The sequence below is a fragment of the Dreissena polymorpha genome, chromosome 9 (assembly GCF_020536995.1).
Source record: "Dreissena polymorpha isolate Duluth1 chromosome 9, UMN_Dpol_1.0, whole genome shotgun sequence".
Taxonomy (NCBI): domain Eukaryota; kingdom Metazoa; phylum Mollusca; class Bivalvia; order Myida; family Dreissenidae; genus Dreissena; species Dreissena polymorpha.
Window position 1 is genome coordinate 34,450,367 of NC_068363.1, and position 72,089 is coordinate 34,522,455.

Sequence of the window (72,089 nt, forward strand, 5' to 3'; positions counted from 1 at the left end):
GTATCCTTCGTCACTGCTTACTTTTTGATAATGTTGTACCAGTGCAGAAGCTTTATCAGCGTTAGATACAAGAACTTCGTTGTTAACCCGAAAGATAGGTGTATTAGTAGGGGGTCTGCCTTGCATGCGCTTAACTTGATCCCATAGATCTTTGCTAGTTGTTTTATGTGAGAGATTATTACAGAATTCGTTCCAGCTTTCTAATTTTGCCTTTTTTAATACTTGTTTAGCACTTTTGCGGGCTTCCCTATATTTGTCATACTTAGGTCCGGTTCTGATTCGGATACATTTTCTCCTACATTTTTCACGATATTTAATGGCGTCTGTGCATTCTTGATTCCACCATGGTACAGACCGTTTGAGTTTTTTAGGTGTTTTGCTTACAGGGATTGAGTTATCAAGCGCAGTTTTAAGTTTTGTTATATAGGATTTAAAGTAAGAGTTGGTGTCAGTATTATCTACATTAGGAAGGAACTCATTATTACACTGAGTTTTAAAGTTGTTCCATTGTTCAATTCTAATTTTAGGAGATTTTCAGAGTTATCGTCGCATCGTGGATCACCCTCGGGGTTCCAGCAGGGGTGTTTTAGATTGAAATCGCCAACAATAATATTATTATTTCTATGTTCAACTGAATGGAAAATTTTTGCATAATTTTTACACGTATTATCTTTAGTTTGAGCATATACGCATTGAATGCGGAATGATTGGTGCTTAGTCAAGTACAGTGTGAGGGCACACGATTCAATAGGGCAATCTTGATCAATGTTTATTTTAGTAAATGAAAGGCCCGATTTTACATATATTGCTACCCCAGTGCCTATAAGTTTTTCTCTTTGTTCACCTCGCACAGGTTCTTGATATCCTTTTAAATGAACTTGTCTGTGATTACTTTTGTAGTTCGTTTCCTGGAGACATACTACATGCACTTCGTTGTTATTAACATAATTTTGAAGCTCGTACATTTCGATGATTCTTTTACTGTGAATTCGTAAATTTACACTGTTCATTTGTAATGATTTTGAAATCAAACTTAAGAAATATGTATAATTTGTGTTTTGAACACGTTTTATTGATTTCATACCATACGTTTATTATCCAAACAGATATCAAAATGAAGTTTACAAATCTTCTGACATTAGTTTTATTGGTGATAATGGCTGCCACCTTACCATTAGATCTATCAGGTAATGACACGTTGCGTTTGTTTTAAGATCTTTTCGTGATTTGGTTAGGGGTTTGTCACAACCCCGATCACAATTATTTTTGTAAATGTAATCATCATCATCATCGTCGTCGTCGTCGTCGTCGTCGTCTTCATCATCATCATCATCATCATCATCATCATCATCATCATCATCATCATCATCATCATCATCATCATCATCATCATCATCATCATCATCATCATCATCATCATCATCATCATTATCATCATCATCATCGTCGTCTTCTTCTTCTTCATCGTCATATTCATCTTCATCTTCATCATTACATCTTCAACTTTAAAATCATAACAATCATTATAACGAGCAGTATCCTTATCAGCACCACATTGTTGTGATCACTACAATAATCACAACAACACGAATAATTGAAATAAATATACTGCTAATAATGCAGAATTTAATTAAAACAATAACGATTATTATTGTTAGTGATATAAGAATAATACACTTTATAATAATAAAAAGAAGAAGGAGACGAAGAAGAATTATAGTAATTATAACATTAATTTTAATAATGTCATTGTCATTTTTGTCCTCATGATTTCACGCTCAAATTCATAATACTAATACTTTTGATAAAAATTTGTTTGATATGGATGTTCTTTGCCATGCGCCTGATTTTTTTCCAAATAAACAACTTAAATTTACACATTTAACAAAAAATACATGATTTCCTTATTCCGAAAATAGAACTTTGGACATTGGCCGGATTACCGAGAATTATTAATCATTATTTATATACGTGTTAAACTCAATAGCATCCAACTCGGAGATCAGCGCACACCGGGCAATTTTTCATGTTCATATATGGGTATTTTTAATGTCAAATTCATCATCTCATATTCGCATGTGAGCCCGTCTGGTGCATTAGCCGAAAACCAGCTTCCTCCAGTCGTCTCGGTTCTGGGTGAGTCTCTCCAGCTGCCACCCAATGTCTTGCCGATCTAGTAAGTATCTGCATCCAGGGCGCGGTGCCAGACGTTTCCAAAGTTAACTTAAAGACATGTAATGTTGTGTCATTCGAAACATTTAAAATGGGCATTTATATGTATAAATAGCGACACATAATAAAGTAATTTTTCATCCAATATTTGAAATTCACGACAGCTTATGCTTTCAAGAAGTAAATCATTGTTTGTAAATTTAATGATATTCGGAATCACGTTTTTTCCAAGTGTTTTTGACAACTTTTACAGTCGTTAGCCATCCCATATTTCAGATGTACGACAGATGATGATTTAACGAAGTGAAGACGTGTAAATCATAGTGTTGTAAATAGTTAATATTCGGTTTCACGTCGTTGTTTGTCTTTCCCAGAGTATGTGTTATTTTGTATAGAGAAAGGGCGAAGCTATTAAAAATGATTTGATATTAAATGCAGCGTCTTTGCACAAACGGTCGGAATGGATATAAACCACAGTTGATTGCATAAACAAATATGGGGGTCATAACACACACATATATATATAATAGGTGCCCTGTCACTACTGAAACAGTTACAATATCTATATAAAAATGTAACGTGTATAATACAGTTTTATTGTAGTTTATAGAGTACCATATTTTCTGAATCTCACATATACCAATGAAAAACGAAATGTAGTGCATGCTCATTCAAGAATACGTCACAACACATTTCTTTTACATTTTAATTGACGAAAATATGTTGTGTTACTAGAACGCATACTCTTCTAACATACATTTCAAAAGACCGAACATGCTTGTAAACATGTTATTGATTTATACATGGTACAATATTGTGACACATTAGACGCAAATTAAATATATGTTCACTTGAGAGTCTGGTAATGGGGCTTAATGCAACTATGAGATCCCCCGTGCCCGCGACTCCGCACGAGCGTTTAATCGAGTAATGGTCAACATAAGAATCATGATATTGACCTCCACACATATTATATGGCATTGATGATGTTTTCCGACTTTGAAACGTATGATACATTAAACTGTTTCAAGATAAATTTGTCAGGTACTGGTAACGATGAAACAACATTCGCAGACGCCTTAAATTAAAACACAAACGCAAATTCAATGTGTGGTAATGTAGTACGTTCGCAATAGCAATCGAATAAGTGTTTACACATGTAAACGGGTTGATATCAGATCTAGGTCATGTGTGTTTTTAAACAAAATAGATCTTTGCTTCGGATTTAAGGTGCCTATGTATAGGAATGAATCATCTTAAATCCTACAAGTTATGCATTGTATTTATATTTTGTTTACTTTTATTTATATTTTGTTTGGCTAGAATTTGATTTCATGGATGTTTTTTATTTGTCAGTTTGACATAATCTTGAATATCAAAACTAACGCATAAAATCACTAACATATACAACGTATCGTAACATGCAACTTACGATGACGTCTTTAAGTGCGACGTTTAATGTGTTGCGCAATACTTGGTATTCCAAAGATAAATTAATAACCAAAAAGTTTCGCAAGGCCGAGTTTATTTTATAAGACGCTTAAGCGAAATCAAACGCTCTTTTCATATGAAAGTCGAGTGTATTTTTGTTGTTATAAAATATACACATCCCATGTAGGTACGATTTGATTTATTATGACAGTTGCTGGAAGTTGAGGTTTGATATTATGATACGTTTTACAGTTAACATTTCCGCACATTCCGTTTGTACCTTACGTCATTGGTTGTTAAACTATAAAATCTTGAGACTGTGTGGTTCCTCATACTACTAAAATACCTTTTCACCTCTGTCGCTGTGTTAAGATAGGCGCTGGTAAATCAGAGATGTAGGTCACGCAAGTTAGTTAAGATATTTCATATTTTATCGCGAATACTGATATAAAGTCAATAGCTAAATATTTGGGTTTTATATAACTTTAAAATTTCTGTGACATTTCATATTTTTGTTAGTTTACTGCAGCCTATAAATGTGCCATGATGTTTTAGAGATTTTGACTTTGTAAATATACCCCATTCTTTCCAAGTAACTTGACAAAGTACTATAAAAAAACACCTATATTTACAAGTTATCAGGCGCGAAATGTATACAAGAAATATTCCAACTTGTGTATGCACGTGATATTAAAAAAAAACTTACATGTTCAAACTAACACCATAATGCACATATACATCTTTATTATACAGATATATAGTGAGAAACAACTCAACTTAACAAGTAAATCCCCATCAGCTTCACGCATCAACATTGATCACAGTTCAATTGAACAGATTTTATAAGACAAATAGCACATGTTAAACTTAAGCTAACGCAGTATGCACATGTGAACCTATAACAAATACAGATGTACAATTCGTATGCACATTCATTTGAACATTCCGTCATATTTGATAAGTTCATTCAACAGTTAAATGTTATATTCGCATGATCAGCCATGCGTATTCGCTGAACACAGAAGCCTTTCCCATTCTACCGCCGCCCACACCACCACCAATTGCAGCCACCACCACCACCGCCGCCACCGCCGCTGCTACCACCACCGCCGCCGCCGCCACCCCCAACGCCGCCACCCCCACCACCACCGCCGCCTGGAATATTTATTTAATTTACAAATAGTCCAATTACGTTAAATTCATAGATTTTTCGAATACCAAGAAATTGAAGACATTGAGTTTAACGTGACACTTTATAAAATGTATAGAAGCAGACACAAATAATTGACTGAACATGAATAAAGTGAAATTTGAATTTTTATTAAAATGTTATTAAACTGTTAACATAATTTACAAAATGATTGTGATGTTCGGTATATTTATTTGAGCAAACCCTTACTAAAATCGTGGAACGATCTAATAAAATGAACGTGTCAATTACCTTGTAGATAATCGGGTAAAGCGACAGCCATTGCCAGTACTAGAAACACTGTCACAAGGTTCGCAAGCTTCATGTTGATATCTGTTAGGATAATAAATTTTTGATATAAAAAACATAGAAGGACCTTAAACACAAATAGCACTTATTTATGAAATTTGTTTTCAAAGTATTCTAAATGCAAAAATTGGCAGTTTAAACGTTAATTTGTCAAAATATCACATATGTCAAACGTATCACTTTACAGAGGTAACTTAATTTGAAATAAGTGATCAAAATGAAAAATCATTACATTGTTATAGAAAATATTCAGAAAAAAGAACGCATTACAGTTGTGTGAATAATTAAGTTTTTTTTAAATGTGTATAAACTATATAAATTAGGTTATTGAGTCAATGTATCTATTGATAAATACCATTTACTTAAAAACAAGATAAGAACAAAAATAATTAAAGGATATAGCGTTCATGTGAACTTTGAAAAATAAAATAATATACCTACATCTATTAGATGTTTCATTTTGTAAATTATTATCAATCTACAAAGTCGCTGGTTAGCGTTTCTTGGTCAAAATAACATATCTTAACTTGCAACGGGACCCCTTTATTGCAATTTAATAGAAGTAATACACGTGAACAATTATTATACAATTGATAAGTTAAACATATTTAATAACAAGAACACTTTGTGTAAATAAATAAAATAAAATATAAACGGCTATCTATTTAATGAGACATTTCACCACTGAAAAAGAAAAGAACATACCTGTGTATCAGTCACTGCTCATCTATGAAATAACAATACATTTACGTTACGTTTTATACTTTTCGGAAGAGTTACTTTACGTTAAAAAGGTCAGGTTAAATGATTGATATGAACTGTATCCACATTCTAAATCAGTGACAGCGCGAACAGTTACGTACAACCACAGCTAAAACAAATTACGCTCCAAACATCCTGTTTGAAATCATATGTTCGTACATGACTTTGCAGTTTATACCTAGAAGTAATAAAACACTTTGGCTTAGTGTAACACGTTTGTAAAGCATTTTGTTTTTGAGCTACATTTAGTAAACACTGGCCCAGTTGCTTTTCGTAGAAGCCTTAACGTGATCTTGGTAGTGTTTATTCTTGAATTTTAACAAGTTGTAATGAGTGTGAAAGAGCATTTTGTTTATGAGTTGACGTTTGGTAAACAAGGATTTTGTGGCATTTCACAGAAGACTTGACGCGATGCTGGTACTGTTTATTTTTATTGTGCAACTTAATATCATGGTTGAGAATATTAACGTGTATTTCAACAGGATAAACTCTCGATCTGCGAAGTATTAAACGTTGCGTCAATCTAATTCTACTGGGATAATGACAAAGCGATAGATACAGAGGTATGCTCATTTTAATTGAAATGAAATATTAAATAGATAGCCGCATAGTATCGTCTTGTTCACAATTATTATCAAATATACATCCTTAAATAAATTTTCTTATCATGGTTTATAGTAGAGTAATTGTGTCTTGTCTATCGACTCAATAAGCTAATTCATTTTGTTTAGACATGTGAAAAGCATTTCTTTTAGTGTAGACTAATCACAGGAATGCAAGGCGTTGTAATTTTCCCCTCTTAAAAATATAGAGGATATTTGTTGGATCCGGTGGTTTATCGATTTAATTCACGAGTGATCATAGAAATAATATTTTCACGAGTGGCGCAGCCACGAGTGAAAATATATATTTTCTATGATCACGAATGAATTAAAATCGATAATCCACCAAATCCAACAAATTTTCTTTTTATTTAATGCATTTTTCACAGTTTATATACATTCTTTAAGAGTTTAACTAAAGAATTTTGCTGGGATAATGACGTCATTTCGTCAAAAAATGACGTCATTTCACAGCAAACAATGAAAATTATCGATAATTCTCACTGATAATTTTCACTGTTTGAAACAGTGAAATTATCAGTTTTAATTCACTGATATTTCTCTATAAACCACCAGAAAGCATTAAATAAATAATAATTCGTCATGTTTATCAATGGTTTAAATGTACTTTTACTCGTAACTGTTTAAAGTTTAACAGATGCTAGATTATCGTTTAACCTTTACCTGCGGATTAGTCAATTTGTGCTGTGCATTTTGTGTTCATATCTTGAGTTTCTGTATCTTCACAGATAACAAGATGAAGCTTGCGATCCTTGTGACATTGTTTTTCATACTGGCTATGGCTGCCGCCTTCCCCTCAAGTCGAGGAGATAAATGACATGCTCTTGTTTATATTTATTTCCACGATTTTGGTAAGGGTTTCCTTATTATAAATACACCGACCAATAACATTTTTGTAAATTATTTAAATTGTTTCACAACCTTTAAATGAACTCCACATTGCATTTCATTAATGTGCAACCATTAAATTTGCTTTGATGATATGTATTGAAAACACTTTAAACCGTGTATTCTGATCTTTAAAATAATAAATAATTCATGAAAGATTATTAAGTAGTGAAGTGTGTGTAACTGTAAAGTTTACAATAATGTTCTGCATTACTTGGTATTCAAAATACCTCCGAATAACAATTAATGGAAATGGGACAAGATATAAATTGAATAATTATTCCAGGCCGCAGTATTGATTGTGGCGTATGCGGTGGTTGCGCCAATGTTGGTGCCGGTGGTGGTGGCGGCGGTGGAGGCGGCGGTAGACACGGCGGTGGTGGCGGTGGTGGCGGTGGTGGTGGTGGCGGTGGTAATTGAGTAGGTGGTGGCGGTGGAGGTGGCGGCGGTGGTGGTGACGGTAGTGGCGGTAGTTGTGGCGGTTGCGGCGGTGTCAACGGCGGCGGACCTGGTGGTCCTGGTCCTGCTGGCAGTTGTGGCGGTGGTGGCGGAGGGGGCGGAGGTGGTGGAAGTGGCGTAGGTGGCGGAGGTGGTATAGGCGCTAGTGGTGCTGGTGTCAGTGGTGGCCGCGACTAAGGACAGCGTCGGCGGTTGTAGAAAATAGGCATCAATGTTTAGCGACTTCGAACATGTGATTTGGAGATAAAAGCACAAATATCCCAAGTTAAGATAGCAAACATTACAGAATGTTCTTTTGCATTGTACATCTCAATTCAATATAGGTTTAAGCGCGCATTATGGTTTTTTTTTTAATTTGTAGTTGCCAGTTGTTATTTAGTTTTCAAGTGCACTGTGTAAGTCAGTTTTATGACTATTAGTTTATAATATGTGATGATACAAATAGCCGATTGTGGGATTAACTTCTCAAGTTAAAATAGAAAAACATGGCAGAATGTTCTTTGCACTGTAGATCTACATCTGTATGTATTATACGTCCAAATATGATAATAGTGTTATTTATTATGTTTATTAATTTGATAACTCAAAGACACAGTGTACACTCTATGTATGAATATTTTTAATATTAACTTCTTGCTGATAACTTGTAAATAAATTTATTGTTCATAACTCTTTGTTATGTTATTTGTAAAGAATGGAGTGATTAAAAAAGTTAATATACCTACAACAACGTGGTATGTTTATATTCTGAAAAAAACTATTACATATTAAATCTCTAAGAGATTTACAAATATTATCAAAAAAAACTATTTTTTAAGCATTGACTTAACATCAGTCTTTGTAATAAACATATTTAATATCTTAACTACCTTTCGTGACATTTCGGCGGAACAAACACAGAGGCAGAGATGCATAGTTCTCTTGTAACACACACACATGGCCAAGGTCTGAATTCCAACCGTTTACAATATAAGTAAAGCACACACATAAAAAAGATCTAAAATCCAACCGTGTACAATATTTATATTACACACACGTGACCAAGATCTGAAATCCAACCGTGTACATTATAAGTATAGAACACACATGACCAATATATGAAACCCAGCCTTTTACATTATTAGTATAGCACACACATGACCATGATGTGAAATCCAACCATGTACATAATTAATATAACTCACACATAACCTTGATCTGAAATCTAACCGTTTACATTATAAGCATAGCACACATATGACCAAGATTTGATATCCAACCGTTTACATTATTAGTATAGCACTTACATGACCAAGATCTGAAATCCAACCGTTTACATTATTAGTATATCAGCACACACACGACCAAGATGTGAAATCCAACCGTTTACATGTGTATACACCTATTCGATTGTTATTGCGTACGTAATGTAATGATCACACATTGCATTTGTGTTTGTGGTGCAGTTTAAGGCGTCTGAGAATGTTGTGTTATACTAACGAGTTAGTACCTGATTAAATATCTAGACATCATACGTTTCAAAGTCAGAAAACAACATCAAAGTCATATAATATTTGTGCACGTGAATAACATGATTATATTGTTGGTCATCACTCTATTTAAGGCGCGTGCGGTGTTAAGGGCACGGACGATTTCATAGATGCATAAAGCTCCATTACCAGACTCTCAAGTGAACAGATATTTAATTTGCGCCTAATCAGAATGTTGTTCCAGGTTTTTATCAATAAAATGTTAACAACCATGTGCGGTCTTTTGATTTGTCTGTTAGACGAGTATGCGCTCTAGCAACACAACAACATATATTCGTCAATTGAAATGTACAAAAAGTGTGTTGTGACGTATTCTTGATTGAATTGCTCTTCATGCCCTGTGACATTATTTGTATATAAGACATACAAAAATATGGTACTCCATAAACTGCAATTTAACTGTATCTACACGTAACGTTATATATTTTTAAATCTTTCAGTTACGACAGGATACTTTTATATATGAGTCTCCCATATGGGTTTTCATGCAATCGCCTGTGTTTTATCTCTTTACGATCTCTTGTGGATCGACGCTGCATTTAACATCAAAACAATGTCTAATACATTCGTCATTTCATTATGAAAGAACAAACAACACATACTCTAGCAAAAACAACAACAACAACATAAAACCGAATATTAACTATTAACAACACTATGATTTACACGTCATCACTTCGTTAAATTATCATCTGTCGTACATCTGAAATATAGGATGGCTAACGACTGTAAAAGACGTCAAAAGTACTTGGAAAAAAACGTGAATGCGAATATCAATTGGTTTACAAACAAGGATTTACTTCTTGAAGTCATAAGATGTCGTTAATTTAAAATGTTATATGATTTATGACTCTACTAGGTGTCGATAATTATACATAAAACTGCCAAACAGTATACATTTGTGCTAATCTTAAACTATTGAGCGTTTTGCATTGAACATGTCAGCAACGTCTTTGCATTGACCGTTCCAAGGTGGTGACCCCAGCTTTATTCATATTTTGTGTTTATGTTGGTTTGTATTGTGCTGTATTGTGCTGTTTTGTACTGTTTGGGCAATCGGTCACTTGCCTTAAATAAAGGACCAACTAATTGTTTTTAATGAGAATTCAATACTGCTCCAGCAGCTGGAGTTTCACTTCTTTATATTCCAAAGCGCGCGTGTGAACGTTCGCCGAGGATTTTTAGGTTATTATGCTGGCAATTTTCGATGAGAACATTTTTGGAACTATAATGTTCTCTGTTCGTGCTATAAAAGCTACTACATATAAAAACATTATGTTATCTGTTGTGCTGTCTTACGTATTAACCGTCTTTCTTCAGTCTAAGCTGACAAGTGAAAGAAAGTTGAAATTATTGAAATCGATTGCAAATCAACACAACTAATGCACGAGCTTGAACAAAAAAAGTTTGCACTTTCCGCATGCGCACACTGATTGAAACGTTATTGACTGAGTGTTATTAACTAATTTGTCTTAAATGTTATGCTTTGCAATTTTTTACAGTATGACTTTGTGACATTAAAATAGCGTTCGTAGTTTCAACATTCATGATGATGATTATTGTTGAAACATATTAATCTGCCAGCTTTCCAGTGGATTTAAATAAACGGCCATGCCATTTCTGTCAAAGTCGCACCTTCTACCAACCCATGCCTTTGTAAGTTTAGAAAAGAAATATGATCTGCGTTGGTGAACTGCCAATTCCCAGAAGACGACAAAACACGACATGTTTATTAGATTTTAATTGATAAAAATATATTGTTTTGCTACATTAGCGCATACTGTTTTAGAGTTAGAAGAATAACAGGGAACATGCTTGTATAATTAATATGCGCTGATCTTTGAAATCTATTTTCCACCACCACCGCCGCCGCCACCACCACCACCGCCGCCACCACCGCCGCCGCCACCGCCGCCGCCTCCTCCGCCGCCTCCACCGCCGCCGCCACCACCACCACCGCCGCCACCACCGCCGCCGCCCCAAAGTAAATCGATGGCACGACCGTCGCTACTGCCGTCTGGAATATGTATTCCATGTACTTTTTGTCCAATAACGTTTTATTTATAGATCATTGACATACCAAGTATTGCACAACATTGAGTAAAACGTTTTGCGTTGAAGATATAATTATACATTAACACACCCTACAATTCTTTTTTATTACTTCATTACAATTTGAGAAAACAAGGTTGTGAGATTGTAGGTGTATTCAAATCAAAATAAATTGCTAAAAATTTGTTAATTGCAATGTGAACTTTAATTAAAATGTCAAGATTTTTTTTTACATTTACAAAAATAATTGTGCACGTGGTAGTTACAAACCCGACCCAAATCATGAAATGATATCATAAAGAACAACAACGGAACGTGTCATTTACCTGATAGCTCTAATGGTAAGGCGGCAGCCATTGTCACCAATAGAAATAATGTCATGAGTGTTTTATGTTTCATCTTGATTTCTGTAAGGATAACAAACTTTTGACATGAGATCAATTCAACGTGTTTAAAACAGAAAATATACATATTTATGAAATTATTACCAATGAAGGGTGCATATTACCGAGTTCGCATGAAAGGTTCAACGATCGAAATAGCAAATGTTAACCCATTTATGCCTTGTGGACTCTCCCATTCTTCTAAATTGGATCAATTTATTTCCAAAACTAGGGATGTCTAGTATATTTATTTCTATAATTAGAATATAACTAACTGAAATTCCTTTAAGCAAACAGCGCAGACTCAGATGATACGCCGCATCATGCGGCGTCTCATCTGGGTCTACGCTGTTTGCAATGTCCTTTTTTCAGGACGCTAGGCATGAATGGGTTTTAAACTTTAAATACTAAAGAGTTACAATATTTATGAACATATATCATTTGTATATTGTTACATGACAAAAATTGAAAATTGTCTTACAATAGTGTGGATTAGTCTACTATAAAAGAAATGCTCGATACATTTGTATAAACAAAATAATTAGATTGTTGAAACGGTAGACATAACATTATTACTATAAACCATAAAACGAACATAGATTATTTAAGAATAAAGAAATGACCTACATTTTGAACAAGTCGATAATATGCGGCTATCGATAAAATATTGTATTTCAATCAAAAACAGCATACCTGTGTATCTGTCAATTCGTTGGTATGGAGTAGAACTAGATGGACGTTTCGTTTTATACTTCGCATAAGCGTTGCGAAGAAAACCGTTGTCCAATTGGCAATCGGGAGTTGCATCCTGTTTTCGCTTGATAATCCAAAGATGATATTCAGTTTCAAAACAAGTATTAAACAAAAAGTACCACGTCAAGTATTCTAAGAAGAGCCACAGCCTCCTTGTTTAACATACGTCAACTCACATATAAACCGCTTTTTCCAAATCATGACAACATGTTGTTTAAATTCAGGCGCGCTCTTCAAATCGTAGTAATTATACATCCATCATTTTTTATTTTGTACCAGTGCGTTCTCGTCGTTGCTTTGCACGTAACGTGAGCGAAGACGTCGACGTACGATAACTTTTACTGTTGATACATATCGCGGCTTGTGCCTCTGAGAAAAACTACACGTTTCAATTGCATGAGCGCATAATGTGATTTTGTGATTGCAAGCCCGAGTGGTTCAATTGTAAGGAAATCAGAACAACAAAGTTTGTTAATAATTTGATAAAATGCTCTTGAAACAATGATGTTTGTTAACGTCATGTACAATGCAGAAATTCGTTTTGCATCAACATAACCCTTTGCAAAACTTGTTTTGCGATAAATATTTTGTAATAACGTTTAGATGTTAACAGACAGACCACAAAAAGATTAATCAAATTTTATTTTTTAGCAGGAAGTTATGGACAAATGTTTATCACACTTTTACAGCGAATTCGGTTGATTCAAGCCCCAATGATTAAATTTCTGCTCTAAACCATGGCACGTGCCGAATCGGGACTACGTTTTTCCCACGCACCTTGTCTGTTGTATTTTTCCGTAGAGTCTATAATGAAACCGGTTTGTTTGTAGTGTGGGATACAACAAAGGTTTGCCGTAAAAGGTTAGGGTTAGATTGGATCCGGTTGGATATGTTGTCACAATTTATTTCGAATCCACAATAGACACGACCGTATTTTTCTGAAAACACCTCAAGATGTCTGACGAATTTAACAAAATCAATTTCCCATTAATTTGGGATGAATTAAATGATGAAAATGAGCAACAAGCAACTGTAATTAACACTAAGTCAGTTCCAGGAACAATATGGACTTGATCCATCTGATATGTTTACAAATGAGATTGAATTGACAACTGAGAATGAAACCAGCCCTAGTACTAAATTTTAGCCCTGATGCGTCCTCCAGTTTGATATCGAAAGTGAATTGTTTGTGGTGTTAGGCTACGTTATTGACAAATGTTGTACCTTGTATATAACAACTAAATGTTATGTTGATGTTATAAAAAAACTTCCGCTTTTTGTTATTATTTGTGTTATCCTGATGAAGGCGTAAGTCGAGACGTTGATAAAAAGGGAAGAACAATATGTGTATTTGTTGGATTTATCATTCTTTTAGATTTGCAATTCAATATGAATAAAATTGTAATTAATAACGCATGACTCTATGCCACAGAACGATATTCTGATTTAAAAAAATGATTATTTGATCAGCGGTTATTTTTGGAACGCGGAGTAATACACTGACCTACAGTCATTATCAAAGTACACAAACACTCATGAAAACTATTTTTGTTAACATAAAAAAGTTTACTGAATAAAAAGTGGGATAAATTGAATGATAGATGAGTGTTGATTATTGATCATGTTTATCATGCTCGGCACAAACACGAAAAAGCACTCGCAAAGGCTCGTGCGCTTTGTTTTCTAAACCTCGCATGATAAATCTGATCTATAATCAACACTAACCTATTATTCTCTGTTTAATTTCGTAGTTATTTTCAAGTGCTCCACTAAAGAACTGCTGTACAATAACTTGCAACCTTCACAATATTACGCAATTGGCTAATTAATCATTCGTGGTTTCGCTTCGAGGTTAGAAGCCTGACAAATTATATGCGGTAGTCGGGCGTATTTGCTTCTCACTGTCACTGATTTGGATTTATTAAAGTTGCAGATTTAACACTTTATTAGGAGTTTTGGAACATAACGTTTTGTTATTGAAATTTACGATACGATTTACGATAAGTCAGCACAACTACACAAGAAATCTGTGAAACAATTCAGTTCGCTTAGCTTTCAGAACGGCTCAACTTACTGTCTTTTCAAGATATACGTTTACACGTAAATTGGACAAACAGGAACTGTCGATGCTTTAAACAATATCAGTAATTTTAAATTACAATCTGCATTACCTGTTTCGCTTTTAGAAACACATTGTACCTCCATGTTTTACTGTGTTATATAGTATTCACTTCCGGGAATACCGTATCTCTTTTCGTTAATAATATGTTCACTTCCGAGAACAGCTAGGTTGCTCTTTTCCTTAAGCTTAGTTGAATTCCATTTTTTCTCATTTTCGGGTCTCAAAGACCATCGGTACATAACTTTACTCTGTTCCTCAATGGAATAAAACAAATTGCAAAATAAATTTGCTTTAATTTTTATTTTTATGAAAAGCGTTAAAGCCACACACCTTGAAATAACTTATATGGCACAGTGCATTTATGTATAAATAAGAAACTTATTTAATCAATGCCAATTAAAATATATCTGGTGATAACAATGTAGAAATCCGTCTTTTTTGCACCTTAAAACCTAAAAATAATCGCGTTTGTTGAAATGGATACGTCTAGAAATCCTACTTTCGGTTTTAAAAGCAGTACCGTTTAAAAAATAATAAATTACCTGCTTACTAGGCTATAGATTTAATTTAATCTATGCCAATAATAATATTTCTGATGGTTACAAGGTAGAAATCCGTCAGTTTGCGCTTTAAAACTTAAAAATAATCGCGATTGTCGACATTGACGTATACATATAGTAATCCTACTTTCGGTTTTAAAAGCGACATAAAATAAATAAATAACTTGCTAAATAAGCTATACATTTAATGACAATCGTGCATACTTTCAAATTGCATCTATATGTATTGATTAACATGCATTTTATGTCAGGGTGTGTGGCTTGACTATCATTTTTCCTATCTACATCAAAGCTACAACTTTCTATAAAGCCTCCATAACTTATGCTTCTTGCATCAGCAAATATATTAAACAAAAACAACTGACTAAGTTACCACATTTTAACTAGCTCTTTTGACCTGTTAATTCTTTTCAGCTCAATTCAACAGTGAAAAATGCCATTATATATCACTTTAAGTAGTGAAAATGATCTTGAGTACCTTAAACATTTCATACCGCTCGAACCGCTCTGTAGAAACAAAAGTAATTTCAAATTTGAAATCGCTTGCGTTGATAGCATGCTAGTTTTGTAATAAAATTTATTGTACAATTTATTTTAATAATTTTGTAAATGTATGCTATATATTTTATTTATTTTTCCTGCGTAAATGCATAGGAGTAAAAAATTAAAGAACTACACAATGTTCATTTTCAAGTGTTATTAACTTATTTTTGGTTGGGTTGCTTATATTACGTTCGCGTCGTATCGCTCACAAAAATGTTGTGTTCCTTTGTTCATTCTGTTTTTATTTTTGAAACTCAAATTGGCTTAATATAGAAATGCTTTTTCCCCTTTGAATTCGACGTAATGTGGGTCATGTGTGTTCAACGAATCCGCATCTCTTCTTATTCGATACTTGCATATTCTGTTATTTGCATTTTAGCGTTTGTAGCCGAAGAAGTATCGTTTGATTTTCATTATACAATTAAACAAGAGGGTCTGAAAGGCCCAAAGTCGCTCACCAGAGATTCAAAGGAACTCACCAGAGATCCAAAGGAACTGACCTGTTCTGTGCAGCCCAAGATGTCATTAGAACAAAATGTTCTTACCAACTTTCATGACTAGTGAACACCCTGGCAGCCACGTTTTTCAACAGACCAGAACCATTTGCATACACATCCAAGATATCATTTAAAAAAAATATACTGACAAAGTTTCATGAAGATTGAGAAGTCCATATAAGGAAAAATGCCCCGCCTACTGGTGGCTAGGTTTTTCAAGCAACTGGAACCATTTTCGAACTTGTTCAAAATATCATTGGGACAAATCTTCTGACAAAGTTTCATGATGACCGAACAATAAATATGGCTTTTAGAGTGTTAACAGGGTTTAACTATAGCTATATAAGGGAAAATCCCACGCCTCCTTGGCGCCCATGTTTTTCCACCAACCGGAACCATTTTTGAACTCATCCAAGATATCATTGGGACAAATCATCTGACCAAGTTTCATGATGATCGGACAATAAATGTGGCCTCTAGAGTGTTAACACGGTAGCCATATTAGGAAAAAAGCCCCGCCTCCTGGTGGCCATGTTCTTTAAGCAACCGAAACCATTTTCGAATTCGTCCAAGATATCATTAGGACAAATCTTCTGACCAAGTTTCATGAAAATCGGGAAATAAATGTGGCCTCTAGAGTGTTAACAAGGTTTTACTATAGCCATATAAGAAAAAATGCCCCGCCCCCTGGCAGCCATGTTTTTCAACCAATCAGCATCATTTTTGAACTTGATCACGATATTATTGGGGTGAATCTTCTAAACAAGTTTCATGAAGATCGGACAATAAATGTGGCCTCTAGAGTGTTAACAAGATTTTACTATAGCCATTTATAGCCATATAAGGAAAAATGCCCCGCCCCTTGGCAGCCATGTTTTTCAATCAAACGTAATCATTTTCAAACTCATCCAAGATATCATTGAGACCAATCTTCTGCACAAATTTCATGAAGATTGGACAATAAATTTGGCCTCTTGAGTGTTCACAAGGTTTTACTATAGCCATATTTAGCCATATAAGGAAAAATGCCCCTTAATTAATTAGTTAATAATTTGCTTTCTTAAATAACACTTTCATCGGTTGGTAATGGTGGAATAATTGGACGTAAATTATCATAATGATATTGTTTTTTGATAAACAAAAGGACTTTAACTCGTCAAGATTTTAACTACGAATGCAATTCTTGATAAAATTGTTTTCTATAATCACGGTATTTTCGCGAGCAATGAGTGTTGGATATTGGTAAACAAAACATCAAAATAAACCGTCCAATGCCTCAACTGTTTTTTATAGAGTTAAATAAACGTGTCGATTACGTCTTCGCTCCCACTCACCGCAGTTCGCATGTTAAATTTTAGCGAGTCGAAAAACAATAAAATGTCAGTTATCAAAACGTACCGCCTATTTGTTATCACTAAGGTATTGATTAATTGCTTTATTACTTTGATTGTTGACACGTTATTTATTACCGTCGATGGTGCGGCATGTTGTTTTTACCAGTCGCCATTGCACGTTGGCAGTATGTCACACGAAAAAGGTAAAATCATACGAATTATTCCATGAAAAAAAATGTAATCAAATTTTTTTCCAGGTTAAACTTTTCCCGAAAATGTAACCGGTTAACTGGTCGTTTCGGTAGGTTAACCTCTTGCATCCCTAGTATTTATTAATGTTATTGCTTCTACTTTTTATTTCGTTTGATGAATTTGATAGATCATCGAAACAGGGACCTATACAAATTTTTGTTTGTATAGGTCCCTGATCGAAACAATACTTTTTCTAGCCTAGTCACTGTGTTTTTGGATATGATTTTATGCATATCGATCACATGCCAGAGCCATTCTACTCTCTGAGAAGGAATCAAAATACATTTTTCTTCGGCAAATTAACATCCAAACTTGTCGAGTCACTTGCATATAATGCTTTTTCATATTCTACATTGTGATGTATACCAGCATCGGCCATCCAAAAGCATATCTATTTTAAGTCAATTAGACGTAGGAAATGCTATTACATCACTTTTTAGTTTTACCGAGTTTTATTAAATATATGATCGGCTGTTTTAATTCCGAATAGAAGCTAATAACAACCTACACGATACAATGTCCTTGCATTCTTCCTTTCCAAGTAATGTTATCGGTCACTATATTAAGTATCATTCGAATCCCATCGATATTTGTCATGTTATACTGTGGTTTAAGAAGTAGGAAAGAAAGACAAACAAATGAAATCTAGACAGTTTTAATGATGTTATGGATATAATAAATTTATCTGGTTTACCCAGACAAACATCATAGTAAAAATTATGGATACCAGTTTTATGACAAAAGTAAATATAGCCGCGTCATGCGAAAATGGGTCTTATGACATATGCGGCAAGTGTAGCTCCAAACCAGTATGTAAATGTGCGTGGTCTTATCAAATCTACTCCGCCCCGTAATTAGACAGTGAGTGACATTGTTGCTCCTGACCAGACTGCAGCATTTGGCATAAGACCAATGGCATACCACAGTTCATATTAATAATGAGTATTATAATGAAATTTGTTTGTATACCAGTACTTGATATATCGACAATCACATTGACTCATGTACAATCGCTTTATGGAAGCATCAAAACAATCGTAGCAGGTGCAATTAAACCCGCGTTATGCGAAAATGGATCTTATCGCATATGCTGCCAGGGCAGCCTTAGACCAGTCTGGGCAGTCACGTAGACTGGTCATGAGATAAACTGTCTGCTTATGAGACTGAAACCTTGCATGACTTAATAGCAAGCAGGGTAGCTCCTGACAAGACTGGGCAAATGCTCAGGCTGGTCTGTTTAGCAGTCTGGTATTGAGCTACACAGGTCGCATATTGCAGAAGTCGTATTCTTGCATAATGCAAGTCATTTGAAGAACATGATTGAAACAAAGCTGCATAGGTTTATTTGATATGAAACAAACTGTCTGTTAAACAGACCCAGACACATCACACAGAACACAAACTAACTTTTAAACATTTAAAACAATAGAATTGTGCTTACATTAATCAGGTTATTAGAATACTTTCTTTTTAGAAATTAGTCATTGACAACAACTTATTTTTTTATCATTTAATGATATTACAATCATTCATCACATAATTTCTCATGTAAACAATATTTCAATTATTTGTTTCCCATTAAAGGGATCTTTTCACGCTTTGGTAAATTGACAAAATTGAAAAAAGTTGTTTCCGATTCGCAAATTTTCGTTTTAGTTATGATATTTGTGAGGAAACAGTAATACTGAACATTTACCATGGTCTAATATAGCCATTATATGCATCTTTTGACGATTTTAAAACCTAAAAATTATAAAGCGTTGCAACGCGAAACGATTGAATAATTTGGAGAGTTCTGTTTTTGTCGTTAAATTTTGTGAAACTACGAAGATTGCTTATATAAGGTATAAAATACTTCATGAATGTGTACTCGGCGGAATAGCTCAGTAGGCTAAGGCGTTTTTACTTCAGGACTCTGGCAGGACTCCAGGGGTCACTGGTTCGAAACCTGGACCGGTCAATGTTCTTTTCCTTTTTTAAATTTTATTCTTGATTTTTTACTGGAGCTGTTACGATCCAATGCTTACATTTATCGATATAAAGCATTTAATGAATAAGTTAAAAAATGCCAAAATCTGTGAAAAGGCCCCTTTAAATATGTTAGACGTCTGCACAAATAACGACCAAGGTGTTCAAATGTTGGTTTAATTACCGATGATTAAAGTTTGGAGACATACATCCCTTTCTTTTTTGCCAGAACATACGGCAAAATTATGCAGCATACTTGAATTCTCAAACCGATTTAGAACACTGTTTTATTCAAAGAACAATATAAAATCTAAGAATGGTGGCAAAAAATTACTGTACCATTTATTCATTATCTAATGGGCAACTTTTAAAACAACAGAGCCCTAGGTTGTCTACAGACAAGAAGTTTGGCCAGAGAGTGTTTTCCTAGATTAGCATGTGCAATCCAAACAGGCTAATTTGGGATGACAATTTGAGCCGTGCTCCTTGAAAATGGTGTTTAATGCATCTGCATAAAGAGTCATCCCAGATTAGCCTGTGCAGTCCACACAGGCTAATCAGGGACGACACTTTCTGCCTAAACTAGATTTTTACTTAGAAGAGACTTTCTTTAAACCAAAAATATCATAAAAGTGGACAGTGTTGTCCCTGGTTAGCCTGTGCAGACTGCACAGGCTAATCAGGGATGACACTTTATACACATGCATTAAGCCCCGTTTTCTCAGAACGCGTCTCATATACACACATGCATTAAGCCCCGTTTTCTCAGAACGAGTATCATTAACACACATGCATTAAGCCCCGTTTTCTCAGAACGAGTATCATTTACCTACATGCATTAAGCCCCGTTTTCTCAGAACGCGTATAATTTACACGCATGCATTAAGCCTTATTTTCCCAGAGTGAGGCTCAAATAGTTGATGAAAATCATTTCAAATGCTAAATTGAGTCATGTTCTTAGAAAACGGGGCATAATACATGTGCGTAAAGTGTCATCCCAGATTAGCCTGTGCAATCCGCACAGGCTAATCAGGGACGACACTTTCTGCCTTAAGATACTTCATTTTAACAAAAAATGTCATTAAAGCGGAAAGTTTAGTCCCTGATTAGCCTGTGCGGATGCACAGGCTAATCTGGGATGACAATTTACGCACATGCATTATGCCCAGCTTTCAAAGAACACGACTCAAGTAGTCAACTGATTATGAATCAAAATTATACATAAATGTGCTTCTATTTAAAAAAACATTTAAGGAGGAGTGTTATTTTGCTTGTTTTTATATCATGCATTCATTTTTTTTATCTACATTATTTATTTTCCTATCTTGCAAACTGTGAACAATTCCCTAAACATTACTGTGACAGTTCTAAAAAAAAACAAGAGATAAAGAGAACCAAAACATTTTTTCGGGAACATCTATCTCACTAATATATCTAAGCAGACTTACAATGATATATTGATTAAATTCTGAATTTGAGTAACTTATAACTGGCACTCCTGTAATTACCTAATGTTAAAAGTCCAAATTTCTGGTTTTGACTTGGTCACAACAAAGGAACAGTTATGTTTGGTATGAGGGTTTGTTAACAGTTATGTTTGGTATGAGGGTTTGTTAACAGTTATGTTTGGTATGAGGGTTTGTTAACAGTTATGTTTGGTATGAGGGTTTGTTAACAGTTATGTTTGGTATGAGGGTTTGTTTACAGTTATGTTTGGTATGAGGGTTTGTTTACAGTTATGTTTGGTATGAGGGTTTGTTTACAGTTATGTTTGGTATGAGGGTTTGTTTACAGTTATGTTTGGTATGAGGGTTTGTTTTACTGATTTGATAACTGATAAGTCTGCTACATTGTGAGATACAAAATATGAATAACAGAAAAAGTCTGTTTAATTAAGAATTATTGCACAGGAAATAAGAGCACCACCCGCAGACCGCTCATCTATTTTTCTTTTAAAAGGTGAAGGGAACTATCTCAACTCTTCAATCAAAAAAGATAGATGGGTGGGGTGGAGAGGGGTGTATAGTGTGGGGGTGTGGTCATTTATTACATTATTTTCCAAAAATAAGAAATAAAAATGCAAAAACAAAACAAAAATAAAAGATTTTTTTTTTGGGGGGGGGGGGGATTCTTGGGTGGGATAGTTAGATCGTCTTTCAAAAATAAAATAATAAAAATAAATATTTTTGTTTTTTAACCATGTTTAAAAAAAAAATTGAGGGGGGGGTGTGTGGTGTCGGGTTGGGTGGTGTCAGGGGGGGGGGGGGTATAGTGTGAGGGTGTGGTCATTTATAAGATGATTTTTCCAAAAAAAAATGAAAATTAATTTATTTCTTTTTTTGGGGGGGGGGAAGATTCGGGGGAGGGGGGGCGGGCATGGGGGATGGTTTGGGTGGAGTCTATTGTAGTATGTCATGTAAGAGTTGTTTTGTCAAAGTATCAATCAAATCTGATCAAAGGTCAAGTAAAATTCAACTTGCCAGGTAAAGTACCCTCATGATAGCATGAAAGTATTTGAAGTTTGAAAGCAATAGCCTTGATACTTTAGAAGTGAAGTGGATGTAAACACAAAATTTAACCATATATTAAAAGTTACTTAGTCAAAAAAGGGCCATAATTCCGTAAAAATGACAACCAGATTTATACAACTTGTTCCGTACAGTCCCCTTATGATAGTTTGTGAGTGTTTCAAGTATGAAAGCAATAGCTATGATACTTTAGGAGTAAAGCGGCCCAAAACACAAAACTTAATAAAATTTTCATTATTAGCCCCGTCGTACAAAATTAGGTTTAAGATATGATTCGCGTTATGAGAAAACTGGGCATAATGCATGTGCTAAAAGTGTCATCCCAGATTAGCCTGTGCAGTCTGCACAGGCTAATCAGGGACGACACTTTCTGCCTAAAAAGGGATTTTTGCTAAGAAGAGACTTCATTAAGACGAAATATGTCATAAAAGCGGAAAGTGTCGTCCCTGATTAGCCTGTACTGATTGCACAGGCTAATCTGGTACGACACTTGAAGCACATGCATTATGCCCAGTTTTTTCAGAACGCGACTCACATATGCCGCCAGCGTAGCTAGAGACCAGCCTGTGCTTTCCTAGAAAGTGAAGTGGGGTTTCAGAGTCTCATTAAAGCGGTACATTATGACACCTGATTGGAGTATACTGATTCAAGGGCATATCTGGAGAAGCACTGCTTTATATTCTCTACAGCCCTTTTTTGAAAATTTCTGCTCAAATTTGACACACTAATTTTTTCAGAATAAAGTAGTTATAAACTACAAATAAACTTACTAACTACTTATTTTGACAAACTTAATTACTTGTTTTATTTATAAAAAAATTGTCATTTATAATAAGTATAACTTTAATTAAACAAGAGAATTGTTTGTCAGAAACTCAATGCCCCCTACTGCGCTGCTTTGATTGATTTTTTTTTGTTATTATATCCCTTTAAACAATATTACTTCCCTTGAAAAAATGATCTGTACCTGCCAAATGATAAATATAAATTATCTACCTTTAAAGCTTGTTACTTCCCTTTGATTACTTTTTTTGGCCTTTGACCTTGAAGGAAGACCTTGACCTATCACCACTCAAAATATGCAGCTCCATGAGATACAAATGCATGCCAAATATCAAGTTGTTATCTTCAATATTGCAAAAGTTATGGCCAATGTTAAAGTTTTCGGACGGACAGACGCACATACATTTCAAATGCTATATGCCACCCTACCGGGGGCATAAAAAGTAGATCTAAGACCAGTTTTTACCCCAAAGCCATAATTTAATTTTTTGCTGTTGAAGAATGTAATAAAATGTTAGGTTCCAAATATAAGACGTTAAGGTCATGTGATTTCAGATTTTTTAAATTTAAATAGATGTAGATATTTGCTTATACAGTTTATTATAGAAAAAATATAGAAAATATTTTAAACTTAAGAATTTTGGAAAATTGAAAATGCAGTATAGAATAAACAAGTGTTAGACAAAAAATGACATTAACAGGATATAATCAAAACAGCAAAAAATGGTAAATACCAATACATGCAAATTATAGACATAAACATAAATCCTTAAGAACAACAATGCATTGAATTGAAGTAATTAATAAATATAATAAAAGTTAACAAAAGAAGCCTACAGATTGTACGCAACTAACTGACGGCGCGATGTGATTTTCTGTACGCAAACACCTGCAGAAAAATGGAGATGTCGATCATGACTTGCAGAGAGCCGCAGATCCAGAACTGGGCCGGGGCTTCACGGATCACAAAGTAACACGTTTTGAAAACATCTCCACACGTCCACATGCCCACCATCTTCTTACTGAAAGCAAAGACATGCTTGAGTTGGAAGTTCTGGTATTTTGTGCATTTCGTTACGCAATCCTGATCAAAATAAAGCATTTAAAGAGCTTGATCAACTTTTTCCTGATCCAAAGCTTGCAGAATAACAAACATTTTACTATGTTTTATGCTTTTTAAGAGTTTAATGAAGTACATGTTACAGCAAAATTCAATTTTTCTTGGCCAAGTATTCTCAGTTTAAGCCATGGGCTAATTTTGCCAATCACACTGAGTGAGGACTGGTTGTATTTTTTATTGATACGTAAGATACATATTTCAAAGTTACAAATATACATTATATATTTAATATCATTAATAGAATAGAAAATAAAACAACTAGTATCATCATTACAAATGATGTCCTTTAACCAGATTTAATGCATACTCTATAAGGTGGTATGTATAAAGAATTCAAAGAAACTAATACTTTAAAAATTTTCATGTAAAATTATATATATTATATGTAGTTGAGGTTGTTTAATTTGTTACAAGGATCATGAAATCCCATTTGGATTCCCATCACTTATTTATTGAAAATCGAAATCTAAAGGCGGAATTTGCCAAATAAATAACAAAGTATCTTTGAATGTTACACATTCGTGCACTGGTTGCATACACAATTGGAATGATTTTAGTATCTTATATATTCAGCATTACCCAAAAGGAGAAAATAACAGCCATATGTCTTTTGCTTATTGTTTTACCGTAAATAATTAATTCATGAACAGGGCACATATTCAAGGTTATTTGGCCCTTCCGTTAAACAGTAAAGATCAAGACAATTGTGCTGTCAGTTGGTTTACGAAGATATGATCATTACCAGTACCTCATTCACTTTGTCCAGCAATAAAGGCATTTGGGAAGGACTGCCTCAACTTACATACAGATTGTATTTATATGCCAAGGGTATCATTGGAGACCCTCAACTCAGACCATGTTTCTGATTTAGCAATGTTAAGCCAGACAAACTGTTTCACAACCAGCTCTTATTAAATTTCACATTAATACATTTTAAGCAGGTAAAAGTCTTAGGCCTTGGTTAGTGAACTCACCTTTTAACCAACCCATGCAAAAAACAACAAAAATTTACTGGACAAGTGGTCAAATAACTTTTAATATTTACCAGACCTCACCAAACTTTACCAGACCTTGTTCTTCTTTAACCAAACAATAGAAAATACCGTTTATAAAGTTTATTTTTATTAATATTATTACGATGTTAACAATATCTACCAATTCTAAATACAATACAATAGCAACTTAATACAAGAGCACCACCTTGCGGGTGCAGACCGCTCATCTATTTTCTTTTTAAAGGTGAAGGGACTCTCATTTTCAATCAAAAAGGAGGGAGGGGTGGAGTGAAGAGGGGTGTATAGTGTGGGGTTGTGGACATTTATTACATTATCTTCCAAAAAAGAGAAAAAAAAAAAAAAAAAACGGGGGGGGGGGGGGGGATGGGGGGGGGGGGATTTTTTGGGTGCGATGGTTGGACGGTATTTCAAACATAACCGTTTAAGATGATCTTAAAAGAAAATTCAAAAAAAAAAAATTAGAGGGGGGTGGTGGGGTGGGGTGGGGGTATAGTGTGAGGGTGTGGTGGTCATTTGTGAGAAAATGAAAAAAAAAATAGAGGGGGGGAGGGGGGAGGAGGGCACAGGGGATGGTTTGGGTGGAGTCTATTGTGGTATGTCAGGTAAGAGTAGTTTTGTCAAAGTATCAATCAAATCTAATCATAAATAAAGAAGTTATGGCAATTTTAGCAAAATTGAATAATTTGACCTTGAGAGTCAAGGTCATTCAAAGGTCAAGGTAAAATTCAACTTGCCAGGTACAGTAACCTCATGATAGCATGAAAGTATTTGAAGTTTGAAAGCAATAGCCATGATACTTAAGAAGTAAAGTGGATCGAAACACACAATTTAACCATATATTCAAAGTTACTAAGTCAAAAAAGGGCCATAATTCCGTAACAATGACAACCAGAGTTATGCAACTCTTTTTACTGTACCTTTTACTGTACCCTTATGATAGTTTGTGTTTGTGAGTGTTCCAAGTATGAAAGCAACATCTATGATACTTTAGGGGTAAAGTGGACCAAAACACAAATCTTAACCAAATTTTCAATTTTCTAAGTATAAAGGGCCCATAATTCCGTACAAATGCCAGTCAGAGTTACATAACTTTGCCTGCACGGTCCCCTTATGATAACTAATAAGTGTTGCAAGTATGAAAGCAATAGCTTTGATACTGTAGGAATAAAGTGGACCTAAACACAAAACTTAACCAAATTTTCTATTTTCTAAGTATAAAAAGGGCACATAATTCTGTCCAAATGCCAGTCAGAGTTACATTACTTTGCCTGCACAGTCCCCTTATGATAGTTAGTAAGTGTTGCAAGTATGAAAGCAATAGCTTTGATACTTAAGGAATAAAATGGAATAGCATGAAAGTATTTGAAGTTTGAAAGCAATAGCCATGATACTTAAGAAGTAAAGTGGATCGAAACACAAAATTTAACCATATATTCAAAAAAGGGCCATAATTCCGTAACAATGACAACCAGAGTTATGCAACTTGTCCTTTTACTGTACCCTTATGATAGTTTGTGAGTGTTCCAAGTATGAAAGCAATATCTATGATACTTTAGGGGTAAAGTGGACCAAAACACAAATCTTAACCAAATTTTCAATTTTCTAAGTATAAAGGGCCCATAATTCCGTACAAATGCCAGTCAGAGTTACATAACTTTGCCTGCACGGTCCCCTTATGATAGTTAATAAGTGTTGCAAGTATGAAAGCAATAGCTTTGATACTGTAGGAATAAAGTGGACCTAAACACAAAACTTAACCAAATTTTCAATTTTCTAAGTATAAAAAGGGCACATAATTCTGTCCAAATGCCAGTCAGAGTTACATTACTTTGCCTGCACAGTCCCCTTATGATAGTTAGTAAGTGTTGCAAGTATGAAAGCAATAGCTTTGATACTTAAGGAATAAAATGGACCTAAACACAAAACTTAACCAAAATTTTCAATTTTCTAAGAATAAAAAGGGAACATAATTCTGTCAAAATGCACGCCAGAGTTATCTAACTTTGCCTGCCCAGTCCCCTCATGATAGTAAGTAAGTGTACCAAGTTTGAATGCAATAGCATTGATACTTTCTGAGAAAAGTGGACCTTAACGCAAAACTTAACCAAAATTTTCAATTTTCTAAGTATAAAAAGGGCACATAATTCTGTCAAAATGCACGCCAGAGTTATCTAACCTTGCCTGCCCAGTCCCCTCATGATAGTAAGTAAGTGTACCAAGTTTGAATGCAATAGCATTGATACTTTCTGAGAAAAGTGGACCTAAACGCAAAACATAACCGGACGCCGATGCCGACGCCAACGCCAAGGTGATGACAATAGCTCATAATTTTTTTTCAAAAAATAGATGAGCTAAAAATACAAACCCTCTCTATGAAAACAAATGGTAAAACTTTCAATTAAAAGTGAAGAGAGCTCTTTGATCAATACTTAAAACAAGAGATGTGTTTGTCAGAAACACATTGCCCCCTACTGCGCCGTTTTGAAGCCATATATTTGACCTTTGACCTCGAAGGATGACCTTGACCTTTCACCCCTCAAAATGTGCAGCTCCATGAGATACACATGCATGCCAAGTTGCTATCTTCAATATTGCAAAAGTTATGACCAAGGTTAAAGTTTTGGGACAGAATGACAGACAGGCACATACAATGACAGACAAACAGGCCAAAAAAAATATACCCATGATCGTTCGATCTGGGGGCATAAAAAGGTGCAATATTTCTAAGAATCTTGCTTGGAGTTTGTAACGACACTAGCAAAGATAGCAAGTAAGACTGGTTGGTAAAAGCCATTTTATTTAAATGTTAAATAATCTATCAAAGTAAAATAAAAGATAACCAGTCCGTACTTTTTTTAAAGGGGCCTTTTCACAGATTTTGACATGTATTGAAGTTTGTCATTAAATTCTTTATATTGATAAATGTTAACATTCGATTCAAAAAGCTCCACTAAAAAATCAAGAACAAAATTAAAAAAGAAACAAGAGATGTGTTTGTCAGAAACACAATGCCCCCTATTGCGCCGCTTTGAAGCCATAAATTTGACCTTTGACCTTGAAGGATGACCTTGACCTTTCACCACTAAAAATGTGCAGCTCTGTGAGATACACATGCATGCCAAATATCAAGTTGCTATCTTCAATATTCAAAAATTTATGATCAAACTATAACGAAGGTTAAAGTTTTAGGAAAGAAAAATACAATGATTTTTTACCTTTGACCTTGAAGGATGACCTTGACCTTGACTTTTCACCACTCAAAATGTGCAGCTCCATGAGATACACATGAATGCCAAATATTAAGTTGCTATCTTCAATATTAAAAAAGTTACAAAACTTTAACCAAGGTTAAAGTTTTGGGACACACACAATGACACAATGACAGGCTAAAAACTATATACCCCCGATCTTTCGATCCGGGGGCATAAAAATAAGTAACCCTTAACAGGGCTTGAACCTTAAGTCCTGGAGTACAAAGTCTCCCACTTAGACCACTCGGCCATCCATGTTCATACAATTAAGGAAGTATTTTATACTTTATATAAGTAATCCTCGTAGTTTCACAAACGACAACAACAGAACTCTCCAAACTATTCAATCATTTTGCGTTGCAACGCTTTATAATTTTCAGGTTTTTTAATCATCAAAAGATGCACATAATGGCTATTTTAGAGCATGGTTAATTTTCAGTTCTACTGTTTCCTCACAAATATCATAACTAAAACAAAAATTTGCGAATCTGAAACAATTTTGTTTAACTTTGTCAATTTACCAAAACGTGAAAAGGCCCCTTTAACATATTCCTAGTTTCTTTTTCATATTTGATTAAAACACATTTTTACAAAGTTTGTTTGTCGGACACCAGGTCTGATAGTTTTGGGAATAATACCGGACATCAGCAAATATTATCATAAATGTCCAAGGTCCGACTTCATTCACATGGGTTTCTATAACCATTATCACATGTTTGTGGTTTCAGCTCAATATCTGTACACTGTTATATAACATGGACAAAAGGATCCAAGCAAGGATACCACAAATCAATAAAGCGCTAGCAATATGCTTGGAGCGCAAATATTAAATTTAGTGTAGTGATATCAAACCTCATTCCCTGCGTAGACTTATTCTGGAAATTGCGATAGAACTGCGGGGCTCCCAACATGGCCTCTGCAAACACTGCAAGGAACCCTATGGTCTCTATGAACACCCAGTTGGAAATAAGGATGAAGGTAAGGACGCCCATCAAGGCTGAGAATGCCACTGTAAACTGCACGTAGCTGCCAAACTCTGACCATTGCCAGAAGTGATCCAAGTCAAAGTCTGAAACAACAGTAATAACACTAGATCACAGTCTGAAACAAAAAACTAGGTAAAAGTCTGAAACAAAATGAGAGTAGGTCAAAGTCTAAAACAACAACAATAATACTAGGTGAAAGTAGGTCAAAGTCTAAAACAACAACAATAATACTAGGTGAGAGTAGGTCAAAGTTTGAAACAACAATAATAAATTAGGTCAATGTCTGAAACAACAATAATAATGCTAGTTCGAAGTCTGAAACAACAATACTCATTCAAAATCAATATCTGAAATAGCAACTATAATACTAACAAGAGCACCGCACAACGGGTGCCACACTCGGCTGCGAGTGCAGTTTTGAATCAATGAATGCTTGACATATTTTTTTTTTCTTAGAGGTCACAGTGACCTTGACCTTTGACCATGTAGAAGTCATCAAGGTGCAGCTACATATGAAGTTTTAAAGTTGTAGGTTGAAGAACTTTGATTTTAGAGCAAATGTTCAAAACCTTGACAAAATGTTAAGGTTTTATCAAGACACGGACGGCGGACGACACGACAATGGACACGACACGACGAGCTGGCTATGACAATACCTCGGGTTTTCTCCGAAAACAGCCGAGCTAATAATAGGTCAAAGTCTGAAACAAAAACAATATTAACAGGTCAAAATTTGAAACAACAGTTATAATACTAGGTCAAAGTCTGAAAAAACAATAATATTAGAGAATATTAGTCTGATGAACAATACTAATACAAGGTCAAATATGATAGATTCATATTCATATTTTATGAATTGAGAAAACAATTTTTCACTGATGACTTTCAATTAAAACCTTAAACTTTAACCAAATATAACTGTGTGTGTCACCTGACATCTGAAATATGAGAAATTAATTCCGGCAGTACACAATCCAAATGAAGAAGGGCTTAAGATTGATGCTAAATTTAATATATATATTGAAATATTCATTTCAACCACTGCATTCTGGCTAATTGCAAATGAAAATACTTACATGTATTACTCTTGAAAAAGCAAACAAGGGACAAAATTGTCACAAAACCAGGTTTTCATTGTGAAAAAAAAATCTGATAAAGGGAGAAAACTCAAACTGAACTTTTGAAATGAACAAACAAAATTAACCCCCTTTGTAAGTTTGTTTTTTAAAAAAATCTATTTTTAGTCGTGGCGACCTTGACATTGGAGATATTGACATGATTCTTTCGTGCGACACACCGTCCCATGATGGTGAACAAATGTGCCAAATGATTTTAAAATCTCACAATGAATGACATAGTTATGGCCAGGACAAGCTCATTTATGGCCATTTTTGACCTTTGAACTCAAAGTGTGACCTTGACCTTGGAGATATCGACGTAATTATTTCGCGCGACACACCGTCCAATGATGGTGAACAAATGTGCCAAATGATTTTGAAATCTGACAATGAACAACATAGTTATGGCCCGGACAAGCTTGTTCCGCCCGCCCGCCAGCCAGCCAGCCAGCCCGCCCGCATTCGCCAATCTAATAACCAGTTTTTTCCTTCGGAAAACCTGGTTAAAAAACCTGGTTAATAAAAATAATTATTAATCTCAAAGCAGAAACACAAAACTAGAATAAGTAATATTTAAAATGCCAAATGAACAATATTTTAAATGAGATTTGGAAAAATGGTTCTTGTGCACACACATTTTGATATTGTGATCTATCTACTAATGAAGCAAAGTGAAAATGGCAATATGCAAACTCGCAGTCTGTTCAGGTTTTTATGCTGTTTGCTGCTCATCAGTTTCTAAGGGTTGGAAATGAATTAAACTTGAATTAAGTATGAAAGGTATTTAATTGAATGTAACTTTCTATGGGATTACAAATGCGTAGAAATACGTGTCATAAAGGGTTAGATAAATGCTCTCAATCTTTAAGAATAACAAGAGCTTTGTCACAGACGTGACGAATACTCCCACATGCTGCATTGACACAGAATATTTTGCATGTTGTCTTGACAATAAACAGCGGACACCATAGTCAATGTTTAAAACGCACTAAGTGATCCTGTGACCTAGTTTTTCTACCGGCGTGGCCCATGTTTGAACTTGACGTACATATCATCTAGATACAACTTCTGACCAAGTGTGTTGAAGATCGGATGAAAACTACTTCAATTAGAGAGCGGACACCATGCTCAATGTTTAAAATGCACTTAGTGACCCTGTGACCTAGTTTTGACTGGGCATGACCCATATTCAAACTTGACCTAGACATTATCTAGATACAACATCTGACCAAGTTTGGTGAAGATCGGATGAAGACTACTTGAATTAGAGAGTGGACACTTAATACGGACAGACCGACAAGCTCACTCCTATAATTATACCCCATTAAACTTCGTTTGTGGGGGTATAAAAGAGAAATAACTTCAGAATGAATGAAAATTAATTAACCTCCCCTATCCCATTGTTTTGAAAGAACCCCAAATGTATGAGCAGAAGAGTAACTGTCCTTTTGAATTACATTTCTTTACAAATTGGTCTTTCATCTGCAAAGGCTCCTCTGAGACAACACTTTCTAACTAAACTTGATTTTCGTTGAGAGAAATCCTTAGAACGGATATTTCATACAAGAGGCAAGTGTCTCTAAATAAGCCTTTTTCCGACTGCACAGGCAAATCTAAGTTAAGCCCAATTTTCCCAGCTCATATTTTAAATATTATGCTGTGGACAAGTGAAATCAGCACGTACAAGTAACACCTACATTTAAGTCATTCAAAACTAACAATTATTTAAGTTACGTAAGTATGAGCACAATGCATATGCCATTGGAATCTAAAGATGTTATGAAGCAAACTAAAGATAAGGCAAATCAGTAAAGGTTATTAGCACAAAATAGATAACTTTGTCAAACAGAACTGTATATGTGCATGCAAAATGCTCTTCCGCCGTTTGTAGGAGGTTGTTCACATGATTTTCTGTTCAATCTGAATAATAGGGTAAATCAAAGCATAAACCGGTACAATTACTATTCAGTTGTGAACATGTGCTGATATTATTGCAATGTGTTAATCTTTTCCTGTTTTATTTACAAGATAATTGTATTTAATTACTGTTATTAGACAATGAACATCTTACAAGACATTTTTGTGAATTATTAGGATGTTTATAAGCCAAAATAGACTTAAAGAAAGGTAAGGACTTAACACTTCTTTTGACCAGTAATCGTAACAAATGCCAGTATTTGTGCACATATTTGACATTATTTGGAAGTGCTGTGTTAAAACATACAGTAAACGCTGCAATTCAATTAGCATTTCTCTGAGTAACTCATACAATAAGTATTTCACTGAGTAACTTATAATGCACTATCCATGTCATAGTTTTCACTTGTGAAAATTCATTTTCAATACCATTTGTGTGATAATTTCTACTTTAAAGCGGGTATATACGATTTTGTCAAATATTTATGAATTTATATAAACTGTGTAAAAAACTTATTATATATATATTTCAATATAAATTAAAATAAAAGTTAAGAAGAACATGTGTCGAAAAATGTAAAATAAGCCAGATATTTAATTCTGAAATTGAAAACGGCTGTACAGCCGAATTCGCCAGCATGTATACCATACATGTACGATGTGCATCTAAACTTAGTTTAACGGTTTATTTGAATTCCTGCAACGATATCTATTCATACGACACACGAACACTATCTCCGATCCTAATACAAAGACTAATGCTTCGGTTATTGTAGGAAAATATGTACGTCACTATCGGCTTGGGGCGCTAATTTGTCTTTGCTGCATTTTATGAAATTCGGCTTTAATGTATAATTTTTCTTGCCTATTTTGTGTTATTGTAACATATTTTATCAATATATTACAATTAAACACATATAAAAAATCGTATATACCCGCTTTAATTATTTTAATAAATTAGATAAGGATGGATAAAAAGCATCGTCATAATACATTAGATATTATAATTCTATAGCTCTTAATCTGACAGTATAGAATACCTGTTTTACAGGACATGGTGTGGGATGATGTAAAATCTCAGTATAAATACATACGGAAAACTGGGCTCAACGCATGTGCGTAAAGTGTTGTCCCAGATTAGCCTGTGCAGTCTGCACAGGCTAATAAGGGATGACACTTTCCGTCTAAATGAAAAATGTCACAAAAGTCGAAAGAGTCGTCCCTGATTAGCCTGTGCGGATTGCACAGGCTAATCTGGAACAACACTTTATGCACATGCATTATGCCCAGTTTTCTCAGAACACGACTCATATTATTAGGTTTACAAAATATTTATGTAACTGATTCACTTTTGACCTAGATACAGTTTTGATATGTCGAAAACTGTTCACAACACAAAGTGCACAACATTTACAACGATGTGAGTGTCCTTAGTGCAAGACTGCTGAAGGGCACATAACTTTGCAAGGAATAGTGTCAAATACACACAAATACCATCTTTAACTTTAAACAACACAATCAAAAAGTTTTAAGTTGATACTAAGAAAACTAAGAGACCAATAAGTGACATAAAGTACACATGTGTGATTATTTAAGTATACATAAGAGACCAATAAGTGACATAAAGTACACATGTGTGATTATTTAAGTAACCAGAATTAGCCAACTAGCAAGGGCACATAATGCAGCAAAACTTATCATTATATACATGAAAACACTGCCTTGCAGTTCAAAATAGTATACCGGTACATTGTACACACAATATATATTAAGTTTCAAGTTGACAAGCTACAACTGAGAAACCAGTTAAAGACACAAAGTACACAAAAACGATGATATAAGAATCCAAAAATTGCCAAAGTTCAAGAGCAAATAAATCTTTAAACAATATTCTGACATACACAATAAAGTCTCTTTCACTTCTAATGACATTGAGTATACATAATAAATCTATTAAGTTTCATTAAGTTTAAGTACAGCATTTTATTATAAATAATACATGTGTTAGTTTGCATAATCATTATAATATTTCTAACCTACCGGGGTATTCATTACAGCTTTAGTTAACCCTTTCCCACTCAGAAGCAAAGTGAAATGGCTATGTGCAAACAGCATAAAACCAGAACAGCCTGCGAGTAACTCGCAGTCTTTTCAGGATTTATGATGTTTGCTGCTCATCAGTATCTAAGGGTTGGAAAAAAGCCTTTAACATTTGAATCTAGTAAGAAAGGTCTTTAATTAAATTTAATTTTCTAAGAGACTAAAAAGTCAAGAAAATTCATCTCTAAGTGGTAAAGTGTTAAATATTTACTGTAATAATTATTAAAGCCTTTAAACTTAAGGTTCATTAGCTGAATAGTTAAAATTTCTTTTTTGTTTTCATGTTCTTTTTTGGAAATATTCAATTGGGAATTTCAGGCAGTAAATATATACTTCTTGAGATTGAGAAAGGAGTCAAATTTTGGTCCAAATTTGAACAAAAAAAACAACACTGAGGTATATGATTAAGCCCATTTTACATCATAACAAAGGCATTACTAGCTGCAGCGTGTGAACAAGTTCCTATCTAAACTCTTAATTGCATTAGTGTTTATTATATAAGCAAGGCAGGAAAGTGGTTGACAGGCAGCAACCTACCCAAGAAGTGATGTTGCACAGGTGAAGCTAGAGATAAAATTAGAGGTATTGAGTTATCGTCAAGTATTTTGCTCAAACAGAGTTATTTTACCATAAACACAATTAATTATTGCATTAATGTCCACCAAAATATAATGTAGGTGCAATCAAATTATCTTTAATGTTTTATCAAATTATATCTCGTATTTTATTAAAATATTATTTAAGCTCCATCAAATTGTGATATTTTGATATCAAATTGTTGGTAGTGTCTAAACAAAGTATTTTATCATATTTTCAGCTAAGTACTTTCATTATATTTTTATCAAATATTTAAATATTAAACATCAAGGCATTATCCTGATAATTATCAAAGCAATCCAATTATCTCTGCCAGATTCGATCTCTTTTTCATCAAAATATCAAGTGTCTATAAATAATCAACTATGTTAGAAATTACTTCTGCATTTTATGCTTAAGCAGCAATATTTCTGTCAGTGTTCAAATTTCTATCATATTTAAATGAACCACTATCTATGAAAATTGTGATTAATGCATATTTGTAAATTGTTGTCCTTGATTAGCCTGTGACAGTCAACACAAACCTATCAGAGACAACACTTTCCCTACAGACTAGAAAACTTTTCAAGGAAAAATTCCATAAAGCAGAAAGTGTCATCCCTGTTTAGCATGTGTGGAGTGGTTAATCTGGGACAATACTTCACATAAATGCATAAAGCCATGTTGTTACTGAGTGCATCTTGAATGCAAGACATTAGTAAAACAAATAAAAACCCAAACTAGCAAACCTGTAAAGTGGTGCTGTCTGGATTTGATTAGCTCCCCTTTATGCTTCACAGTGACGCACAAGTGCACTAGTGCTAACATTGTAAATGTCATGATAACACTCTGTGCTAGCAAGGGGAGTTCAAAACGCTTTCCAAACCTAGAATGACAAAAAATGTTACGGAAAACAAAACTTTGTCACAAACATGGAATACTTTCATATCTCAAACTGTAAACATTTATAGCTGACAAACCGACTGACTTTCTGACTCAAATACCCTCTCTAAAACTTAGTTTAATGGTAGTTGATTGATATAGAGTGAAAAAATAAAGTTCATTATTTGACACTCACAGGGCCATTTCGTTTCATTTATATCAACAATACCGGTAAGTGTCTGTTTTGTTTCCTCTTCACTTTCGCATTGCGTGGGTTTTATGTTACAGGGTAATTGGAGTTTTAACATCTACATGTAGTTAAACCTACAATATTTGCGTCCAACAGTCCTTTTTTTAATTGTACATGTATATTTTAATGAAAATTTGTATGCAGACATCATTAGAAACAAGAGATGTGTTTGTCAGAAACACAATGCCCCCTATTGCACCGCTTTGAAGCCATAAATTTGACCTTTGACCTTGAACAATGACCTTGAACTTTAGCCATTCAAAATGTGCAGCTCCATGAGATACACATGCATGCCAAATATCAAGTTGCTATCTTCAATATTCAAAAGTTATGACCAAACTTTAACGAAGGTTAAAGTTTTAGGAACAAAAAATACAATTATATTTGAACTTTGACCTTGAAGGATGACCTTGACCTTGACTTTTTACCACTCAAAATGTGCAGCTCCATGAGATACACATGCATGCCAAATATGAAGTTGCTATCTTCAATATTGCAAAAGTTATAAAAGTTTAACCAAGGTTGAAATTTTGTGACACACACATACAATGACTGACTGACACAATGACAGACAGGCCAAAAACAATATACCCCGATCTTTCGATCCAGGGGCATAACAATGCAGGCTATAATTTATTTATTTAAGAAAATAATGTATAACAGATAAAAAAATACACTCACCAAAACAGTATTCTCAATATATTTGCAATTAGCAACGTCAAACACACAAAGAGTGAAAACCCATCTGCATTCTGAGTCCGACGGATGTCCCTATACTGTGGTATGAAAGGGAACACTCCTCCAAATATCATTGCACCCGAGGCTATAAAACCCGCAATGTTTGCAAATGTTAACTCTTCCATGACCATCTCAGCAAGGCTTAGAGACACCATAGCTTTAACCTCATCAGCAGCATTGTAAACCTGCTTCACTGGGTCATTTATGTTCACCATCAAAATGAGTAGTTTCAATCTGCGTTTAGAAAGACACCTGAAACATAATGTCTAATAATAACTTCTAGGTATGTAATTTTCTTAATATTATTTTGGCTTAAAAGAGGGTGTTAAAGTACTTGAACGAGCGTTCATCATATGGTTGCAGAAACAAGTGAATTAGTGTCAGAGTTACACATCATTACTTTTATCTGTGTTATTGTTGAATCGGGGACGATTGAACTTTACCGGTACGCAACACTTAACATCAAACAGCGTACCCTAACCCTAACCCTTAACACATAACAACTAACGCAACACCTTATAATCCTATATATTTCTTTAGTATGGGGGGCTACCGCCCCCAAACCCCCGCTTTGTCGATAGTGGTAAACAACTGCGTACCGGTAAAGTTCAATCTAGCCGTTGAATCGTATATGCCTAAAATAGGTTACTTCGATACATGTGAACCATTGAAAAGATTCTGAAAGTATTAATTAAATTTAATTCGGAAAAGTTATTACAAATAAAGATTTTGAAAACAAACGGAATGGATGTGGATATCCAAACACTACAATGATATGAACATATTGGTGGTGCGTATCCTGCAGTTATATCCCGCCCACAAACGCTATTTAAACCTCATTTATCGCCTAATGTCATAGAATGATAATGAAGTTAAGAAATTATTTAAATTGATGCACATTTTTTAATGTATTTTATTGTAAAGAAACCAAAAGATTACCTAAAGATGTTGCTTTACAATCGAATGTTTACACTGACGTTTGATCAAGGGAGAAAACTCGCGTACTGAAATATTTTCACGGTGTGAAAACTGAAAACTGACAAGCGACAAGGAAGGAAAACGAACATAACAGCGCAATAACCGCAAACAAAGGATACACAGGAACACGTTCTTTTTAAGAAAAGGTATGACTACACTGAGACGTTTCTATCATAAGGAAACACATTTACACTCAGTCTTTATGTTTACGTTTCAGCTTTTCGAGAATATTTTATTTCATCAGCTAAAACTTTGAAATGATAATAGCTACATTTGATAACGCGATTGATAAAATAATAAATAATTACAAATGTTATAATGTGTAAGTTGCAATAATTAAACTCCATGCTAAATAATCATCATTTTCAAAATTGTTCAAGGTTTAGGGGCTGTGCCCCTACCATCATATATCGAGCTACCCACCAGATTCACTCGCATATGCACCCCCTCTCCTACAGACAGATCCATACCACTGCAAATTATTATAAGTTTCCATTTTTCCCAAGTGCTATTGTGATGTGGAACAACCGGTTGTCGGCTCTTTCGGCCCGGTTTTTTTTTCAGGCTCATTCGACCCAAGTACCAGGCTTCGGCCCAATTTTTAATTTGAATAATCATTGCAAATATGTTGTTCAATACTCTTTAAAACTATGGAATATTGTTTATTACAGTATGATATTATCTTTATTGAAGATAATTCCATTTGAAAAAAAGATTCTCTTATCTTTTGCTTCAGGTATGTCGTCGTCCAAATGAGGCTGTACATAACATAATTGATTTATGAATTGACACAAATGAACGAAACTGTCATTGTTTCATAGACAATTATCCATTTATTTTCATAAGCAATCAAAGTAACAATTTTTCTGTCGCGGAAATGCCCACAATGTGTTTGCAAATTTCGTCATAACGTTACAAAATAAGGGAAGCTGAACATAAGATAATTGATTTATTAATTGACACTAATAAACGAAACTGTTATTGTTTCATTGACAATTATCCATTTATTTCCATACGCACGCAATCTTGCAATTGAGAAAGAATGACATAAAACTATCCCTAAAGAAAATAGATTCTACACATATTGTAATATGAAAGTAATCAAACGTGAATACCACTTCTTACTACAGGGCTCAACATTAACCGAAAAACCAACTTGCCCTACCGGGCAAGTACTTAGAAAATCTACTTGCCCTGAACGTAAAGCCGCTTGCCCAAACATGAAATATCACATTAACTGTAAACCTCATATATTTTAATTAAGATCGGTATGATACACCACAAAACCTTTTTTATTTTTGAATGTTTAACAAAATGATTAATGCAATTAAAGTCTAATAAAAGTCTAAATTACATGCTCTTTGTTCTTTTTTGCACTTGCCCGGGCGGACAACTAGATTATAAAATAACTTGCCCGGACCCAACTTTTACTTGCCAGGGGCAATTGGACAACCGCTAATGTTGAGCACTGTACTAGTATATGTCCAGCTTATACCACAATCAGAAAACAATATTGAAGTTGTAATAAAGCCATTATATTAATTCACGTTTGCATTCTATGTTTCAGTATAAATATAAAGAAGTGAAACTCCAGCTGCTGGAGCAGTATTGAATTCTCATTATACACAATTAGTTGGTCCTTTATTTAAGGCAAGGCAAGTGACCAATTGCCCAAACAGCACAAAACAGCACAATACAAAACAACATACATAACACATAAATGAATAAAGCTGGGGTCACCGCCTTGGAACGGTCAATGCAAAGCATTGGGGGTTTAAACCGGTTTTAGAGCGCTCAACCTCACACTTGGCCCAGCAATAGTTCTCATTTAAAAAGCATTTTTACAATATTTCGCAAGATCAGTTAGAATTTTATTGTTAGTATTTGTTACCAAAAGTATAAATGTATGCATAGTAGGTGGGCTATAATAGATTTTGTTGATGTATATAGATGTGTAGATTTCGTTTTTACTAGAAGGCACACACTCGATTTGAATTGTTTATTATAAATTTTATTAATAATATCAATTAATATTCCATTTTTTTGTGTCAATAAAAAAATAAAACAATTTTTATTTTGATTGATTATTTCATTTATAATTTCAATAACATTTCACTAAGTTTTTTGCATATTAATAAAACTTAAAAGTTGAGAAAAAACAATTATCAATTTAATTGCAAAAGCAATTATAAAAAAAAGGTTCTAATAGACAGCATACACTTAATTACTATGACCCCGTCTTTCATTATTGTCTGAAGCCATTGACTAGCACCCACACCTATGCCCGGTATTATGGCCATTATCAGCTTGTAAAATACATGTGTCATGTGTCACCGGATTAACAAATCAATAAGGCCATAAGATTAATCCACGTTTGCATTGCATGTCTCAGTTCCCATTTAAAAACCATTTTTACAATATTTCGCTAAATAACCAACAAAAAACAACAATTGAAGATAACAAACAAATACTCATCATTTACACCTTTAATCAAACGCAATATTTAACAAACAAGCCGACAATCGATTCAACTAAAAGCTGGCACAATTTAACAATTAAAACAATAATGAATTACATACATTGGTAATAGTTGTTAAAACGATAATGGTTTTCAATTACTTTCATTTAATCATCCATGATCAAAAGCAATACAAAGAAACAAACCGACAACACAATTTACCATTTTTAACACCTTTATTCAATTATAATCAAAATATATTGTCACCAAACGGACGACTAGCTAATCTAACACCCGCTGTAATCAATTAAGTTTTAAAAAAAAGGTGTGATAAAATATAGGGCTGAATAAGCCTGGTCGATTTGGGGCCGAATAAGCTTAGGGCCTTACAGCCTGAAATTTCTGACTGGGCCGAAAAAGCTTGGGGCCGAAAGAGCCTGCTACCGAACAACCTCCCTGCCACTTCTGTTTTACATCCTGATCTTGAAGGGTTTAAGCAGTCCCTGCTTTCCTCTTCGACCCCTTAATCTCCGGGAGACATGTTTTCATCAGTTTTTAACTTTAAATCACTTCACTTATATGATAAATCTATCATACTTTTATCTTTCTCACTTTTAATACTTTTTATCTGGCACTGACTACGCACCTGTCAATAATATAAACGTCAGTTTCGAGACGTTTCCCCCCCCCCCCCCCCCAAGATGTTTCCTCCCCAGACGTTTCCCCCCCAAGACATTTCCTCCCCAGATGTTTCCCACCATTTTAGTTTTAGTGCAGACGATCCCCCCTCCTCCCCCCCCCATAAATTTATAATTGTTTAGTTGAAGTATAATCTTGATTTATTATCAAAATGATTATTTTGTTTATGAAGTCTTTTATTAACTTTATCTGTCTATGATAATGAAAAAAGCTTGTTTGTGTGTTTTTCTTTTTTTAAATGTGTAAGGAATGCATGTATTTCATATATGTTGTGGAACTGTATTTGTTTGTTGTTTTTAATCCAATTAAATAGGGTCAATTGGTGAATTGAAAAATGGTAAAATCACATTGATATTAATTTCAAAACTGTTTTCCTTGAAACATTTAAATATGATAATTAAATAAGCTATGTAACTGTCAACCTTTTTAGGTCACCTGAGCTTAACGTGCGCATGGTGAGCTTTTGTGATCTCCTTTTGTCTGTTGTGTGTTGTCAACATTTGCCTTGTTAACTCTCTAGAGGTCACATTTATTTTCCGATCATCATGAAACTTGGTAAAAGATTTGTCCCAATGATATCTTGGATGAGTTCGAAAATGTTTTTGGTTGCTTTAAAAACATGGCCACCAGGGGCTGGCATTTTTCCTTATATGGCTTTAGTAAAACCTTGTTAACACTCTAGAGGCCACATTTATTGTCCAATCTTCATGAAATTTGGTCACAAGATTGGTCTCAATGATATCTTGGACGAGTTCGGAAATGATGCCGGTTGGTTGAAAAACATGGCTTCCAAGGGGATGGGTATTTTTCCTGAGTGTAGGACAATAGCCCTCTGGGACATTATCCCCTAGGACAATAGCCCCTTGGGCAAAAGCCCCTTAGGACATTAGCCCCCTAGGATATTTGCCCCTTAGGACAAAAGCCCCTTAGGACGTTAGCCCCTACTTATTTTTAAATTCATTTTTAGGCGTTTAATTTTATCTTTTTTTAAATGAAATGCAATTAAAAGTTTGAAAATGATATAAATATCAAGATGACATTATAAGATGTTTCGTAACAAACAGCACACTTAGTATATGTATATAAAACCATGTTTTACTTTAAAAAATATGCAATGTTCATTGTTTCTTGTAGTTAAAGAAGAAACACAAATATATACATCTTTTAAAGTAAAAAATACTTCATAGTTAATTAATAAACCACCAATAGAATTAGTAAAATAGTAAAGAAATGTTAAAAAACACTAAAATGTATGTGTGTAGTACAAGCTATATATTGAAAAAATATATGTATTAGACTTCAACATGTTAATAATTGTATGTATTTACATATGAAATTAAAACAAAGGAATAAACATATTTACTTTCAAAAAAAGTTATGAACGTTTTAAAACTTGTGAGGATGAATGTTTTAAAACACGTGAGGGCTTATGTCCGAGTGTGCACTTTTATGAAGGGGCTAATGTCCTAGTGGCTAATGCCAAAGAGGGCTAATGTCCGTACCCCATTTTTCCTTATAGGGCTATAGTAAAATCTTGTTAGCACTCTAGAGGCCACATTTACTGTTCGATCTTCATGAAACTTTGTCAGAAGATTCATCCCGATAATATCTTGCCTTCTTGGAAGAGTTAAAAAATGATGCCGGTTGGTTGAAAAACATGGCTTCCAGGGGGCGGGGCATTTCTCCTTATTTGGCTATAGTTAAACCTTGTTAATACTCTAGACGCCACATTTATTTTCCAATCTTCATGAAACTTGGTCAGAAGATTTGTCCCAATAATATCTTGTTATCTCAGGTGAGCGACTTTGGGCCTTTCAGGCCCTCTTGTTTTTATTGGTATTAATCAATCTTAGATTAAGATATGATAAACAAATATTCTGGAACTTAATTCATCAATGATTATCAAATTGACGATTGTGTTAGGAGCTGTAGTCTGTATACCATCTAATTAGACTTCTAATACATTTATGTTATTCCATTTACTTATTATGCCCCCTTTCGAAAAAGAGGGGGTATATTGCTTTGCTCATGTCGGTCGGTCGGTCTGTTGGTCCGTCCACCAGGTGGTTGTCAGATGATAACTCAAGAACGCTTGGGCCTAGGATCATGAAACTTCATAGGTACATTGATCATGACTCGCAGATGACCCCTATTGATTTTGAGGTCACTAGGTCGCAGGTCAAGGTCACAGGTGAAGGTCACAGTTACTGGAAATAGGCATTTTAAGGATTTAGCATGGTTCAAACAAGGGAAGCAACTACCGTTTATGCATGTTCTTTTTGTTACAGCATTTGCCTCCCTTGTAATATATTTAAATTATACCAAATGTAAGGCTAACTCACCACTTCCCACCCTTCGAAGAAGAGGGGGTATATTGCTTTGCTCATGTCTGTCGGTCGGTCGGTCTGTCGGTCCGTCCACCAGGTGGTTGTCAGATAATAACTCAAGAACGCTTGGGCCTAGGATCATGAAACTTCATAGGTACATTGATCATGACTCGCAGATGACCCCTATTGATTTTGAGGTCACTAGGTCAAAGGTCAAGGTCACAGGTGAAGGTCACAGTTACTGCACCACCAACACCACCACCACCACCACCACCGTTGTTCACAGTGACAAAAAACGTATTCACACAATGGCTGCTACTACAACTTAAAGCCCATATAGGGGGGCATGCATGTTTTACAAACAGCCCTTGTTTTCATGATTGTGGGCAAATTACTATTGACAATTATTGCGAGGATTATTACAGTTTCATTGAAACAGTTTGTTTATTTGCATATAATTTGCTAAAGGCCATTTGTCTGAACTCATTCTGACATCATGTTTATTTCTGTAAATTTTAATTGAGTAATTGTGATATTGCACAACATTATACTTCAACTTGGTGAACCTTTGCCTTCAGGGGTTTATTGGTCACTCTCAGGGCTGCCACTGGCTCAAAATTTTCTGTAGCCAAATTTACCTTTTTATGTCTTAATTCTTATTATTCAGGATATTTTATGTGCAATTTATATGTAGAAAATATTGCAGCCAAATGGATTGTTTGTAGCCAAATTTCCTTATTTGTATACATTGGCTAATTTGGCAAATGACAGAGTAAGCCCTGACTCTTGTAAGAATTAGTACTTAGGCTTGCATACATATCTTAAATATCTTTCAGCTGCTCTCTGGAAAAAAAGCATAATGCATAACTGTAAAGTGTTGTCTCAGGTTAGCCTGTGGGGAGTGCGGACTCAATGCAAGCATGATGAGCCACATGATGTACAATGTAAAGGTCTCCTCTACATCATGGACATCAAGTTTCTCATTTAACCCTTTACCACTTAGATACGTATTTAAGTAAGAGTGAGCCTTTAGAGAATATTGTTAAACCTACACTGTACTCTAGTCTTCCATGAAATAATTGTCAATAAAGCCAATTATTAATTTTTAGCGAGGCTGTTTTCGGAGAAAACCCAAGCTTTTGTCATAGCCTGCACGTCGTCCGCCGTCCGCCGTAGGCGTCGTGCTAAAACCTTAACATTGGCTCTAAAATCAAAGTGCTTCCACCTACAATTTTGAAACGTCATATGTAGATGCACATTGATGAGTTCTACACGCCACACCCATTTTTGGGTCACTAGGTCAAATTTCAAGGTCACTGTGACCTCTTATATAAAACTTAAACAAAAACCTTAACATTGCCTCTAAAATCAAAGTGCTTCCACCTTTGAAACTTCATATGTAGATGCACCTTGATGAGTTCTTATACACTTCACACCCATTTTGGGTCACTAAGTCAAACGTCAAGGTCACTGTGACCTCTAAAACAAAAAAAATTCTGACAAGCTTTCGCAGCTGAGCGTGGCACCCGTTATGCGAGCTCTTGTTAAATGTTATTTCAAATGGCTATGCAAATTCATGCATCTGCTTTGTTTAATATTAAGTAAATTACTTTCTATTCATCATGTATCACTAGTACAAACAATGATCATACAATTAGATGGGTTAATTCACAGCATTCATTTGGTGGTTTGTTTATAAATTGGGCTGCTGACCCCTAACACATGTTCTGGAAAAACTGGGCTAGATCATGCATGTTTGTCAAGTTTTGTCCCAGGTAAGTCTGTGCAGTCATGTTTCAGTTCTCATGTCTTTTTATTTGTGGTTACTTGATGTTAAAGTGCATTGACTGTTTTATTTATGGCTGATTGAATCAGTTTGAATGTGTATCAATAATCATCGTACCCACTGGCAATACCATTAAGTTATGTCTTGAAAGGGTATGCTGAATAAATAAACACTTTAGGCTTCATATATATATATAAATTTATGTATAATTGGACAGATAGCATCTCTGTCTGAGTCCTTTATTGCTAAATGGATTTTCAATTACTTTGGATGAATACAGATTTGATTTATTAAATTTGGATAATACTGGAAACTTCAAATTTTGTGATTAGCAAGTACATGTAAGTAATATAATTATAATTCTTTCTTCAGATATAAAAAAATGAATGGGAATAAAACTCTTAAAAATTATTTAGATAACTGTAGGAAAATTGTGCTGTTGTTTTTTTTAAGCTTAATTTAGTTATTAATTACCAGCATAAACAATGTAAGAGTAAATTTTATTTGTATTGTGAACAAATACATTTGTAAGTAAATTAAAACTTAAACATTATTTATTTAGAAAGTATGACATGAGTCATAAAAATTATATACATGTACAAACTGCAATTGATAAGAAATAAAAACTTAAAGATTTCACCATTGATTCTTGATGCACATTTTAAAAAAAGTTACCAATTAAAGCATTTAGCCATTTACCATCGTTCATATAAGGTACATCATGAAAAAGTGCCATATGCTACCTGAGCATATCTCCAGTCCAGCCCGCACCGTCACACAGTCTCTTCTGAAGCAACATTGTAATGATGCCACAAAACCTTGAGTATAATAAAATCTGAAAGGTTAACTCCAGACCAGTCTTTGAGAATGCGCAGGCTGTTGTGGAGCTACCCTACGCTGCTTGCATATTGCAAAAACAATTGTCGCGTTACCCAGCTCATTAATTGGTGCAGCTGAAAACAAAGGAACTAATTGCCATAACATAATGTTGTCCATCAAAGAATGATGTACAGTGTATGATGGCTATCATAAAAGTGTGTTTACAGTCTTATTGATTTCCTCACTGTGTACTATACAAAATTATTATGTTATTTTATGTATTTTGACTATTTGCTTGAACACAAATATTGTGCACTTTTTCAGACCCAGCAGTTTATGCTTATCTGACTTAACCCTACCGCCAGTGACAGAGCCATGGTTCTACAGGGGGCCCTGTCCGAGGGTGATGCCCAGTCTCAGATCACGTTTGAGGACGTCTCACACGGGGGTCTCCTGATGCGAGGACTCAACAAGCTGCGAGACCAGAAGCAGCTGTTTGACGTGGTCCTCATTGTGGAGAATGAGAGACTACCTGCACATAGGGTTGTACTGGCCTCGTGCAGTGACTACTTCAGGTAGACATTTTTTTCTTATAATTTACTGCAAAATCAATAATATTCAACAACTTAAAATGTTGTGATCTTTCAGAAAAGAATTGTTAATAATTGTATAATAAATATTCTTTGATATCTCTGCCTACAAAATAAGCTTAAATTAATGTTGCACAAGTAATAATGACTTAACAGTACTTAAATGTATTTGCTAGATCAGATATGAGAGGACTGGGCTACTACTTTGTATTTGTGCATAGGCTATTACTTGCATTAACCTTTTGGCCTTTCCCACTTAGAAACATATTTTGACGTGTTTGTAGGGCCATATTAATTAAGTTAAGTTAAATTGAAGACCTTTCTTACTAGATTTAAGTTTTAAAGGCTTCATTTTCAACCCTTAGATACTGATGAGCATCAAACAGCATAAAACCTGAACAGACTGCGAGTTACTTGCAGGCTGTTCTGGTTTTATGCTGGTTGCACATAGCCATTTTCACTTTGCTTCTTATTGGGGAAAGGGTAAAGCAGCTACTATTCTATGCAAAAAATTTCAGTATTTTTAGCTCACCTGCGCACAACTTGCTCATGGTGAGCTTTTATGACTTTGTTCACATTGTTAACAATCAAGATACTTCATTAATTTAAATCTTAATGAAACTTGGTTAAAAGAATTCTCTAAATGGTGTCTTGGCCTATTTTGTAACTGGGTCATGTGATGTAAAAAAAACTAGGTCACTAAGGCGAGTTGACGAAAAAGCTTGTTATCACTCTAGAAGTTGCATTTATAGTTGACGCTTGCTTCTTATTTCTTAACAATATTCATTTGAGACTTATTATAGCTACATACCTTAAAAGTTGATACCGTCCTCTCTTCTTTTCCCGAACAATTAAATAATTAATGTTTTTATACAGACATTTTGTCGTTAATGATATCTGGGTGCTGATATCTGGTGCATAACCAAAGGAAACAAGACCCTGTTGTTTTTTTTTATTAGTCCTTGAATTTGTTTTAACACCACATCAACTTATTTGAAGTGTTTACAAAATGTGTGTCTAGCAGTCACATGTATTGTCAAATCTTCATGAAACTTGGTCAAAACATTTTTTTTCTAAAAAATGATCTGACCAATCTTCATGAAGATTGGAAATAACTGTGACTTCTATAGAGTGTTACATCGTTTTAGTGCTCCCATATAAGGAAAACTCCTTAAGCTTAACACTAAAATTAATGTTTAGTCCAATTTTCATGAAGGTTGGACTATAACTGTGACTTATAGAGTGTTAAAAAGGTTTCACTAAAGCCATATAAGGAAAAGTGCCTTGCCCATTTGTTGCAAAGTTTCTTGGATATCTTGACTGAGTTCAAAATGGTTCCAGTTCTCTGAAAAACATGGTTTTCATGGGGTAAGCAAATTTCCTCTAATTGACTTTATAATAATACAATGACTCCGCGTTTATCCGGATCTCGATAGTTCGGAAATCTCGCGATCCGGACGAAAGTCAGCGGGAACGGATTTATTATGCAGTATTTTTCCCCGTTAAGTCTGGAATCTCGCGTTCCGGATCCGGGTGTAGATTTCGCGACACCGATCTGTGTATTAAGCTGTAATTATGTCTTGTTAATCCAGATGCTTCCCAACATGGGTGCTTAATCGCACACCCGCCGTATAAACAAAAGCGCAATCACCAAGGCGTGAAGTATTGTTGTTTTAGGCTTAATCGCCAACCCGTCGTTTAAACAAAAGCGCGATCACTGAGGCGTGAAATATTAATGTGTTTAGGCGTTATAGCTAATAGGCGTGACTAAACATGATTCGACTCCGACTTTAAACTTAAATTGATGTCGGCATTACACAATGCATCTAACATGACACACTTGGTTAGATGTTTGATTTTCTATAATGTCTTTAATGAGCTGAACACGCGACCAATTTCACTGCGGCAGTATCACACGAGATACACGCAGTCCTCATGGAAAGTGTATACAGCAACGAAATATCGATTCAATACTAAGCTATCAACGCTTAACTGTGTGATTGTAACATTCACAAAGCTTTACGTCATGTGTGTACATGTACATGTACTAAAATTCGATTACGCGTTTTTGTATTTACATTGTTTAACATTTGATTTTTTAAACATAAGGTTTATGTCATAATGTAAATATTTAACTCTTGAAACGTCTCTGGTTCGATAATCCGTTAGATTCGTTAATCTGGAAATTTCTGCAGAAACGGACGTGTCCGGATAAACGCGGGGTCGCTGTATTTATGTTTCATAAAATACTTTTATTATTCTTAACTCCACCCTCTCAGAAAGTTTTCTCTGTCAGGTCTCAGGTGAGCGTCTTATGACCCATGGCTCTCTTGTTTGCATTCAATTTGAGATCTCACATTTTAAAAGCTGTGGAACTTGCTTGTCTTTTGAATACTGAAATGGATTTTGAATGCTGTCTGGTACCATTGCTTACAGGCAAAAAGATCCATTTTTATTTATTATTAACGAAGTAGCATTATGGTTGAAGAATGTGTTTTATGCTCTGTGTCCATAAATGTGAATGCTGTGTTATCAATTATGGATTCCATTTATTGTTTGATTATTAGTCATATCAGTAAAAAATGGAATTATTTAGAGTGCATTGGTACATTATGTAATGAAAATTAGTCTCAAAGCTAAGCTAGTTATTAAGTAGATATACACAGCACTTCCACTAGCGTTCAAAAGTTAGAAGTCCTGACTTAAGCCTTAAATTGTGGAAGTCCCAGATGATTAAGTTGGAAGTCCCAATTTTATTTCAATTAATAGTTTAGTAAACCCTACCATATGTGTTGATAACTGGATAAATACATGTTCCAACTCTATCCATTAACTTTTAATCTAGTATAAATTTAACGATTTCAATGTTCAAAACCAAAATTAAATATTACCAGTAAAAAAGTATTGACCCTGTTTTTGGGCGTAATTTACGCCCGGACGTCCATTAACAGAAGCGCTGGATATACAGACATTGCACAGTTTAAACATTTCTATAATTTAAATGTCGCTTTTCTTTCATTATGTTGTAGTACTTTATTACATTGATTTGTCTACACAGGACTCCAGGGATTATTGTTTTAAGTAATTATTCAACATGCAATAGAATAATATAATTCCAAATGTGTTTGTTTACTTGAAAAACAACAACAAATAAGCCTATTTAATAATATACAGTATTTCATAGGGTACCCATTTCACATTTGACATGTAATTTTGTTGAAAGGTCATCCATGCAGATCATGAACTTCATTGAAGTGTTATTCAATAGGGTTTACACTGTTAAGGAATTTTCAAATTAGTCTTAATATCAAAGTTCTGTCTTTTGTGAAAAACACTTTTTATGCCCCCCTTCGAAGAAGAGGGGGTATATTGCTTTGCTCATGTCGGTCGGTAGGTCGGTCGGTCAGTCCGTCCACCAGGTGGTTGTCGTATGATAACTCAAGAACGCATACGCCTAGGATCATGAAACTTCATAGGTAGATTGATCATGACTCGCAGATGACCCCTATTGATTTTGAGGTCACTAGGTCAAAGGTCAAGGTGACCCGAAATAGTAAAATGGTTTTCGGATGATAACTCAAGAACGCATACGCTTAGGATCATGAAACTTCATGGGTAGATTGATCATGACTCGCAGATGACCCCTATTGATTTTGAGGTCACTAGGTCAAAGGTCAAGGTCACGGTGACCCGAAATAGTAAAATGGTTTCCGGATGATAACTCAAGAACGCATACGCCTAGGATCATGAAACTTCATGGGTACATGTAGATTGAACATGACTCGCAGATGACCCCTATCAATTTTGAGGTCACTAGGTCAAAGGTCAAGGTCACGGTGACCCAAAATAGTAAAAATGGTTTCCGGATGATAACTCAAGAACGCATACGCCTAGGATCATGAAACTTCATGGGTAGATTGATCATGACTCGCAGATGACCCCTATCAATTTTGAGGTCACTAGGTCAAAGGTCAAGGTCACGGTGACCCGAAATAGTAAAATGGTTTCCGGATGATAACTCAAGAACCCATACGCCTAGGATCATGAAACTTCATAGGTAGATTGATCATGACTTGCAGATGACCCCTATTGTTTTTGAGGTCACTAGGTCAAAGGTCAAGGTCATGGTGACCTGAAATAGTAAAATGGTTTTCGGATGATAACTCAAGAACGCTTTTGCCTAGGATCATGAAACTTCATAGGTAGATTGATCATGACTCGCAGATGACCCCTATTGATTTTGAGGTCACAAGGTCAAGGTCACAGTGACCTGAAATAGTAAAATGATTTTCGGATGAAAACTCAAGAACGCTTTTGCCTAGGATCATGACACTTCATAGGTACATTGATCGTGACTCACAGATGACCCCTATTGATTTTCAGGTCACTAGGTCAAAGGTCAAGGTCACAGTGACAAAAATCGTGCTCACACAATGGCTGCCACTACAATGGACAGCCCATATGGGGGGCATGCATGTTTTACAAACAGCCCTTGTTAAATTCATTTTTAATACTAAACTGTTGTTAAGTGTGAAAGGAAACATAAACAGGAGTTGAATAAACTACATATTCTTGTTGAAGCCTCTTAGATAATCTATAATGTTATTGTATGAACTGTATTTATTGATATTTTCATAAGGTAGAAATTGCTAGTTTAGTTAACACTGTTAAATGAGTTATTATTTGAGGCTGACATACAGAGAAGATGCTTTAATGTTTATTTTCAACATAGGACAATTATTAGCTTAATACACTGCCTAGACAGTTATGATGAAAGTGACAAAAGCATACAAACTTGAAATAGCGATAGTGCTGTTTTCTTGAAATGTACTGACTTGACCAGTACTTGAGAAATAAATAAACTTCATGAAATCATATTAACTGTTTGTATATTTTATCCACAGAGCGATGTTCACGAATGGTCTGATAGAGTGTAGCCTAGATGAGATTTGCCTCAACGGTGTCACTGCAATGGGTATGCGGGCGCTCATAGACTTTGCCTACTCCTCCACTGTCGATATCAATGAAGGTGAGTAATCTGAAGCCATTAATAGGTTTAGGTCTTTTTTTTTCACATTAAATGAGCAGCATAATGTGAAAATGGTTTGTATGACATATGCATCCACCGTAGCTCTAGTCAGAGTTCTCCAGAAAAAAATTGAGTATTGTCAACGTAGCAGGAGCCTAAGCATTATATGGGTGATTTTTGCTCCATTTTAATGGACATTTTGGGGAAAAGTAGCCGGCGTCTAGATTGATGGTAACGGGTGAAATCGCAGGCTGCCGGTGCTTCTGGAGAACACCAGCTCCAGACCAGCTTGCATCATATCCTTGTCTGGCTTTATAGTGGAAGCTTATGACCAGACTTGCAGCATACATGTATGGCATATGACCCAGTTTCCATGAGGCAGCTCAATTCGTTTATATCTTGAGTTTGGAGGCAAAAGCGGTATATGAACACAAGTTATCAAGCACTCAAACTAGAATTTTAAAAGGGCACTCATTGGAGCATCTTATGCCATTGGGCTTTATTTATTGGATAATTTAACAAGATAATGTTTGATTGTTGTGTTTTGTCTATAGACAAATGATAGTAAGCGTACTGGTTTGTTTGGCAAATATTTGTTATACAATTTCATTTGTATTTTCAGGAAATGTTGAACATGTGCTGTGTGCAGCCAACCACGTCCAACTCTTGCCAGTTGTTCAGGCATGTGTCAGTTTCCTGAAATCCAACATTTCAATCTCGTACTGTGTTGAGCTGCTAAATCTTGCTGAATTGTTTGATTTACATGACCTCCAGACATTTGTTTACACATTTATATCCCAGCATTTCTCTGTTATTGGTATGTCAGCTGAATTCCTAAAATTATCTGCCAGCCAATTAGAAGCCTTGTTACAAATGGACTGCCCTGTGAATTGTTCAGAGAGTGATGTGTTCTCAATCGTGATTGGCTGGATTGTTCACCATCATGGTTACAACTGGGATGGGGCTGACAGAATTGTTTGTTTAGTGCATATTGAGAACATTGATATTCATGATCTTCAGAAAATTCCAAATTATTCAGTTTTTGAAAAACTGTTTAAGGAAAGCATTGTGTTCAAAAACCTATTGAATATAATTGATAAAAATTCACAAAAGTGTTACAGTCCTCATGTGCCTGGTTTGATAAACCTCAGGGGCTACACAGAGTGCGTTGTAACTTGTGGTGGGTTTAGACCGGACCTTGGAATGTCTAACAGTGTAGAGTGGGTAGACAATGATGCAGGAGGTCTGCAATATATAACCAGCGTTCCTCATGTGGATCAGTGCAATTTTGGATTGGCTGTGATAAACAATAGAATGTATGTGATTGGTGGATGTTACAACGATGACCAAATGGAGGAGATTGTTCATGGCTTTGGCTTTTGCTACGATCCTATGGACCATACATGGATGAACATTCCTCCTATGAAAAACGAGCGTTGCAGGTTTTACTTGGGAGCCGTTGGTAAGAAGCTGTATGCGATAGGTGGAGACCCGTCAGCTTCAATGGACATTGGAGATTTCGCTCAATGTGAGTGCTTTGACACTGAAACACATTCTTGGAAAAACATTGCTTCGTTGCCAGGAAACAGAATGGAGCATGCTGGAACCTCATTTGGCAACAGTTTATACATATCTGGCGGACTGCAAGACAACGAAGGTCCTGTGTTCAATACATTCTTTAAGTATGACACTGAGGCAGACATTTGGTTGCAGCTTTCCTCAATGCTCACTCCACGCGCTGATCACACCATGCTGACCTACAAAGGGGCGATCTATGTGGTAGGGGGTTGGTTTGAAGATGACCTCACCCACCAACGAGTTCTTGCAAACTCAGTGGATCGGTTTGACCTTCAGAAAGGTCAGTGGGAAATTGTTACGGTGGTGAACCAGCCAAGGCTCTTTGCCTCATACACATTACTGGATCAGAAGGTTTACATAGTTGGTGGGTGGCTGAATGGGGATTGTCAAAGGAAGTGCAACACTGTGGAAATTCTTGACCTTGATCTTTTGACCTTGGAGGTCAAGGAAGGGTTAGTGGAAAGAGGTCAGAAAGTAAGTCAGGAATTATGGGAACATACAGCCTGCAGACTATGGCTTCCAAACACATTGTTAAAGCCATCATGGTCATAATATTAAATGATTGTAGAAATCCATAACAATGTTTTTCTGGTTTGACTCTGCGTTTGGACTTCTCAGTTTTGTATTTATTGTTGTGTTTACACTATTTCATGTATATTCTTATTGATGGGTTATAGAAATTATCCAGACACAATGTGGTTCAATTTATTTCTCATTCATGACTGTATTTATTGATTTACAGACCTGAATGTAGTGAATGTTTTCATTTTGTGTCTGGGGAACAACCACAATTATAAATGAACACTAATGCCTCATTTTGTAGAATATTAAGCATTTTTAAAGGGAATTTCATCTTATAGATTTTAATGATTTTTAATCAACAGTTAGTAAGAAATATTGCTTAGCTGTGAACAAAGCTGGGTGCCAATGGAGTAGACACACTTGGCACATTAAAAAAATGCATTGTGACATTCATATGATTTGCTTTCTACATGTTTAGTAAAGTTATCATAATCTTAATCCAAAAACATCGCCATAGGTTTCATAAGATTTTATTTATTTATGGTTAATAGGAAAATATAAGTCATTTAAAAATGGCTATTCATTGTTTAAAACAGTAAAAAAACAAACAGTGAAAAGTACAACATTATTGTTACTTTTTGTTTCATATTTACATATTAGTAAATTAATGTTGGACAAAAAAAAAATGAAGTCATGATGTTCTGATTCATGTTTTTTCCTGAGTAAATCCTATTATAAACCAGAGTTAATGCACCCAATTTTTGGTTGTTCTTACATTTATATTTTGATAATTGTGTGCATGGTCTTTATAAAGTATGTGTTTTAATTAATTTTTCAGTCTCCTTGATAGTGTATTTTCTCATTTTGAGCCTCGTTTTGGGAAAAAGGGGCTTAATGCATGTGTGGTAAGTAAGTGTCATCCCAGATTAGGCTGTGCTGTCCTCCCAGATTAGGCTGTGCTGTCCTCCCAGATTGTCCTGTGCAGTCATCCCAGATTAGGCTGTGCAGTCCTCCCAGGCTTATCTGGGATGACACTTTCCGCTTAGACTGGATATTGGCTTTAAATAGACCACCTTTCAAATAAATACCATTAAAGCAGGAAGAGTCTTCCCTGATTAGCACGTGTGGGATGAAACTTTATTCATATGCCCGTTTTCCAGAGAAAGGCTTATATGTTCATATTAATTGTTTGTTCTCCATTAATAGTGCATTACATGTATCTCATTTTGTTAGGTGTTAGTACAAATAGTTAGTGCTTATGAATGCTAGTAGTTAGGAGTATAGATGTTAGTAGTTAGTGCTTATGGATGTTTGCTGTTTGTATTATGTGATCGATCATGGTTTATTTTTGTGATTTTTGGAATTTTTGGCATTGTTAAAAATTAAACACGATTGTCTTGTCAAACCGTATATAGTTTTTCGTCATATTTCATGCTTCATAAAGACATTCATGATTACATCTTGCCCTTTTTGAATCGGATATAATTCCCATGTGTTGTGCAATTCTATAGTGTTCTTCCAGGCTCTGTCAGCCTTCTGTGTTATTCTATTTGTACCGTCATTTTTTTGTATGCTGTTGTCAATAAATTCTCGTTCTCTAGCAAAGCTTTTGTTTTCTTAACCCTTTTCCCCATAAGAAGCAAAGTGAAAATGGCTTTGCAACCAGCATAAAATCAGAATAGCCTGCGAGTAATTCGCAGTCTGTTCAGGTTGTATGCTGTTTGCTGCTCATCAGTATTTTAGGGTTGGAAATGACGCCTTTAAAACTTAAATTTAGTAAGAAAGGTATTGAATTATATTTAACTTTCTTTTAGACTACAAATGCGTCAAAATACGTATCTAAGTGGTTATTCACTTGGCTCCCCCATAAGTTCAGTGGTTGCTAGTACCGCGCTTCTCACCTAGTCTGCCCGGGTTCAATCCCCGTTCCCGGAAGCATGTGAGTTTGATTGGTGGTCACCATACGGGACAGATTGTGGTTCTTCCTGGTACTCTGGTTCTCACTTTCCCGCCACACACACACACACGCAAACAAACACAAGCAAAGAGTCCTGCCATAATGCAGCCCCGTGCCTGGAGAGACCTTAACAAAACTTCGAAATACACACACGCCGTTTTGTAAATAATGAACAATGCTAAAGGTTATCACATAATGTAAAACGTGCTTATCTGACGGCTGGTTGGTATGTCTTCAACTAATATCTTTACATCAGCAAAGTACCTGTTCATTTTATGAAATTCACTGTCCGACAATGAGCATCAAAGTTAAATTAAAATACATCCATTTACATAGAAATGTTGCTCTGATTATCGACCGTTAAGTTATGGTTTTTAACCAGGTTTTCCGAAGGAAAAAACTGGTTATTAGATTGGCGAATGCGGGCGGGCTCATTTGGCACATTTGTTCACCATCATTGGACGGTGTGTCGCGCGAAATAATTACATCGATATCTCCAAGGTCAAGGTCACACTTTGAGTTCAAAGGTCAAAAATGGCCATAAATGAGCTTGTCCTGGCCATAACTATGTCATTCATTGTGAGATTTTAAAATCATTTGGCACATTTGTTCACCATCATGGGACGGTGTGTCGCACGAAAGAATCACCTCAATATCTCCAATGTCAAGGTCGCCACGACTAAAAATAGATATTTTTTTTAAAACAAACTTACAAAGGGGGTTAATTTTGTTTGTTCATTTCAAAAGTTCAGTTTCAGTTTTCTCCCTTTATCAGATTTTTTTTTCACAATGAAAACCTGGTTTTGTGACAATTTTGTCCCTTGTGTTCGTTTATTGCACTGGAAAATGAGGACAGTAAATGACATTCATCCAGACATTTGCAATTACACATTGGAATCGAAAATCACAGAACCATTGAATTTGAAGTTACTTTTGACAAAAAGATCCATCAAGGTCTTAAAAATTAAGAGAAAACGAAATCCTCGCGGAAGCACTCAGTCAGTTGGCGCTACCATTAAATGCTTGTATACGGGATAGGGGGCGGGGTAACACACATGAAAATGTTCTCCCGTATCATATTCAATATTACGCCTTTCTCCGCTGAAGTCGCAAAGCCATCGCACCACAACCAATATCAAAATTTTGTCACAGTCGCAAAAGTGCAATGTTCAAACGATTCAGTTAAGAATACAGTTATACGAATTATGCGCGAAGGTTATTTAAAAGACGTCAAGCCGTTGAATACGGAAACGATTAAACATGGCAACATTCTTAACATTTCATATCGTGCAGCGTGTATTTATACTGAAAATACTCAGATAAGCTACTGTATATAAGATCTCGATCGTAGGAAACAATTGCAGAAAAAACAACATTTTACACGTACTCGTTGTTAGACAATCAGTGAAAACCATGGATTTTTTTTCGGCTCAGCTGTTTAACCCAGCTTTTCACCTTTAATGACCTTAACATAACACCAGCAGACCCGAATTAATTCACGTCATTAATAATAATAATGATGATTAATTCCATTGGCTGCTTTGGGCATAATCCCGGGAACACTGGCAACATCACCGCGCCTTTTAAGAATAGGATGTAAACACACATCTATGTAGGGAAGTGGAAAGTTCTCTCTGTATGTTCATTTTGGTCCAGTTTCAATTATGCATTACCGGTAAATTCCATATCCAAAATTCAGGTTCAGTGCTGGGTCAGTAAATCGTTAGGGGAGACGGACAGTACAATGTACTTTTAATAAACGCCTTATGTTGATAATACAGTATTGCTTTCAAGATATCAAATAATGAATCGTAGAAAAAGAAATTAATGAAAACCTATCGGTAAATGTCATTTGTCTTTCTAAATGAGACAAAACTACCGAAATACTAGTAGTATTGTGTCCACGATATGAGGGAAGTACATGTAGTTTAATTATTTAGCCACACATGTGTGACGTATGCGGCCAGTCTGTCTGAAAAACTTTCCTGCAAGCCAGTATATGCTACCGACATTTGCCAGTTTGCTATACATTAAACAGTTTGACTTCAATTTTGTATCGAAAAGCATAGTTGTTTGATGTTCTGTAAACAAGACGCGATGAGATTTTTAAAGACCCGCGTCATGCGAAAAAGGGATTTATGCAATATGCTTCCAACTTAGCTCCTGCCCAGCTTGTGCATCCGCGCATTCTTGTCAGGATATGTACTAAGGAGGATACTCGGGAGATACCACGAAATCTTGTGCGCTTTTTCTAATATCGGAACGCGTAGCCTCCGACCAGACTTTTGCAGACTGGGATTGGGTCACGGTTGCCGCATATGCCATAAGACCAGTTTTCGCATGACGCGAATGTAACAGCGTGAGTTGTGGAAAGAAAACTGCACCTTAATCAAATTTAAAAAGTTTAGATGACGAAGAAATTAATGCATATAATAAGCCAAGTGAGGACACATGGTGAGATTACACGTAGTAAAATTTGTATGTACGAACACTATTATGTGGTTGAATATACGTGCACTTCATCACGTGGATATGCGACTTTTAAGTGAAAAAAAGAACACAACACATTAATTTTTATTTTACAACTTAAAAACGAAACTTTTCTACCTTTATTTCAAAGTCAGGATATACGCCGAATATCTGTTATAAAACATATTTCTTGTTTCTTAGAAATTTATAATGAAAACAGCGACTCAGCTCTTCTGCTTGGAGTTAAATAGTCATAAAGCCGACAATCGCCCAATAAAAGTGACCCGTATGCTTAATTAAATTCAAGTAAAAAGGGAAATAACTCAAAGCAAAAGCATAAGACCACAACAAATCTTTTAATACATTTCATCAGGATGATTTAATGACTAGAGTTTTAGAGAGTTATAATTAAACAGCATATATAAGCCTGGCAGCTCATCCCTAACACCAACGACAATCAACACTGCGCTTTATATGTCTCTGCTGCCGTCGCATTTAATATTCTAACATAACAAGAGGTGGATATGGTTGACTTGAAACTTTTACCCACACAAAGATAAAGCGATTACTGAAAGGGGCCTTTTCACGTTTTGGTAAATTGACAAAATTAAAAAAGAAGTTTCAAATTAGCAAATTTTCGTTGTAGTTTTGATATTAGTGAGGAAACAGTAATACTGAACATTTACTGTGCTCTAAAATATCCATTATATCCATCTTTTGACGATTTAAAATCCTAAACAATTATAAAGCGTTGCAACGCGAAACGATTGAATTATTTGGAGAGGTCTGTTGTTGTCGTTATTATTTGTGACGCTACGAAGATTGCTTCTATAAAGTTTAAAATACGTTATCCATTGTATGAACACGGGTCTGCCGCGTTCTGGGAAAACCGGACTTAATTAATGTCCGTAAATTGTCCAGACTAGCATGTACAGTTCGCATCTCCCAATCAAGGACGAAACTTTCCGGTATTATGATATTTTTTTCGTGTAAAGGAAGAATCTCGAAAACGAAAATCTAGTAAAGGGGAAAGTGCAATCCATAATATGCCTGTGCGGACTGCACATACTAATCTGGGGCGACACTAAACGCACATGCATGGCTTAAGCCCGGTATTCCCAGAGCGAGGCTCATATATATTTGCAACCGACACCCAGCGCTTTTTTTAGTAACTAGAATAACGAAAGAACAAAAGGTGAATGAATTTGAACTTGTATTACTGTGTCACCACACACGTGTTTGTTATCATAACTCCTCTCTCTAACTCGAACAGAAATAAATCGAAGTAAACGTTGCTCTTAAGACGGATCTTTTTATCAACATAATCTCATACTAAAATTTTAACTTGTACTACTTATGTTTCTATTTATAGAAAGCTTGAGCTAAACAGTCACCTTTCTGTTTAGGCCACGATTGTACGGAATACCGTTAGTGCCATCGTGGTAACACATTAAAATCCAGAGGGCAATAGTGCCATAGTACGTAGGCGACAATGCGATAGTAAGATGGCGACAATGCGATAGTAAGATGGCGACAATGCGACAACGCGATAGTAAGATGGCGACAATGCGATAGTAAGATGGCGACAATGCGACAACGCGATAGTACGATGACGACAATGCAACAGTCATATCGTATTGTCGCCATCGTATCATCGCATTGTCGTCATCGTACTATCGCATTGTCGCCATCGTACTATCGCGTTGTTGTTCTGTCGTCATCGTATTATCGCATTGTCGCCATCGTACTATCGCACTGTCGCCATCGCATTGTCGCACTGTCGTCATCGTATTATCGCACTAGCGCATTGTCGCACTGTCGCCATCGTACTATCGCGCTATCGCCATCGTATTGTCGCACTGTCGCCATCGTGCTATCGCATTTTCGCCATTGTACTGTCGCGTTGTCGCATTGTCGCCATCGTACTATCGAATTGTCGGCATAGTATTATCGCCCTATCGCATTGTCGTATTGTCGCCATCGTACTATCGCACTGTCGCCATCGTATTGTCGCATTGTCGTCATCGTACTATTGCATTGTCGCCATCGTACGATCGCGTTGTCGCATTGTCGCCATCGTACTATCGCATTTTCGCCATCGTACTATCGCGTTGTCGCCATCGTACTATCGCATTGTCGCCATCGTACTATCGCACTATCGCATTGTCGCCCTCTGGATTTTAATGTGTAACCACGACTGGCCTAACGGTATTCCGTATCAGACGACGAAGTTTTTAGCATAGGTGCGTTTACGCACCTATGCTTATGGTATATACCACATTTCAAAAATCCACATCGATTGGTTGCCCTTTATGAAGCCTTACCTGATCAAAAATCAGACGAAATATCTATTTAATTTAGTATATGGTCATTCTTACAATTTTTTTTGGAAACGTTTTTCTAACGTTTTCTTCCAAGAATATTGCTGACACCGTTTTTAGTGAATTTTTCTAAGACCGTTTTATGTCAAAAAATCTTCTTATAACCTAAAACAAATTTCGTTCGTAAAACAATTCTATCTGCACTATAAATCTCAATCTCCTACGCAGTGGCCTCCCTTATACTAGAAGTTACTGACCGGGCGAAGCAAGGGAAGTAACTGCTGTGAGGAGTTTCTATAAAAATCTGCATTCAGAAATCTGTATTCAGAACTCAATCTGTTGTGCACGTCTGCATCTAACGCTTACCACAAGGTTACAATACACTAAATGATCGCTTCATGTAGGGCTGTACTCTCTAAAAAAATATCATAGTTGACAGGAAGGCATGTTTTACACTTTTTACCATTATTTGGGTGTTATCTTGCGGAGATAATGGTAGGGCATGAATAGGTGTTCACTACTGAATCCCTGAAATATGATACACTTGAAGACTATAGTAAACCATTGCACTAGAAAAGGTTACATTCCACTAAGAAACGGCCGAAAAAAAAAGTTGCAAAAACAGTCGATTTTGATTTGTGTCAAGTTCTTTCTTGCTTTGTACATGACATATCTTTTTTATTGCATAAATCGATTCCGCTTAGAATGGCCTTTAAGAAAATGTATGGTTATGGGGGTCTCTATGTGCAAAATGTTGCATTTATTTTCGCTCAAAGTTGTCGCTTTTACATTGAATTATATAGGGAAACTATTTAGTGTATTATGACCTGAACGCAAAACCAGGCCTAGTCACAAAGGAGCTGTATTTACAGAAAATCATCATTTGTTTAGTGGGATATGACGCGTTTTGGCAAATTTCACGGAATAAATGCGTTTGTTTCACGAATTTAAGGAGCATCGTGAGTTATTAAGAAAAAAAATACGTTTTCAGAGGAAAATAAGAAAAAAAACGTTCAAAAACTCGTCTTGAGCATCTCAAATCGCAACAATTTGTGCTGAAAGAGCTCATGAACACGTTTTAATAGTTGTTTACTTATTTTTCTACATAGCTTGTAACAATATTCCAGTATTTTGACCGATTGTAATTATTTAGGGTAATCGTTTTACGCCTGAACGCCCGTTGCAAAATCAAAGCTCCGAACGCGAAAGCCATATGGCTTATCAGGCGTTATAATAAAATGCATTTTCAAGCATTTCTACGTGAAAGATCGGTCTGAAAATTGGCATGCACATAGAAAATAGGTTTATACGTATCGAGAAGTGCTTATTTTTCGCGATGTTAACAGTTAAAGTTGTCTTATAGGTTACAATACACTAAATGATCGCTTCATGTAGGGCTGTACTCTCTAAAAAAATATCATAGTTGACAGGAAGGCATGTTTTACACTTTTTACCATTATTTGGGTGTTATCTTGCGGAGATAATGGTAGGGCATGAATAGGTGTTCACTACTGAATCCCTGAAATATGATACACTTGAAGACTATAGTAAACCATTGCACTAGAAAAGGTTACATTCCACTAAGAAACGGCCGAAAAAAAAAGTTGCAAAAACAGTCGATTTTGATTTGTGTCAAGTTCTTTCTTGCTTTGTACATGACATATCTTTTTTATTGCATAAATCGATTCCGCTTAGAATGGCCTTTAAGAAAATGTATGGTTATGGGGGTCTCTATGTGCAAAATGTTGCATTTATTTTCGCTCAAAGTTGTCGCTTTTACATTGAATTATATAAGGAAACTATTTAGTGTATTATGACCTAAACGCAAAACCAGGCCTAGTCACAAAGGAGCTGTATTTACAGAAAATCATCATTTGTTTAGTGGGATATGACGCGTTTTGGCAAATTTCACGGAATAAATGCGTTTGTTTCACGAAATTAAGGAGCATCGTGAGTTATTAAGAAAAAAAAATACGTTTTCAGAGGAAAATAAGAAAAAAAACGTTCAAAAACTCGTCTTGAGCATCTCAAATCGCAACAATTTGTGCTGAAAGAGCTCATGAACACGTTTTAATAGTTGTTTACTTCTTTTTCTACATAGCTTGTAACAATATTCCAGTATTTTGACCGATTGTAATTATTTAGGGTAATCGTTTTACGCCTGAACGCCCGTTGCAAAATCAAAGCTCCGAACGCGAAAGCCATATGGCTTATCAGGCGTTATAATAAAATGCATTTTCAAGCATTTCTACGTGAAAGATCGGTCTGAAAATTGGCATGCACATAGAAAATAGGTTTATACGTATCGAGAAGTGCTTATTTTTCGCGATGTTAACAGTAAAAGTTGTCTTATAGGTTACAATACACTAAATGATCGCTTCATGTAGGGCTGTACTCTCTAAAAAAATATCATAGTTGACAGGAAGGCATGTTTTACACTTTTTACCATTATTTGGGTGTTATCTTGCGGAGATAATGGTAGGGCATGAATAGGTGTTCACTACTGAATCCCTGAAATATGATACACTTGAAGACTATAGTAAACCATTGCACTAGAAAAGGTTACATTCCACTAAGAAACGGCCGAAAAAAAAAGTTGCAAAAACAGTCGATTTTGATTTGTGTCAAGTTCTTTCTTGCTTTGTACATGACATATCTTTTTTATTGCATAAATCGATTCCGCTTAGAATGGCCTTTAAGAAAATGTATGGTTATGGGGGTCTCTATGTGCAAAATGTTGCATTTATTTTCGCTCAAAGTTGTCGCTTTTACATTGAATTATATAAGGAAACTATTTAGTGTATTATGACCTAAACGCAAAACCAGGCCTAGTCACAAAGGAGCTGTATTTACAGAAAATCATCATTTGTTTAGTGGGATATGACGCGTTTTGGCAAATTTCACGGAATAAATGCGTTTGTTTCACGAAATTAAGGAGCATCGTGAGTTATTAAGAAAAAAAAATACGTTTTCAGAGGAAAATAAGAAAAAAAACGTTCAAAAACTCGTCTTGAGCATCTCAAATCGCAACAATTTGTGCTGAAAGAGCTCATGAACACGTTTTAATAGTTGTTTACTTCTTTTTCTACATAGCTTGTAACAATATTCCAGTATTTTGACCGATTGTAATTATTTAGGGTAATCGTTTTACGCCTGAACGCCCGTTGCAAAATCAAAGCTCCGAACGCGAAAGCCATATGGCTTATCAGGCGTTATAATAAAATGCATTTTCAAGCATTTCTACGTGAAAGATCGGTCTGAAAATTGGCATGCACATAGAAAATAGGTTTATACGTATCGAGAAGTGCTTATTTTTCGCGATGTTAACAGTAAAAGTTGTCTTATAGGTTACAATACACTAAATGATCGCTTCATGTAGGGCTGTACTCTCTAAAAAAATATCATAGTTGACAGGAAGGCATGTTTTACACTTTTTACCATTATTTGGGTGTTATCTTGCGGAGATAATGGTAGGGCATGAATAGGTGTTCACTACTGAATCCCTGAAATATGATACACTTGAAGACTATAGTAAACCATTGCACTAGAAAAGGTTACATTCCACTAAGAAACGGCCGAAAAAAAAAGTTGCAAAAACAGTCGATTTTGATTTGTGTCAAGTTCTTTCTTGCTTTGTACATGACATATCTTTTTTATTGCATAAATCGATTCCGCTTAGAATGGCCTTTAAGAAAATGTATGGTTATGGGGGTCTCTATGTGCAAAATGTTGCATTTATTTTCGCTCAAAGTTGTCGCTTTTACATTGAATTATATAAGGAAACTATTTAGTGTATTATGACCTAAACGCAAAACCAGGCCTAGTCACAAAGGAGCTGTATTTACAGAAAATCATCATTTGTTTAGTGGGATATGACGCGTTTTGGCAAATTTCACGGAATAAATGCGTTTGTTTCACGAATTTAAGGAGCATCGTGAGTTATTAAGAAAAAAAAATACGTTTTCAGAGGAAAATAAGAAAAAAAACGTTCAAAAACTCGTCTTGAGCATCTCAAATCGCAACAATTTGTGCTGAAAGAGCTCATGAACACGTTTTAATAGTTGTTTACTTCTTTTTCTACATAGCTTGTAACAATATTCCAGTATTTTGACCGATTGTAATTATTTAGGGTAATCGTTTTACGCCTGAACGCCCGTTGCAAAATCAAAGCTCCGAACGCGAAAGCCATATGGCTTATCAGGCGTTATAATAAAATGCATTTTCAAGCATTTCTACGTGAAAGATCGGTCTGAAAATTGGCATGCACATAGAAAATAGGTTTATACGTATCGAGAAGTGCTTATTTTTCGCGATGTTAACAGTAAAAGTTGTCTTATAGGTTACAATACACTAAATGATCGCTTCATGTAGGGCTGTACTCTCTAAAAAAATATCATAGTTGACAGGAAGGCATGTTTTACACTTTTTACCATTATTTGGGTGTTATCTTGCGGAGATAATGGTAGGGCATGAATAGGTGTTCACTACTGAATCCCTGAAATATGATACACTTGAAGACTATAGTAAACCATTGCACTAGAAAAGGTTACATTCCACTAAGAAACGGCCGAAAAAAAAAGTTGCAAAAACAGTCGATTTTGATTTGTGTCAAGTTCTTTCTTGCTTTGTACATGACATATCTTTTTTATTGCATAAATCGATTCCGCTTAGAATGGCCTTTAAGAAAATGTATGGTTATGGGGGTCTCTATGTGCAAAATGTTGCATTTATTTTCGCTCAAAGTTGTCGCTTTTACATTGAATTATATAGGGAAACTATTTAGTGTATTATGACCTGAACGCAAAACCAGGCCTAGTCACAAAGGAGCTGTATTTACAGAAAATCATCATTTGTTTAGTGGTATATGACGCGTTTTGGCAAATTTCACGGAATAAATGCGTTTGTTTCACGAATTTAAGGAGCATCGTGAGTTATTAAGAAAAAAAAATACGTTTTCAGAGGAAAATAAGAAAAAAAAACGTTCAAAAACTCGTCTTGAGCATCTCAAATCGCAACAATTTGTGCTGAAAGAGCTCATGAACACGTTTTAATAGTTGTTTACTTCTTTTTCTACATAGCTTGTAACAATATTCCAGTATTTTGACCGATTGTAATTATTTAGGGTAATCGTTTTACGCCTGAACGCCCGTTGCAAAATCAAAGCTCCGAACGCGAAAGCCATATGGCTTATCAGGCGTTATAATAAAATGCATTTTCAAGCATTTCTACGTGAAAGATCGGTCTGAAAATTGGCATGCACATAGAAAATAGGTTTATACGTATCGAGAAGTGCTTATTTTTCGCGATGTTAACAGTAAAAGTTGTCTTATAGGTTACAATACACTAAATGATCGCTTCATGTAGGGCTGTACTCTCTAAAAAAATATCATAGTTGACAGGAAGGCATGTTTTACACTTTTTACCATTATTTGGGTGTTATCTTGCGGAGATAATGGTAGGGCATGAATATGTGTTCACTACTGAATCCCTGAAATATGATACACTTGAAGACTATAGTAAACCATTGCACTAGAAAAGGTTACATTCCACTAAGAAACGGCCGAAAAAAAAAGTTGCAAAAACAGTCGATTTTGATTTGTGTCAAGTTCTTTCTTGCTTTGTACATGACATATCTTTTTTATTGCATAAATCGATTCCGCTTAGAATGGCCTTTAAGAAAATGTATGGTTATGGGGGTCTCTATGTGCAAAATGTTGCATTTATTTTCGCTCAAAGTTGTCGCTTTTACATTGAATTATATAGGGAAACTATTTAGTGTATTATGACCTAAACGCAAAACCAGGCCTAGTCACAAAGGAGCTGTATTTACAGAAAATCATCATTTGTTTAGTGGGATATGACGCGTTTTGGCAAATTTCACGGAATAAATGCGTTTGTTTCACGAATTTAAGGAGCATCGTGAGTTATTAAGAAAAAAAAATACGTTTTCAGAGGAAAATAAGAAAAAAAAACGTTCAAAAACTCGTCTTGAGCATCTCAAATCGCAACAATTTGTGCTGAAAGAGCTCATGAACACGTTTTAATAGTTGTTTACTTCTTTTTCTACATAGCTTGTAACAATATTCCAGTATTTTGACCGATTGTAATTATTTAGGGTAATCGTTTTACGCCTGAACGCCCGTTGCAAAATCAAAGCTCCGAACGCGAAAGCCATATGGCTTATCAGGCGTTATAATAAAATGCATTTTCAAGCATTTCTACGTGAAAGATCGGTCTGAAAATTGGCATGCACATAGAAAATAGGTTTATACGTATCGAGAAGTGCTTATTTTTCGCGATGTTAACAGTAAAAGTTGTCTTATAGGTTACAATACACTAAATGATCGCTTCATGTAGGGCTGTACTCTCTAAAAAAATATCATAGTTGACAGGAAGGCATGTTTTACACTTTTTACCATTATTTGGGTGTTATCTTGCGGAGATAATGGTAGGGCATGAATAGGTGTTCACTACTGAATCCCTGAAATATGATACACTTGAAGACTATAGTAAACCATTGCACTAGAAAAGGTTACATTCCACTAAGAAACGGCCGAAAAAAAAAGTTGCAAAAACAGTCGATTTTGATTTGTGTCAAGTTCTTTCTTGCTTTGTACATGACATATCTTTTTTATTGCATAAATCGATTCCGCTTAGAATGGCCTTTAAGAAAATGTATGGTTATGGGGGTCTCTATGTGCAAAATGTTGCATTTATTTTCGCTCAAAGTTGTCGCTTTTACATTGAATTATATAAGGGAAACTATTTAGTGTATTATGACCTAAACGCAAAACCAGGCCTAGTCACAAAGGAGCTGTATTTACAGAAAATCATCATTTGTTTAGTGGGATATGACGCGTTTTGGCAAATTTCACGGAATAAATGCGTTTGTTTCACGAATTTAAGGAGCATCGTGAGTTATTAAGAAAAAAAATACGTTTTCAGAGGAAAATAAGAAAAAAAAACGTTCAAAAACTCGTCTTGAGCATCTCAAATCGCAACAATTTGTGCTGAAAGAGCTCATGAACACGTTTTAATAGTTGTTTACTTCTTTTTCTACATAGCTTGTAACAATATTCCAGTATTTTGACCGATTGTAATTATTTAGGGTAATCGTTTTACGCCTGAACGCCCGTTGCAAAATCAAAGCTCCGAACGCGAAAGCCATATGGCTTATCAGGCGTTATAATAAAATGCATTTTCAAGCATTTCTACGTGAAAGATCGGTCTGAAAATTGGCATGCACATAGAAAATAGGTTTATACGTATCGAGAAGTGCTTATTTTTCGCGATGTTAACAGTAAAAGTTGTCTTATAGGTTACAATACACTAAATGATCGCTTCATGTAGGGCTGTACTCTCTAAAAAAATATCATAGTTGACAGGAAGGCATGTTTTACACTTTTTACCATTATTTGGGTGTTATCTTGCGGAGATAATGGTAGGGCATGAATAGGTGTTCACTACTGAATCCCTGAAATATGATACACTTGAAGACTATAGTAAACCATTGCACTAGAAAAGGTTACATTCCACTAAGAAACGGCCGAAAAAAAAAGTTGCAAAAACAGTCGATTTTGATTTGTGTCAAGTTCTTTCTTGCTTTGTACATGACATATCTTTTTTATTGCATAAATCGATTCCGCTTAGAATGGCCTTTAAGAAAATGTATGGTTATGGGGGTCTCTATGTGCAAAATGTTGCATTTATTTTCGCTCAAAGTTGTCGCTTTTACATTGAATTATATAAGGAAACTATTTAGTGTATTATGACCTAAACGCAAAACCAGGCCTAGTCACAAAGGAGCTGTATTTACAGAAAATCATCATTTGTTTAGTGGGATATGACGCGTTTTGGCAAATTTCACGGAATAAATGCGTTTGTTTCACGAATTTAAGGAGCATCGTGAGTTATTAAGAAAAAAAAATACGTTTTCAGAGGAAAATAAGAAAAAAAAACGTTCAAAAACTCGTCTTGAGCATCTCAAATCGCAACAATTTGTGCTGAAAGAGCTCATGAACACGTTTTAATAGTTGTTTACTTCTTTTTCTACATAGCTTGTAACAATATTCCAGTATTTTGACCGATTGTAATTATTTAGGGTAATCGTTTTACGCCTGAACGCCCGTTGCAAAATCAAAGCTCCGAACGCGAAAGCCATATGGCTTATCAGGCGTTATAATAAAATGCATTTTCAAGCATTTCTACGTGAAAGATCGGTCTGAAAATTGGCATGCACATAGAAAATAGGTTTATACGTATCGAGAAGTGCTTATTTTTCGCGATGTTAACAGTAAAAGTTGTCTTATAGGTTACAATACACTAAATGATCGCTTCATGTAGGGCTGTACTCTCTAAAAAAATATCATAGTTGACAGGAAGGCATGTTTTACACTTTTTACCATTATTTGGGTGTTATCTTGCGGAGATAATGGTAGGGCATGAATAGGTGTTCACTACTGAATCCCTGAAATATGATACACTTGAAGACTATAGTAAACCATTGCACTAGAAAAGGTTACATTCCACTAAGAAACGGCCGAAAAAAAAAGTTGCAAAAACAGTCGATTTTGATTTGTGTCAAGTTCTTTCTTGCTTTGTACATGACATATCTTTTTTATTGCATAAATCGATTCCGCTTAGAATGGCCTTTAAGAAAATGTATGGTTATGGGGGTCTCTATGTGCAAAATGTTGCATTTATTTTCGCTCAAAGTTGTCGCTTTTACATTGAATTATATAGGGAAACTATTTAGTGTATTATGACCTGAACGCAAAACCAGGCCTAGTCACAAAGGAGCTGTATTTACAGAAAATCATCATTTGTTTAGTGGTATATGACGCGTTTTGGCAAATTTCACGGAATAAATGCGTTTGTTTCACGAATTTAAGGAGCATCGTGAGTTATTAAGAAAAAAAATACGTTTTCAGAGGAAAATAAGAAAAAAAAACGTTCAAAAACTCGTCTTGAGCATCTCAAATCGCAACAATTTGTGCTGAAAGAGCTCATGAACACGTTTTAATAGTTGTTTACTTCTTTTTCTACATAGCTTGTAACAATATTCCAGTATTTTGACCGATTGTAATTATTTAGGGTAATCGTTTTACGCCTGAACGCCCGTTGCAAAATCAAAGCTCCGAACGCGAAAGCCATATGGCTTATCAGGCGTTATAATAAAATGCATTTTCAAGCATTTCTACGTGAAAGATCGGTCTGAAAATTGGCATGCACATAGAAAATAGGTTTATACGTATCGAGAAGTGCTTATTTTTCGCGATGTTAACAGTAAAAGTTGTCTTATAGGTTACAATACACTAAATGATCGCTTCATGTAGGGCTGTACTCTCTAAAAAAATATCATAGTTGACAGGAAGGCATGTTTTACACTTTTTACCATTATTTGGGTGTTATCTTGCGGAGATAATGGTAGGGCATGAATAGGTGTTCACTACTGAATCCCTGAAATATGATACACTTGAAGACTATAGTAAACCATTGCACTAGAAAAGGTTACATTCCACTAAGAAACGGCCGAAAAAAAAAGTTGCAAAAACAGTCGATTTTGATTTGTGTCAAGTTCTTTCTTGCTTTGTACATGACATATCTTTTTTATTGCATAAATCGATTCCGCTTAGAATGGCCTTTAAGAAAATGTATGGTTATGGGGGTCTCTATGTGCAAAATGTTGCATTTATTTTCGCTCAAAGTTGTCGCTTTTACATTGAATTATATAGGGAAACTATTTAGTGTATTATGACCTAAACGCAAAACCAGGCCTAGTCACAAAGGAGCTGTATTTACAGAAAATCATCATTTGTTTAGTGGGATATGACGCGTTTTGGCAAATTTCACGGAATAAATGCGTTTGTTTCACGAATTTAAGGAGCATCGTGAGTTATTAAGAAAAAAAAATACGTTTTCAGAGGAAAATAAGAAAAAAAAACGTTCAAAAACTCGTCTTGAGCATCTCAAATCGCAACAATTTGTGCTGAAAGAGCTCATGAACACGTTTTAATAGTTGTTTACTTCTTTTTCTACATAGCTTGTAACAATATTCCAGTATTTTGACCGATTGTAATTATTTAGGGTAATCGTTTTACGCCTGAACGCCCGTTGCAAAATCAAAGCTCCGAACGCGAAAGCCATATGGCTTATCAGGCGTTATAATAAAATGCATTTTCAAGCATTTCTACGTGAAAGATCGGTCTGAAAATTGGCATGCACATAGAAAATAGGTTTATACGTATCGAGAAGTGCTTATTTTTCGCGATGTTAACAGTAAAAGTTGTCTTATAGGTTACAATACACTAAATGATCGCTTCATGTAGGGCTGTACTCTCTAAAAAAATATCATAGTTGACAGGAAGGCATGTTTTACACTTTTTACCATTATTTGGGTGTTATCTTGCGGAGATAATGGTAGGGCATGAATAGGTGTTCACTACTGAATCCCTGAAATATGATACACTTGAAGACTATAGTAAACCATTGCACTAGAAAAGGTTACATTCCACTAAGAAACGGCCGAAAAAAAAAGTTGCAAAAACAGTCGATTTTGATTTGTGTCAAGTTCTTTCTTGCTTTGTACATGACATATCTTTTTTATTGCATAAATCGATTCCGCTTAGAATGGCCTTTAAGAAAATGTATGGTTATGGGGGTCTCTATGTGCAAAATGTTGCATTTATTTTCGCTCAAAGTTGTCGCTTTTACATTGAATTATATAGGGAAACTATTTAGTGTATTATGACCTAAACGCAAAACCAGGCCTAGTCACAAAGGAGCTGTATTTACAGAAAATCATCATTTGTTTAGTGGGATATGACGCGTTTTGGCAAATTTCACGGAATAAATGCGTTTGTTTCACGAATTTAAGGAGCATCGTGAGTTATTAAGAAAAAAAAATACGTTTTCAGAGGAAAATAAGAAAAAAAACGTTCAAAAACTCGTCTTGAGCATCTCAAATCGCAACAATTTGTGCTGAAAGAGCTCATGAACACGTTTTAATAGTTGTTTACTTCTTTTTCTACATAGCTTGTAACAATATTCCAGTATTTTGACCGATTGTAATTATTTAGGGTAATCGTTTTACGCCTGAACGCCCGTTGCAAAATCAAAGCTCCGAACGCGAAAGCCATATGGCTTATCAGGCGTTATAATAAAATGCATTTTCAAGCATTTCTACGTGAAAGATCGGTCTGAAAATTGGCATGCACATAGAAAATAGGTTTATACGTATCGAGAAGTGCTTATTTTTCGCGATGTTAACAGTAAAAGTTGTCTTATAGGTTACAATACACTAAATGATCGCTTCATGTAGGGCTGTACTCTCTAAAAAAATATCATAGTTGACAGGAAGGCATGTTTTACACTTTTTACCATTATTTGGGTGTTATCTTGCGGAGATAATGGTAGGGCATGAATAGGTGTTCACTACTGAATCCCTGAAATATGATACACTTGAA

At 35.2% G+C, this 72,089-nt stretch overlaps 2 protein-coding genes and 3 long non-coding RNA genes across 8 annotated transcripts; 2 read left to right on the forward strand and 3 right to left on the reverse strand.

The window, feature by feature from the left end:
* Positions 1-5,043: 5,043 nt before the first annotated feature.
* On the reverse strand, positions 5,044-15,358 carry LOC127845217 (uncharacterized). The gene is made up of 3 exons (XR_008033112.1): positions 15,215-15,358; positions 5,807-5,828; positions 5,044-5,125 (listed from the first exon to the last, which is right to left on the reverse strand). It is a non-coding gene; the product is annotated as an uncharacterized LOC127845217 (long non-coding RNA).
* LOC127845219 (uncharacterized) lies at positions 6,066-7,749 on the forward strand. Its single transcript, XR_008033114.1, has 3 exons — positions 6,066-6,426; positions 7,215-7,337; positions 7,661-7,749. It is a non-coding gene; the product is annotated as an uncharacterized LOC127845219 (long non-coding RNA).
* Positions 11,322-13,621, reverse strand: LOC127845218 (uncharacterized). The gene is made up of 3 exons (XR_008033113.1): positions 12,491-13,621; positions 11,741-11,821; positions 11,322-11,379 (listed from the first exon to the last, which is right to left on the reverse strand). It is a non-coding gene; the product is annotated as an uncharacterized LOC127845218 (long non-coding RNA).
* Positions 15,359-18,497: 3,139 nt separating the features above from the next.
* LOC127844151 (solute carrier family 66 member 2-like) lies at positions 18,498-38,141 on the reverse strand. 2 transcript variants are annotated; one of them, XM_052374164.1, is made up of 6 exons: positions 38,031-38,141; positions 37,035-37,343; positions 35,971-36,107; positions 35,183-35,209; positions 29,377-29,593; positions 18,498-24,159 (listed from the first exon to the last, which is right to left on the reverse strand). In XM_052374164.1, the coding sequence occupies exons 2-6, from the start codon at positions 37,304-37,306 to the stop codon at positions 23,988-23,990; spliced, it is 825 nt and encodes a 274-aa protein (XP_052230124.1). In that variant the 5' UTR covers positions 37,307-37,343; positions 38,031-38,141; the 3' UTR covers positions 18,498-23,987. The 2 variants fall into 2 exon arrangements, with proteins under 2 accessions (XP_052230124.1, XP_052230126.1); XM_052374166.1 differs by lacking the exon at positions 35,183-35,209.
* Positions 32,513-55,282, forward strand: LOC127844150 (kelch-like protein 26). 3 transcript variants are annotated; one of them, XM_052374163.1, is made up of 5 exons: positions 32,513-32,755; positions 36,302-36,334; positions 46,483-46,733; positions 51,653-51,777; positions 52,400-55,282. In XM_052374163.1, the coding sequence occupies exons 3-5, from the start codon at positions 46,534-46,536 to the stop codon at positions 53,905-53,907; spliced, it is 1,833 nt and encodes a 610-aa protein (XP_052230123.1). In that variant the 5' UTR covers positions 32,513-32,755; positions 36,302-36,334; positions 46,483-46,533; the 3' UTR covers positions 53,908-55,282. The 3 variants fall into 3 exon arrangements, with proteins under 3 accessions (XP_052230123.1, XP_052230121.1, XP_052230122.1); XM_052374161.1 differs by lacking the exon at positions 36,302-36,334 and adding an exon at positions 38,080-38,215 and having other exon boundaries at positions 32,514-32,755; XM_052374162.1 differs by lacking the exons at positions 32,513-32,755; positions 36,302-36,334 and adding an exon at positions 38,062-38,215.
* Positions 55,283-72,089: the final 16,807 nt, after the last annotated feature.

Bases quoted from the DNA above. Each gene is read 5' to 3' on its own strand.
- LOC127844151 (XM_052374164.1), bottom strand. From the start codon at position 37,306: ATGGTGAACATAAATGACCCAGTGAAGCAGGTTTACAATGCTGCTGAT. The intron at 35,210-35,970 runs GTTTGCTAGTTT...TTTTATCTCTAG, and splicing joins CAGACAGCACCACTTTACAG to CTTCACCTGTGCAACATCAC. The intron at 29,594-35,182 runs GTAGGTTGCTGC...CTGTTGTTTCAG, and splicing joins TGTGCAACATCACTTCTTGG to ACTTTGACTTGGATCACTTC.
- LOC127844150 (XM_052374163.1), top strand. From the start codon at position 46,534: ATGGTTCTACAGGGGGCCCTGTCCGAGGGTGATGCCCAGTCTCAGATC. The intron at 46,734-51,652 runs GTAGACATTTTT...TTTTATCCACAG, and splicing joins TCGTGCAGTGACTACTTCAG to AGCGATGTTCACGAATGGTC. The intron at 51,778-52,399 runs GTGAGTAATCTG...TTGTATTTTCAG, and splicing joins CACTGTCGATATCAATGAAG to GAAATGTTGAACATGTGCTG.